General features: G+C 44.3%; 1 protein-coding gene and 1 pseudogene across 2 annotated transcripts; both read right to left on the bottom strand.

Moving 5' to 3' along the window:
- Nucleotides 1-35,112: 35,112 nt before the first annotated feature.
- Nucleotides 35,113-61,081, bottom strand: Ifnar1 (interferon alpha and beta receptor subunit 1). 2 transcript variants are annotated; one of them, XM_045149692.1, is made up of 11 exons: nucleotides 60,910-61,081; nucleotides 51,280-51,403; nucleotides 49,154-49,332; nucleotides 47,878-48,032; nucleotides 47,626-47,767; nucleotides 46,432-46,546; nucleotides 42,404-42,603; nucleotides 41,934-42,073; nucleotides 40,479-40,629; nucleotides 39,145-39,290; nucleotides 35,113-37,884 (listed from the first exon to the last, which is right to left on the bottom strand). In XM_045149692.1, exons 1-11 carry the CDS (start codon nucleotides 60,980-60,982, stop codon nucleotides 37,639-37,641), a joined length of 1,671 nt encoding a protein of 556 aa, XP_045005627.1. In that variant the 5' UTR covers nucleotides 60,983-61,081; the 3' UTR covers nucleotides 35,113-37,638. The 2 variants fall into 2 exon arrangements, with proteins under 2 accessions (XP_045005627.1, XP_045005628.1); XM_045149693.1 differs by lacking the exon at nucleotides 60,910-61,081 and adding an exon at nucleotides 56,947-57,037.
- Nucleotides 56,929-57,709, bottom strand: LOC101600808 (annotated as a pseudogene).
- Nucleotides 61,082-69,343: the final 8,262 nt, after the last annotated feature.

Below are 69,343 nucleotides of genomic sequence, written 5' to 3'. Positions count from 1 at the left end.
TAAAGAATCTTGACTGATATTCTTCATTTTCTTCTCCCCTCTTTTTTCTTTCCTTCCCTTCCTCCTTTCTTTCTTTCTTTTTTTTTTTTTTTTTTTTTTGGTTTTTCGAGGTAGGGTCTCACTCTGGTCCAGGCTGACCTGGAATTAACTCTGTCATCTCAGGGTGGCCTTGAACTCATGGCAATCCTCCTACCTTTGCCTCCCGAGTGCTGGAATTAAAGGCATGTGCCACCATGCCCGGCCTTCCTTTCTTTTTTCCTTCCTTCCCTTCTTTCTTTCGTGGTGCTGAGGATTAAACCTAAGGCACTGTATGTGCTTGGCAAATGTTCCTGAGCTATATTTCCAGGCCCTAAACTGGGTAGTTTTTTTTTTTTTTTCCTGGATGACAGGATATATATATTTGTTTGATTTACCTTTTTTTTTTTTAAGTTTGAGGTTAGTTATATTTTGTTTCTTTCAGACCACTTTAAATAAATAAATTAAAATAAATTGGTCACATGTTTTACCCTTTAGAGGTGGTTTAGTATTCTGCTTAAAAACTGATTTGTGGGCTGGAGAGATGGTTTAGTGGTTAAGGCACTTGCCTGAAAAAAGTCTAACAACGCAGGTTCAACTCCCCAGTACCCAGATAAAGCCAGTCACAGTTGCAGCAGCTAGAGACCCTGGCATGCCCATTCTCTCTCTCTCCCTCTACCTCTCTTCTCTCTCTCTCCTTGCAAATAAAAAAAAAAAATATTTTAAAAACCTGACTTGTGAGGGAGGACTGGGAAGATGACTCAGCAGTTAAAGATGATTGTAAAGTTTGCAGCCTGTCTTCAATTCCCAAGCTATCTATATAAGCCACATGCTCAAAGTGGCACAAGTGTCTGGTGTTTCTTTGTTCACAGCAGCCAAAGGCCATGGCATGCACACACACATAGACACACCTGTCCCCGCCTACCAGGGACGAGGCTCTGCCACGGTTGGCACTTCCGTTCTTGCCTGACCCTTTCTGAGGAAGCAGGCTGGTTTGGAGCCATGAGCAGAAGTTCTTCCTTCAGGCTCTGGTCAGAATGTCAGAGTGGGTGACCTCCCCACAAGTTAAGGACACAGTTTGGTTGCCTCAGTGCTGGCAGCACAATCCCCAGAGCTGTGTGGCGTGTGACTTCTAGGACTCTGCAGAGCCCAGTCTCTTGGAAGGGGAGAAAGCCACTGAAGGACTGAAGCATGATGCTGGAACGGGAGACCCTCCCGGACCGCATCTCACTGTGTAACCACGGGGTCAGTTTCGCTGTCCATGATGGTAGAGAATGGCCTGGAAATCCCATTCAGGATTCTAACAGCCAGGGACAGCTTCTGGGTTAGGGCAAGATTCTGCGTCACAGTCTGTGGCCGAGGACATGGTGCTGTGCTGCGGGCAGTCACCACAGCTGGGGCCAGGAAAAAGAGGAGAGCAAGTGTCCAGTCCCTGAGAACATTCCCCAGATCCAGCTGTGGCTTTGAAGGGTTAGGGAATTTGCCTGGGCTAACGAGTCATTTGTAGGTGACAGACCAGAACCATGGCCTTGAAGGACCATCCTTCCTGGACACTTGGTGCAGGTGACCAGCCCATACCTCAGGCAGTCCAGTGGGCAGAACCTGCCCTCCTGAAGCAGGTCCACTAAGCTGGGGAAAGGCCAGGTATAAAGAACGGCAGGGCCACCACGTGGGATGGCCCAGGGCACACTTCAGAAACCAGCAGGGACGGCCTGATGGGCCATCTTCGATGCTTGGGAAGCCCTGGTGAGGCTGGTTCACAGAAGTAATGCAAAACAAGAGGAGAGAGGAGCCTGCCCTCCTGAGAGTAGCGCCAACCCGCACGCCAACTCGTCCAGAGAATAGGCATATCAGGGCTTCTAGCCACTGCAAAGGAACTCCAGACTCATGCACAACCATGTGCATTTGGCTTACATGAGTACTTGAGGAATCAAACCTGGATCCTTAGGTTCATGGGCAACTGCCCCCCATTTCTCTTATTTTTTAAAAAAATTATTTTTTATAAGCAGTGGGAGAAGAGAAGCAGAGAGAATGGGTGCACCAGGGCCTCCAGTCACTGCAACCAAACTCCAGATGCATGTGCCATTTGTGTATCTGGTTTTATTTGGGCTCTGGGGAATCAAATTCATGCTGTCAGGCTTTGCTGAGCCATTTCTTCAGCCTCCATTCCTCTTCTTTTTTAATTTTAATTAATTTATGAGAGAGAGAAAGAGAGAGAGAGAGAGAGAGAGAGAGAATGGGCATGCCAGGGCCTCCAGCCACTGCAAACAAACTCCAGACACATGCACCACGCTGTGCATCTGGCTTATGTGGGTCCTGGGGAATCGAACCTGAGTCCTTTGGCTTTTCAGGCAAGTGCCTTAACCGCTAAGCCATTTCTCCAGCCCTCCATTTCTCTTCTTAGGCTTGAGATGTGACCGGTGGCCCATACATGTGCTCCTGTCATCCTCACCAGAGCCCAGCGAATATCTGAACTTGAACTTGGTATTCCAAGAGTGTGAGCTTAACCACTCTTTTCTCGTTGTCAAGTTAGTTGCCTCAGGCATTTCATTACAGAAAGTCAGAGATGATTACACAGACCATAAAGAGACCTGGCCCATGGTTCAGGACATTCAGAGTGGGGGTGTTCCATTGCTTTATGATTTTCATTTGTTTGACCATGAAGATATATTAATATCTTTTTTTTGTTTGTTTTGTTTTTCAAGGTAGGGTCTCACTCTGGTCCAGGCTGACCTGGAATTAACTCTGTAGTCTCAGGGTGGCCTCGAACTCACAGTGATCCTCCTACCTCTGCCTCCCAAGTGCTGGGATTAAAAGCGTGCACCACCACGCCCGGCTATATTAATATCTTATAGAGAAAGAGTTGGGAATGTAGTTCCAGGGTTGGACCACTTCCCTCGCTTATTAATACACAAGGTCCTGCATTATATTCCCAACAATACAAGGAAAAAAGTAATGATAGATAAACAAGACGTGGTCTATCCATTAAATAGATTAATTATTTTTGTTTTTGTTTTTATTTATTTATTTGAGAGCAACAGACAGAGAAAGAGGCAGATAGAGAGAGAGAGAGAGAGAGAATGGGCGCGCCGGGGCCTCCAGCCACTGCAAACGAACTCCAGATGTGTGCACCATTGTGCATCTGGGTAACGTGGGTCCTGGGGAACCGAGCCTCGAACCGGGGTCCTTAGGCTTCACAGGCAAGCGCCTAACTGCTAAACCATCTCTCCAGCCCTGAATAAATTTTTATTCAGCCACGAAAGGAACAAAATGCTGACACACACTCCAACACGGATGAAGCTGGGACACTATGCTGTTAAAGAAACTAGTCACACACTGGGTGTGGTGGTGCCCATGGAGGAGCCACATAAGCCTGAGGCTAGCCTTGGGGCTTTGCTAATCTGTAGGTGTTTCTCAGTCCAATCAAGTGAAACAATTACAAACTTAAATAATTAAAACAAGACTGAGATACGGTGCCTGGCCCTGCCGCTTGCTGGACTGCACATCTCTCCCTCCCAGAATTTGTCACCTATTGGCCTCTTGAAATCATGGACAAGTCACCACTGGTCTCAGAATGGAGATTTGGATAGCTGTTAAATGGATTAACCACCCCGAGGGTTGCTTTCCTGCAGACCTTCTCACATCCGGGATCACATAACCTCATTAGGTCTGTCTACTGGAATGTTCTGTGTAGTCTAGGCTGGCCTTGCATTCATGATCCTTCTGCCCTAGCCTCTGGATTGCTGGGATTCTAGGTGTGTTCCACCACACCTCCTCACCTTCTGGCTCAGTCTTTAACCAACGCTAGGACTAAAGCGAACCATGTTTTTCATGGTAACCAGCTGTCCTGGCCTGCCAAAGACCAAGGGGTTTCCCCAGATGAGGGACTTTCAGTGCTGAAACTGGGAAAGTCCTGGGCCAGCCAGGATGAGCTGGTTGCCTCATCTCATGCTCGGGTAACAGACGGTGAAAGGCTGTGGCCTTTCCAGGCCTTGTAGCCAATCCTATGCTCTCTCATCCTGAGGTGGTCTTCCCTCCCCATCAGTGTAGCCAGAGATGTGTAAGATGTATGCTAAGGAAGGAGACTGGATTTGTTTGTTTGCTTGTTTGTTTTTTGCCCACTCTAGATCAGGCTAGCCTGGAATCCACTCTGCATTCTCAGGATGGCCTCAAACTCACGGGTGAGTCTCCTATCTCAGTCTCCCGAGGGCTGGGAGTAAAGGTGTGTATCACCATGCCGTGTAGGAGACTGGATTTGAAGCTCAGGGAATCTGGGATAATTTAGGGTAGTGGCAATCAGCTTCTACTTTTAGAATAGAAACTGGAATTTCCTTTAAGTTTCATTTTGAGGCCAGGGGCTAACACCAGGTGGCCCATTCAGCTGTACTGATAAGGCAACTATTGATAAGAATCATGCTGATGGGGGGGGTGGTGGGAGCTGGGCAGGATGCTCGGGCTGGATGCCGCTGGTGAGTGTCATGACGCGACATCTGGGTGATACAAATAGAATGACTAATTTTCAGACGTATCGAAGAGATTCTGAGAAAGGGGTTCTATTTTTGCTTTGGAGCTCAAGTTTCTGGTGCACAGCAGATGGACTGGGGGTGGGGAGAGCTTGACCGAGGCTAATGGAAGACAGAACAGCTGAGACTCCAGTCGCTCCCAGGGCCAAATGTCTGGGCGGTATTAGTCACCTTCCTCACTGCCCTGACAAAACCCTTGACAAATACAACTTTAAAAGGGTCAGTTTAGCTCACAGTTTGAAGGAACAGAGTCTGTCATGGCGGGGCAGGCATGAGGTGGCTGGTCACACTGTGTCTGCAGCCAGGAAGCAGAGAGAGAGGAGCGCTGGCATTTAGCTCACCTCCTCCTCTTTTCTTTTCTTTATTTGTTTTATTTTTATTTATTTATTTGACAGAGAGAAAAAAGTCAGAGAGAAAAAGAGGGAGAGAGAATGGGTGCACCAGGGCTTCCAGCCATTGCAGATGAACTCCAGACGTGTGCACCCCCTTGTGCATCTGGCTAACGTGGGTCCTGGGGAATCGGGCCTCGAACCGGGGTCCTTAGGCTTCACAGGCAAGCACTTAACCACTAAGCCATCTCTCCAGCCCTTTCTCCTCTTTTCTTTTCTTTTTTTTTTTCTAGTTCATGGGACAGTGCTACCCCCACTCAGGGTGTTTCCTCTTCAGTTATACTGTTTGAAGAATTAATGAGTCAATGAGAATAAACAGACAAAATCCACTTCAGAGAGAGGGAGAGAGCCTTTATTCACGCGTGGACTGCTGCTGGCCAGCGCCAAACACCGACAGAGGCCCTGAACTCAGACTGCTGGGCTCATACACCTTCTACAGACCTTGTCTGCACTCCCCCACACTTGGAGAGGGGGCAGATTTACATCCATGAGTGTCGGGTTCTGTCAGATAAGATTAAGTACAGGCAGCTGTCTCCTGAGATAAGGTAGTTATATATTGTCCAAAGGGGTTGGGCTCGGAGTCACAGAGTTCTTGTTAGCTACCATCACAGTAATCTCCCTGCTGCAGTTTCAGAGGAGGGGAGTGCAACATTACTTCACTGGAAGTCCTAGGAGCATTTACATTTCTGTTTTGTTTGTTTGTTTGTTTGTTTGAGAGTGACAGACAAAGAAAGAAAGAGGGAGAGAGAGAGAATGGGCGCATCAGGGCCTCCAGCCACTGCAAATGAACTCCAGACGCATGCGCCCCCTTCTGCACCTGGCTTACATGGGTCCTGGGGAATCGAGCCTCGAACCGGGATGCTTAGGCTTCACAGGCAAGTGCTTAACCACTAAGCCATCTCTCCAGCCCTACATTAACATTTCTTACAGGTACATTGATTATATTCCATCTAAACTAACATAAACTAGAAACATTAAATATATGATATTCCTTCAATAGTTTCTCCCCTTTTGAAGTCTTGTCAATTTTATATAAAAGACTTCAAATTTTATAATACTTCCCTGGAAACAGCCTCCCAGTCTCACCTAGGGGATTCTAAATTCAGTCAAGTTGACCATAAAGGCTAATTCTACAGGAGCTAAAGGCGGTGATCCTGGAGTGAGAGTCACTTGGGAGGCGTGTTGGACTGGGTTAATCTGTGATGGACACGGTTGCTGCTGTAGTTAGTTACCTTTGCACTGCTAGAGAAAGCAGCGGACCAGAAGCAGCTGATGGGAGGAACGTTTTTATTTTGGTTTACAGTCTCGAAGGGAGACTTCATGATGGCAGGGGAAGGCCTGGCATGAGCAGAGACTGGACACCACCTCCTGCCACAGCAGGTAGAAAACCAAAGAAAGTGAGTGAACCAAGCTCTGGAAAGCCCACCCCCCTCCAAAACACAACTCCTCCAGTAGTAAGGCTCCACATACCAAATTGTCATCAGTCGGGGATGGAGTATTCAAAACCACATGAGCTTATGGGGGACACCTGATTCAAATCACCACAGTTACCAACACTTTAGGGGGTGACTTTGGGGAAGTGGTATGTAGATAGTAAAGCATTACTTGTAACTGCCCCAAAGCGGGACAACCCAAGTGTCCATCAACTTATGAATGGATAAACCCAGCATGGTGTGTCTGTAGGAAAAAACCCCCGCAGGGGGCCCCCACGCTCTGCCCGGATAAGGCGACACCCCAAATCACTCACGAGAAGCGGTCTTGATGCAAACTGCAAGAGGATTTTATTCCAAGCGCGCTGGAGCCCACAGTCGTACACCGCACAGGGGTAGAGGACTGCAGAGCCCCGAATGTAGGAATGGGGTAGTTTTTATAGGGTTTCTAACAAAGCCTGTGCATTAGACCAATCATTTTCTAATATTAGGAGCCCCGCAGGGTGTTAGCCAGTCAGTTTGTGCCACCCCGTAGTTTCTAAGCCAATTAGTTTATGACCTTGGTGGTCAGCATTTGCGCAGGTCCTTGGGTGGGAGTAGCAGAGTGTGGTATCAGTCTCCTGTGACCTTGGAGGTCAGCACTTGTGCAATTCCTTAGGTGGTATCAGCCTCCTATGACCTTGGTGGTCTGAGGCAGGCTGTTACAGCTTATGGTGCGAGCTACTAAGGCTTACAGTGTGGGCTATTAAGGCTTATAGTGTAAGGCTTATAGTGCAGGCTATTTACAGAAACCAAATAAGTGGTTCACTTTATTACTCATTTCCCATCCTTGAGGGCTATCTCATGCCCTTTTACCTAGTTTTATATTAGGAGCGGGCTCTGATATAATGAGAAGAGGGATTCTTTACTTGCTTCCAACAGAGAGTAAAGCCTGGAGTTTGAGGTATGCAGGGAGCCCGCTTAAGCTCCCCTTGGAGCGTGATAGTATTTCTGAGCTTCTGAATTCTTGGGCCTTTCATGTCCATATCACGGTAATCATTTGACAATAAAAACCGAAGTCTTAAGCAGCCAGCCATTAAAGAGTAGCGGCCGTGTGTCTGTGCTGCCCCATGGCTTTTTTGGGTCTCCACAAGGGCCCCAAAATGAACAAGAATATGAGCAAGCTGAGGCTTAGCCATCATGGCTGGCACCTCACGGAGCATGCGTGTGTTCTGGACACAGCCTGACACGTGTGCGGCTTTACCTCTGTGTGTCTTAGTTTTCTCTTCAATGTGAGTGAATTTTTGAAAATATTTTTATTTTTATTTGTTTATTTGAGAGAGAGAGACAGACAGACAGAAATAGGCAGTGGGAGAGAGACAGAGAGAAAGAGAGAGGGAGAGAATGGGCACACCAGGGCCTCCAGCCACTGCAAACAAACTCCAGATGCATGTGTTACCTTGTGCATCTGGCTTACGTGGGTCCTGGGCAATTGAACCTGGGTCCTCTGGCTTTGCAGGCCAGTGCCTTAACCCGCTAAGCCATCTCTCCAGCCCCAATGTGAGTGAATTTCTGACATACAGGCGCCAGGTGGGTGGTGCATGTTTGTCCCCTTAGCCCTTGGGAGGTGGAGGCAAGAGGACCAGGCGGTCATCCTTGGCTATGTAGTGAGTTCAAGACCAGTCTGGGCTACATGAGATCCTATCTCTCCAAACACAAAGCAATCAGAAGTCTTAAATGAGGAAAAATGTAGTTTGGCTCATGGTTCCAGTGTGATCAGGCCTTCATGGTGGAGAGGGCCAGACACAGTTAGCAGGAAGCAGAGGAAGCGACAGGAAGGGACCCCAGACAGGATGCCTCCAGGACTGTAGCCTTAATGGCCTACTTGTATAGGCAGGTCCTGTCTCCTACGTTTCCAGAGTTCCCCAAAACAGCACCACCAGCTAGGGGACCAAGTTCCCACCACCCCAACTTGTGCACCTTTGGGGGGATCCTTCCCTATCCACACCATAACAGCCTTGTATGAGCAGCATGCTGGGGCTGCTCAAGGACTCTGAGAACAGATACGTCCCCAAATTCACCTAGAAAAGAGGAAACAGGCCGCTAAGCAACATCCTGGCCACGGTGAGGCAAGCAGCTGCCAGGAAGGCCCGCCCCTCCCCCGCCCCCCTCTGTGCATAATCAAACAGAAAAGGACAGATACATGCTGCACCATGGTTGGACCTTACAAACTTGAGGTCAAGCTTAAGAATCCAGTCACAGAAGATCACATACTGTGTGAGATTCTCTCTGCGTGAAACATCTACAATAGGCCCATTCAGAACAACAGAGGACAACACTGGGTGCCGGGGGAAGGGAGTGACTGCTAAGGGCACTGAGCATTCTGCTCACTGATGCTGCTCACTTGGGGTCACATGAGCCATCAGTGTGCCCCCTGGGCCGTGCTACTTAACCCCTGGACCTTCCTTCATGACCTTGTTTGTGTCTGAGGGCCAGCTCTGAGTGGAAGAGCAATGAGGCATGGGGAGGGGACGTGAGGATACTGGAAGACCCAGCCAGAAGGAAGATCAAGTTCCCAAGGACCTCCTACCATCAAATAGGAGTCTCTTGGTCACAGAGTTGGCTGTTGTCCTGGGTTTTGGCTACCTGTCCCGCCCAGCAATGGGTAACATCCTGTTATGAGTCAGAGTCAGTCACTGATGGGGCTTGGCAGACCTGGAGCTGGGCCAACAGTGTCCTACACTGCCACTGGACTTAAGAAACTTCTAGAAAAGCACAGACTAGTAATGTTCAGGTCCATTTATTAGAACCTATCCATTTTGGTGTGTGACAGGGACTCACATCTTGAAAATTTCTATAGAAATGATAGCTTTTATAGGTCAAGTCGATCAAAGAGCATGCAGCCAGAAGTTGAAAGGAAAGTTTATTGTGCCAGGCAGTTAATTAATGCAGCTTTTGGTATTTTTCTGGCACTGTGAGGTTCATAACATTTGACCCCTGTTTTATTTTTCATTTTTATTTATTTGAGAGAGAGGGAAAGAGAGAAAAAGGCTGGGAAAGGGAGGGCAGAGATAGGGAGAGAGAAAGAATGGGCATGCCAAGGCATCCAGTCACTGCAAACGAACTCCAGATGCATGCACCATCTTGTGCATCTGGCTTGCATGGGTCCTGGGAAACTGAACCTAGGTCCTTTGGCTTTGCAGGCAAATGCTTTAATTGCTAAGCCATCTCTCCAGCCCCATATGACCCCTTTAAAAGATATTTGTTATTTACATGAGAAAGAGGAAATAGAGAAAGACAGAAAGAAAGAGAGAGACACACAGAGAGAAAGGGCTCACCAGGGCCTTCTATCACTGCAAACAAGCTCTAGATGCATATGCCATTTGTGTATCTGGTTTTATGTGATTTTATGGGGAATCAAATCCAGGCCATTAGGCTTTATAAGCAAGCACCTTTAACCACTGAGCCATCTCTTCAGCCCTTAATCCCTTTTTGAAAAAATAAACATATGTTTTAATGTATCCAGACTTCTCAAATTTGCTGTGTACCCAAGAATGACCTTGAACTCCTGATCCTCCAGTCTCCACCTATTGAGAGCTGGGATTATAGGCGTGTGCCACCACACTCAGTTTAAACAGTCAGTGCTTCCTGCATGCTAGACAAGTACTTTACCAACTGAGCTACAACCTTACCTGGTCTTGAACTCATGGTGATTCCTCCTGCCTTTTAGCCTCTCAAGTGCTGGGATTAAAAAGGTGTGGGCCACTATGACTGGCCTGGAATTTGTAATTCTTACTTTTACTTTCTTGCTGTACTTAGTATCTAATTTTGTATTTTTCTAATTAAAAAAGTAGTATAGAGAACATGTCCAACATTGTATATATTAAGCTTACCTTCAGAGAAATCACATATGCTGTTTTAGGTCCCTCACAACTTCAGCTGTTCCTTGAATAAATGTTTACTTCAATTAAACATCTGCAAAGAATACTTCATGATAATTTCTCAGTTTCCCCCTTAGGTCTAGGTATCTCATGTTTAGTGACCTCTGGGTTAAGGTGGTGACATCCAGATCTGACCATCAAAAAGGTTCATTTCCCTCATTGTCATTAGTAAGCAATCAGTACGATTGTCACTATGAAAGTCTGTTCTTCAACAACTTTTCATAAAGGTTTATTTTTTATTTTCTTATTTTTCCTGAGGTAGGGTCTCTCTAGGCTAGGCTGACCTGGAATTCACTATATAGTCTCAGGTTGGCCTCGAATTCACAGCAATCCCTCTACCTCTGCTTCCTGCGTGCTGGGATTAAAGGCGTGCGCCACCATGGCATTCCACTGGGAGGTGTGAAATGTGAATTGTCTGATTCACTAATTTCGGTCCATTGGCTGGAATCACCTAAGAAGAAAGCTTTAATTTGATCACCTTCAGAAGTGATCTTAGTATCAATTTCTGGAACATGGTTTAAAAGCACTGATTTAGCCCAGCGAGTTAGCCTCATTTGTCAATGAGAAATACTAAAGTTAGGTAAGTGAAAAGATTTACTCCAAATGGTAAAATAACTAGATTTTTTTTTAAAGCTTTTCAAGGTAGGGTCTCACTCTAGCTTAGGCTGACCTGGCATCCACTATGTAGTCTCAGGGTGGCCTCAAACTCACGGCGATCCTCCTACCTCTGCCTCCTGAGTGCTGGGATTAAAGGCGTGCGCCACCACGCCTGGCTTACTTTTAAACTTAATTTGTTTCATGTTTCACTTCTCTCTCTCTCTTTCTCTGTGTGTGTGTGTGTTGGCATGTATGCATGTGGAGGTAAGAGGATAACTGTGGTGTTTCAGTCTTTTCCTTTCCACCTTCTTATCTGAGATAGAGTATCTTTTGTTTTGCTGCTCAATAGGCCAAATAGGCCCCATGAGCTTCTCAGTCCTCCTGGCTCTGCCTCCTATTGCCTTTAGGCACCTCATACCAGGCTGTAAGTAGATTCTGCGGAATTGAACTCTGGCCAGTAGGCTTGCAAGCAATCTCCTTTAACTCCAGGATGCACCTCCCTTTTTCTCATGTAGCTCAGGGTGGCCTGATTTCACTACATAGTCAAGGATGACTTGGAATTCCTACAAGGATAACCTTGAACTCCTAATCTTACCACCTCTACCTCCTAAGTGCTGGGATCCTAAGTACTGTGTCACCATGTCTGCTTTTATGTTGTGCTGGGGATCAAACCCAGGCCTTTGTGCATGTTAGGCAAGCACTCTGCCAACCGAGCTATGTTCCAGCCCCACCTCCATTTTTTTTATTTTTTTTTATTTTTGAAACAGAGTCTTATGTAGTCCAGGCTGGCCTCAAACTCCCTGGACTGCTGATTCTCATTGTCTCTACCAACTGAGTGCTGAGATTAAAGGCTCGCCCATGGCCAGCCTTCAAAGGAAGACTATCTTAAAACGACTCTGAAATGCTGGAGCAGGGCACCCCATTTGTTCTTTTAGAATGGCTGTCAATGTTTCCTAGAATGGCATTAGCTCAGGAAATACAGCCAGGCTTTGGGAAATACTAAGAGACCTTCTATTTCAGCCAGAAATGATTGCTAGAGACCAGAGGTGGCCAGGTGGGGCATGTTCTCACACAGTCTCTGACATCTGCCCCTCTCCCGGCCATCCTGGCCTGGTAAGCAGACCTTGCATGTGTGGAACACTTCTCAAAGGAGCCGTGCTTTCTTCTCCAGCATGCATCCCTTGTGGAAATTGTGGTCTGAAGGTGGGGCTTGTGCTGGAAGGTCCTCGGGCCTCATGTACATCCGCAGGTGGACTGAGCATATATGTCTGCACCTAGGGTTTTCAGAACAGCACCACACTGAAGCAGGTGAGCATGCAGTGGCCTTGGCCTTGTCAAAATGTTGCCCTGGGGCTGGAGAGATGGCTTAGCGGTTAAGGCACTTGCCTGCAAAGCCTAAGGACCCAGGTTCCACTCTCCAGATCCCACCTTAGCCAGATGCACAAAGGTGAGGCAAGTGCAAGGTCGCACATGCCCACTAGGTGGTGCAAGCATCTGGAGTTCTACTGTAGTGGCTGAGGCTCAGGTGCACCAGTTCTCTCTTTGTCTAAAATAAAATTAAAATTAAAAAGTATTGTTTAAAAAATATGCCCTGAGGCTGGAGAGATGGCTTAGCAGTTAAAGCGTTTGCCTGCAAAACCAAAGGACCTCGGTTCTATTCCCTAGGATCCATGTAACCCACAAGGGGGCACACGCATTTGGAGTTCGTTCTCAGTGGCTGGAGGCCCTGGCGCGCCCTTTCTATCTCTCTCTGCTTCTTTCTCTCTCTCTCTTAAATAAATAAATAAAAATAAAGTTAAAAAATATTGCCATGAGATTGCCATGGCAGTGGGAAACTTAATTGGATACTGTAAGTGGAGAAGGCTATTTCCTGTAAAAACAGTAACAACTCATGGTGCTAGATGGAGCAGAGGAAGCAGCCCTGTCCTGGTGGAAGGGACGTGGGGGAAAGGGCTGGGTGAGAAGTGATGGGGTTGTTGAGAGAAGAGGAGGGAAACAGAAGTGAGCAGATGGTGCCTGGTTCTTCTGCAAGGTTTTGTCTTCTGATTGTGATGAGTTGAGGTGAAATAAAGTTCTTCTTTCTAGATGTCTCTCCAAGCCCAATGCTGATGCCCTTTTGAGTACCAGACTGCCACCATCAGGACACAGGTGACTTCATGAATAAATCTGGAGACAGTTTGCTCCTGAAGTAGCTGACATTTTCAGTGGCATCCATGTTTAATAGAAATTGTTTTCAGTTTACCTTTGTGAGATAAGACATATTATGTTTCTGTGACAGTATATATATATATTTTGGTTTTTTGAGGTAGGATCTCACTCTAGCCCAGTCTGACCTGGAATTCACTATGGAGTCTCAGGGTGGCCTCGAACTCATGGAAATCCTCCTACCTCTGCCTCCCGAGAGCTGGGATTCAAGGCATGCTCCACCACACCCGGCGTGACAGTATTTTTGTGTGGGTGTGTGTGTACAGCAGGTGTGGTTCTGTGTGTCCAGAGTCAAAGGGAGAACTTCAGGTGTCCTCTCTATTGCTCATTTGTGTATCTCCCTGAGACAGGATCTCTCCCTCAACCTGGAGCTACCATTTTTAGTCAATGAACCCCAGCAAGTCTCTAGTCTCCTTCACACCCGTGGCTGGACATCCAGGTTAATGACATGCGTGGTCATGCCCAGCTGTCTGCGCAGGCTCGGGTGTTCTCAGAACTTCCCAGGTCCTCATGCTAAGTAGCAAATGCTCTTAATTGCTGAGTCATCTCCCCAGCCTGTGATAGTATTTTTTTATTATTTTATTTTGAGAGAGAGAGAGAATTGTCATGCCAGGGCCTCAGCCCCTGCAATTGAACTCCAGATACTTGCGCCACCTAGTGGGCATGTGTGGTCTTGTGCTTGCCTCACCTTTGGGCATCTGGATAACGTGGGATCTGGAGAGTCCAACATGGGTCCTTAGGCTTTGCAGGCAAGTGCCTTAACTGCTAAGCCATCTCTCCAGTATTTTTAAAATGACAGTATTTTTTTTCTCAATTTTTATTAACATTTTCCATGATTATAAAAAGTATCCCATGGCAATACCCTCCCCCCCCCACTTTCTCCTTTGAAATTCCATTCTCCATCATATCCCCTACCCATCTCAATCAGTCTCTCTTTTATTTTGATGTCATGGTCTTTTCCTCTCTTATGATAGTCTTGTGTAGGTAGCGTCAGGCACTATGAGGTCATGGATATCGAGGCCATTTTATGTCTGGAGGGAGCATATTGTAAGGAGTCCTACCCTTCCTTTGGCTCTTACGTTCTTCCCGCCACCTCTTCCGCATTAGACTCTGAGCCTTGGAAGGTATGATAGAGATATTATAGTACTGAGCATTCCAGTCACTTCTTTCCAGCCCTATGATACCTTCTGAGTCATCTCAAGGTCACTGTCATCTGAAAAGAGAAGATTCTCTACCCAAAGTGAGAGTAGCATTAATATAAGGGTATGCACATTAAGAGAAGTGCTTACTGGGCAGTTTGATAAGCATTATATGTACATTTTTCCAGACATCAGCAGATGTTACACCCCGAGGGCTCATGACTACTCCTGTTTTGAGTTTTCAGTATCAGGGATGTGTTTCCCCCCCCCCCCCCATGGAGCGGGCCTCCAGTCCAATTGGAGGGCAGTTGGTTTCCACCATGACAGACATGCCACTGTTGCACCCGTTGGCTCATTTGGCCTGGCTGGCTAATTATAAGACTTGCAGTGTCCACTGTTGAGTATCTTCACTGGTGGTATCTCTTTCGCCCATTGAACTACATGTAGAATGGCTTCTTCCAGCTTTCTGTATGACAGTATTTTTAAAATGTGTCCCTAACTGTCTGGGTAGTGGCTTGACTTAGTCATGGAGGTGGTCGAAGAGGTCAGATATGAAACATTTTGGAGGCTGTACTGGCAGGATATCTTGCCAGAATGTAGGGCACGAGAGAGAAAGAGAGAGAGAGAGAGAGAGAGAGAGAGAGAGAGAGAGAGAGAGAGAGGAGGCATTATGCCTGGTATAAGATTTTTGGTCTTAGCAAGTAGAACAAAGGAATTTATTTAATGTGATGGAAAAATATTGAAGAATGAGACAGTTTGGCCTGGTTTCAAATTAACATCATATCCATTTTTTTTTTCCTCCTTTGAGAAAGAGTCTTACTATGTAGTTTAGGGTGGCCTTGAACTTGTGGCCTTCCTGACTTAGCCTCCTGGGTGCTGAGATTATAGGTGACAGTACCAAGTTCAGCTAGCATTCCTGGTTTTACACTGGAAGACTTGAGGAAGGAAAATATGTCTGCATCCTCTGGTTCTAGAACCTGTTTTTCACCTGTATTCGTGTGTTGTGCAAGTGTGTGCTGGTGCGCGTGCAGGTGGAGGCCAGGGGTCGGTATTGGATGTCTTCCTCGGTGGCTCTCCCCCTCATTCTTTGAGACAGGATCTCTCAAGCTCTCTGTTTAGTTTAGAGCTCACTGTTTTGGTTATACTATCCAGCCCGCCGGCCCCGGGAATTCCCTGTCTCGGCCTCCTCAGCATTGGGATTATAGGTGCACACCACCACACTCAGCCTTTCATGACGATTATGGGGGTCCAAACTCAGATCTTCGTGCTTGCACGGTGAACATTGTACCCGCTTAGCCTTCATCTCACCCCAATTCTAGGACCTTTTAGAAAGTACTGAGACATTTTGCCGGGCATGGTGGAGCACACCTTTAATCCAAGCACTTGGGAGGCAGAGGTAGGAGGATCACTGTGAGTTCAAGGCTAGCCTGAGACTATGTAGTGAATTCCAGGTCATCCTTGGCCAGAGTGGGACCATACCTAGAAAAAAAAAAAAGGACTGACTTTAATTGTGTCACATGCTATATTCCATCACCCCCTATCTTCACAGCATGTCTGTGATACTTGCATGAACACATCTATTTTATACTTATACTGAATGTTTATTATTGCATTGTGATTCCTGAGCATTTCTTGGCTTTTGGCACAGGGAGGTGAGGCTCTTCGAGCTTACATAGCCATTTGCTTACACACAGCTAGTAGGTGGCAGGGCTTGGACTTGAATTGCGCAGATCCCAGAGTCCCCGTTCCTTCTAGACATGGCCATGTGCCTACCTGCAGAACTGGGCATCGGGCTTCTTCAAAAAGAAGTACTTGGAATTGTTTTTCCTTCTTGTAGTTGAATGTTTGTTCTTTATATTCCTTACATGAAGAAAACAGGCTTTCTGGCATTGAAGAGGAAGTGTAACGCGATACTGCTTGCTTAGTCAATGGGAAAATTTCAACATAAAGAAAAAACAGACATTTGAGGAAGTGGATCACTAGGCCAACAGACTAAGATAGAATCAGAGACCTGTGTATTTAAGTACAATAAAATCATTATCTTTTCTTTCTTTTTCTTTTTCTTTTTTCTTTTGTAGGTAGAGTCTCACTCTAGCTCAGGCTGACCTGGAATTCACTATATAGTGTCAGGGTGGCCTTGAACTCACGGTGATCCTCCTACCTCTGCCTCCAGAGTGCTGGGATTAAAGGTGGTGCCACCACACCTGGCTAATAAAATTATTTTTGAAAACATTTATTTATTTACTAGGAGAGAGAGAGAGAGAGAATATGAATATGGACATAGTGGAGCCTCCAGCTGCTGCAAACAAATTCCAGACACATGTGCCACCTTATGCATCTGGCTTTATATGGGTACTGGGGAATTGAACCCAAGTCCTTAGGCTTTGCAGACAAGCACCTTAACCACTGAGCTATTTCTCCAGCCCTGAATAAAATTATTTAATAGAAGGACTAATACAATAGCATTTACATTTGGTATTGTAATTAGCCCAAGTCAATTTTCCGTGAATGGGCTAATAAAAAAATCACCTATAATGTAGGGTATGCAGTGCACACATAAATTTGCGGGGATGAATGGAGGTACTTGGTCTGTTTTTTCAACTAGCTTTCCCTGAAATGACAAATGACAACGGATCTTTTGATGATTATCAGCAAAAAAAAAAAAAAAAAAAAAAAAGTGAGTTACCACTCCAGAGCACTTGCCTATGTGAACAGACCTCGGGGTTCAACCCTTGCCACCACAAAAAAAGGATGTGAGTTACAGGAAGCAGACGCCAATCAAAGCTGATACAGGGCCAGTCGCAGAGAAAGCCCTGGGGTACAACCCCAGTTTAACTTCAGAGGAAGGCAAATATGCAAGAGAAATGCTTTATTTAACCAATTTCTGTTTGTTTGGTTTTTAGTCACTGTTTTCTCTTGCTTCTTTTTTGTTTTCATTTATTTATGAAAGAAACAGAGAGAAAGTACGAGAAAGAGAGAAGACAGAAGTAAGTATATGGGAGCACCGGGGTCTCCTGTCACTGCAAACTCCAGACACAAGTGCTATCTGGCTTTACATGAATACTGGGGAATTGAACCCAGACCATCAGGCTTTGCAAGCAACTGCCTTTAAAGGCTGAGCCACCTCTCCAGCCCGATTTTGCTGCTGCTGCTGCTTTTTCTCCTCTTCCTCCTCTTCCTCCTCCTTCTCCTTTTTTTTTTTTGAGGTAGGTCTCACTCCAGCCCAGGCTGACCTGGAATTCACTCTGTAGTCTCAGGGTGGTCTTGAACTCATGGTGATCCTCCTACCTCAGCATCCCAAGTGCTGGGATTAAATGCATGTGCCTCCATGCCTGGCTTACTTTTGCTTCTTTTTTATTGACAACTTTTACACAAGTATATTCGATCATAATCCTCTCTTATTGCCTTTTTTGTTTCCCTTCTCTTTCCAATATCTATATGTCTATATATCTATATCATCTATATCTATCTATCATCAATGAATCTGTCTATCTATCTATCTATCTATCTATCTATCTATCTATTGATATTTGGTTTTTCAAGGTAGGGTCTGGCTCTAGTCTAGGCTGACCTGGAATTCACTCTGTAGTCTGTAGTCTCTGGGTGGCCTCTAACTCAAGGCAATCCTCCTATCTCTGTCTCCCTAGTGCTGGGATTAAAGTAGTGTGCCACCATGCCTAGCTTGATATCTTTTTGTATACCCTCTTTCATCATCTATGATAACATGTTGATGGGGCCCAATATTGTGCAGTTCTTGTACAAGTAATGACAGTCCCTGGGAGATCATGAATGCAATGGCCACTTTTTATTTAGGAGAGGGAGAGAGGAAAAAAAATGGGTTCATGAGGGCCTCTAGCCACTGCAAACTCCAGACACATGCGCCACCATGTACATCTGGCTTATGCAGGTTCTGGGGAATCAAACCTGTATCCTAAGGCTTCACAGGTAAGTGCCTTAACTGCTGAGCCATCTCTCCAGCCCTGCAATGTCCAATTTGTGTCTAGAAGACAGTGTTCCAAAGCACATCTTCATACCCTTTGGCTCCTACATTCTTCTACAATATTCTCATCTATTGATTTAAAAAAAAATTTTTTTTCTTTACAAGGAGAGGGACAGAGGGAATGGTCATGCCAGGGCCTCCAGCTGCTGCAAATGAACTCCAGATGCATACGCCACTTTGTGCATCTGATTTTATATGGGTACTGGGGAATCAAACCTGAGTCCTTAGGCTTTTTGGTTGTTGTTGTTGTTTTGTTTTTGGAGGTAGGGTCTCACTGTAGCCCAGGCTCACCTGGAACTCACTATGTACTCTCAGGGTGGCCTTGAACTCATGGCAATCCTTTTACCTCTGCCTCTTCAGTGCTGGGATTAAAGGCATGCGCCACCACACTCGGCTCCATTTTTTTTTTTAATTTTTTTTTTTGTTGTTGTTGTTGTTAAAGAGGATCCTGGGAGGGGTGGGTAGGCAGTACAGCTCTTCACAGGTGCCAAGGGCAGGGTGGAACTTCTGCCTTGGTGACTCTAGGCATGAATGCATGGGGGCTTCCCATGCTAGCTGCCCTCAACCCCATTCATAAGGAGCCACCATCCCATGGCGTCCTGGCCACGTCTCTAAATCGCTGTTCCAAACGTGCTGGTCCTGGGTTAGGGGTGACCTAGGGGCTTAGCCCCACCAAACTCAACTTGCGGCCAGCTGTGCCTTGGGATAGAAGAAACCCAGCCAGCCCAGAGAGGGAAGAGCCTGCGCCCACCCTTGTCCTCCATGGCAGGGCTGAAGCACCCAGCCACGACCTCCAGCACCCAGCGCCAGGAGGGCTCAGTGGAACGCCGGGATGCTGCTGCTGTGACCTACTTGGTGCCCAACCGAAGGGCAGCAGCAGTCGCGGGGCCTTTCCCACTGGGGAGTGGGGATAGTCCAGGTATGACCTGGGCTTCCAGCGCAGAGTGCGCCTCTGCCCGTCAGCCTTCAGGAACAGAGCCCAGAGTCAAAGCTAAAACTGTTGAGAACGCTAAGCAGCCGCGAGAGAACTTGGAGCGAAGGTGGGACCCTAACGCGTGCAAGGCCCCGGGGACTGGGATGTCCCAGAGGAGCCACACTGAGTTCTTCAGGAAGATGAGCTGTTTGGCATCAGGAGGAGTTTGTAGGGGTCCATTAGCAATTCAGGCAGGACTCCAAGACTGAAAGATTTTACAGACAAGAATCTAGTCGTTCATAAGGGGCTGGGGAGATGGCTTGGAGGTTAAAATGCACTTGTTTGCTTGCAAAGCCTGCCAGCTATGGCTTGATTCGCCAGCACCCATATAAAGCTGGACGCAAAGTGGTTCATGTGCTGTTCGCAGGGACAAGAGACCCTGGTGTGTCCACACACCCCACACACATGTAAATAAAGACATAAATTTTAATTGAATAAAAAGAGGACTGGCTCAGTGATTAGAAGTGCTTGCTTGCAAAGCCTGCAAGCCCAGGTTTGACTCCTAGTATGAAAAGCCAAATGCACAAAGTACTATGTGCATCTGGGGTCCATTTACAGAGGCAAGGGGCCCTGGCATGCCTATTCTTTCTCTCTTTCTCAAATAAATAAACAAAACTATGTCTTAAAAAGAACCCAGGGGGCTGGAGAGATGGCTTAGCGGTTAAGCCCTTGCCTGTGAAGCCTAAGGACCCTGGTTTGAGGCTTGATTGCCCAGTACCCACGTAAGCCAGATGCACAAGGTGGCATATCCATCTGGAATTGGTTTGTAGAGGCTGTGGTATGCCCATTCTCTCTCATTCTCTCTCTCTCTCTATGTCTGTTGCTCTCAAATAAATAAAGAAAAACAAAACAAAACAAAAAAAACAGAACCTAGGGCTGGAGAGATTGCTTAGCAGTTAAGGTGCTTGCCATCAAAGCCTAAGGACCCGGGCTCAATTCCCAAGTACCCACCTAAGCCAGATGCATAAGGTGGCTCATGCGTGTGGAGTTCATTTGAAGTGCTGGAGGCTCCGGCGTGCCCATTCTCTCTCTATCTGCCTCTTTTTCTTTCTCTCAAATTATTTAATTAATCAATTAAATTTTAAACATATTTTTTAAGCCGGGTGTCGTGGCGCACACTTTTAATCCCAACACTCAGGAGGCAGAAGTAGGAGGCTCGCCATGAGTTCAAAGTATCTAGTGATAAGATATGTGACTCAGGGTAGAGTAAGGTTCACCAGGAACAACACAAGTAGAGGTGGTCTTCCCTAACCCCGAGTGGGAAGAGGTGCGTGTGCGCGCATGTTTAGGTCGACAATGAGAACAAAGATGCATCACCATCAGGAAAAAAAAATCAAAGCATCAGAGGGACCAAGGGTTCTGGTCAGTCATTGAGGTATGAGGGAGTCACCTCCTGTGCGGTGTTCTACCATGTGGGGGTGTCCCGCACCTAGAGGCCTGTTCTAGCCCTGCGGCGCCTCCGTAGTGGAGTCTCACTGGGAGGCGACAGCGCGGATCACAAGCTGCCCTGCCAGTTGCTCCCACGGGGTTCAGGATTGTAAGATACGTTGTGTGTTTGGGGGGATCTAGATAATTCTGCAGCACAGATGTGAATTTTGACTTGGAATCAGACCCAAGGCAGTCAAAAGGACTTTCAAATTGCAGTCAGCTGTAACTTAAGCTCAGCCTGCCGTCTCATGGTCCTTTTTTGTTTCGACCTGGGGCTTAAAACTGCTCTAGTGTCTGGAGGGACAGAAACTATCCAGAACCTATAAGGACCTGGCAGCAGACAGCTTCAGGTTCGCTGAGATGAACTTCCAGACGAGGCACAGTTATGGAGGAAAGGATATTTAGTGAAGCTTACAGATCCAGGGGAAGTTCCATAATGGCAGAAGCTGGCCCTGCTTTCATAGGTCCAAGCAGAGAGAGAGAGAGGGAGAGAGAGAGAGAGAGAGAGAGAGAGAGAGAGAGGAGGCACAGCCAAAAGCCACACGACACAGCATACTTCAGGATCTCCAGGCAGAACTAGGCACTTTGCATATTTTTAGACTGAATTTCAAACCCACCTCCACACCTGAAGATCCGCCCAGTGACACCTCCTCCAGCCAGCTGGCTGCACATCCAAACTATGAACTCATAAAACACTGAATATATTGGGGACCATCTATTCAAACTATCACAGACCTCATTGCTTGTATAAAGAAAGAAGTTTGAGAGAGAAAAAATAAAATCCAGTGGTGCTGCTGAAAATTCTTAAATTTTAAAATGTTGGAATCTTGGAGAAAGTGTGAGCCAGATGAGCACACAGCGTTAGGGAGCACGCGTGCGGAGCGGGCGGGGAACCGTTCCCAGCGCAGGCTTGAGGAGGAAAAGGCAAAGACAGCGGTGAAGTCTGAAAGGGGAAAATGTCGTGTGAGGAGCTGTGACACAAAGCTCAAAGACACTTGCAGGCCTCGGGGAGGGAAGAATAAATATCTGCCCGCCTGCGCGTCCTTCTCTTCTCTTACTCGGGGCTCCCTTCAGCTCAACCCAACCAGAGGCCAAAAGGAATTAATTCCAGCAGTGGGGAGGCTGAGATAGGAGGATCGGTGTGGGTTCTAGGCTAGCCTGGGCTAGAGTAAGACCCTGCCTCAAAAAAACAAAACAAAAAATAATGACCTTAAAAAATTCTGGGTTCCTAGCTACAGATAATTGGGCTTCTGTGTGAGAAAGAAAATACTTGGTAGCAGAGGCCAGTAAGTTAAAAAGGAGACATAAAGGGAAGAGAAAGGAAGGGAGGAGGGTACTTAATAGGTTGATATTGTATATATGTAAGTACAATGATTGTAATGGGGAGGTAATATGATGGAGAATGGAATTTCAAAGGGGAAAGTGGGGGGGGTGGAAGGGAGGGAATTACCATGGGATTTTTTTTTTTTATAATCATGGAAAATGTTAATAAAAATTTAAAAATTAGGGCTGGAGAGATGGCTTAGCGGTTAAGTGCTTGCCTGTGAAGCCTAACGACCCCGGTTCGAGGCTCGGTTCCCCAGGCTCCACGTTAGCCAGATGCACAAGGGGGCGCACGCGTCTGGAGTTCGTTTGCAGAGGCTGGAAGCCCTGGCGCGCCCGTTCTCTCTCTCTCCCTCTATCTGTCTTTCTGTGTCGGTCGCTCTCAAATAAATAAATTAAAAAATGAACAAAAAAAATTAAAAAAAAAAAGAAAAACAAAAAATAAATTTAAAAATTAAAAAAATAAATAAATTCTGGGGCTAGGGAGATGAAGTGGTTAAAGGTGTTTGCTTACACGGCCTGGCAATTCCCTAGTACCCACACAAACTAGATGCATAAAGTAGGGCATGTGCCTGGAGATTGTTTGCAGCAGCAAGAGGCTTTGGCATTCTCTCTCCCTCTCTCTCTCTCTCACTTGCTTGCTCAATCTCCTTTTTTTCTCTCTGTATTTCTCAATCTCTCTCAAACTAATTAATTAATTTTTTAAAAAATTTATTTATTTGAGAGCGACCGACACAGAGAGAAAGACAGATAGAGGGAGAGAGAGAGAATGGGCGCGCCAGGGCTTCCAGCCTCTGCAAACGAACTCCAGACGCGTGCACCCCCTTGTGCATCTGGCTAACGTGGGACCTGGGGAACTGAGCCTCGAGCCGGGGTCCTTAGGCTTCACAGGCAAGCGCTTAACCGCTAAGCCATCTCTCCAGCCCAATTAATTATTTTTTTTAAGTTATATTATTTATTTGAGAAAGAGGCAGAGAGAGAGAGAATGAGAATGGGCATGCCAGGGCCAATAACTGCTACAAACAAACTCCTGATGCATGTGCTGCCTCATGTATCTGGCTTACCTAGATCCTGGGGAATTGAACCTGGGTCTTTTTGTTTTGTGGGCAAGTGCCTTAACTGCTAAGCCATCCCTCCAGCCCCTAGTTAATTAATTAAAAAAAAATCTTGTCTTAGCCAGGCATGGTGGCACATGCCTTTAATACCAGCACTCGGGAGGCAGAGGTAGGAGGATCGCTATGAGTTCGAGGCCACCCTGAGACTATGTAGTGAATTCCAAGTCAGCTGTACCAGAACCAGGTAGGAACCTCAAAAAACAAACCAACCTGGGACTGGAAAAATGTAGGGGTTAAGCACTTGTCTGTGCAGCCTAAAGACTCTGGTTTGAGGCTCAATTCCCCAGTTCCCACGTTAGCCAGATGCACAAGGGGTGCGCAAGCATCTGGAGTTTGTTTGCAGTGCCTGGAGGCCCTGGCATACCCATTATTTCTCTCTCTCTTTCTATCTGCCTCTTTCTCTCTCTGCTGTCGTTCTCAAATAAATAAATAAAAATGAACAGAAAATTAAAAACAAAAACAAAAAACCAACCAACTAACCAACAAATATCTTACTTCATCTTGGAATGGAGACCTAAAACCCAGAAGCTGCGAAAGTAAAGATAATCATCCTTTGACATCCTTGGGAATTGGCTAGACGACGTCTACAAGTCTTGTTTAGGAAATAATGAAAGGAAAAACTATGTGTACATGTAATGCCTTTTATAGTACTTTTTGATGTTGTCGTTTTGTTTTTCAAGGTAGGGGCTTGCTCTAGCCTAGGCTGACCTAGAATTCACTATGTGAATTCACTACGTAATCTCAGGGTGGCCTCGAACTCACCGCAATCCTCTTACCTCTGCCTCCCAAGTGCGGGGATTAAAGGCATGTGCCACCACGCTGGGTTTATAGTGCTTTTTTTGACTTCAGCTAGTTGAGTTGACTATGTGGAACTCACAGACCTGGAGGATAATGGTAGCTTTTGATCTGAAAGCCTAGAACTCAGAAACTTGTGAAGCCGTTTGAAAACAAAATAGCAGAAGCAAATCAAAAGACAGGTGACAAATTGGGGAAGGCCAGTTTTCCTCTTACTTAAAAAAATAAAAAGTACCTGCAAAAGAAAAAAAAAAAACTCAGTACAAAAATGGACAAAGATAGAAACAGACAGTTAGCAGGAAGGAAATACGAACAGGTCCCAAATGTATGAAAAGATAGTTTTAAAACATGAGAGAAAAAAGGCCGGGCGTGGTGACTCATGCCTTTAATCCCAGCACTCGGGAGGCAGAGGCAGGAGGATCACTGGGAGTTTGAGGCCACCCTGAGATCCCACAGCGAATTCCAGGTCAGCCTGGGCTAGAGTGAGACCCTAGTTCGAAAAACCAAAAAAAAAAAAAAAAAAAGAGAGAGAGAGAGAGAGGAAACAAAGGTCATTGAATATCACTCAGAATTAGAGAAATACAAATGACTATAATTAAGAAAACATTTTTTATTTATAAATTTGATAAAACAAAATACAAGAGCTTGTGAATACAAAGAGCCTGGGGAGAAGCAAACCTCTCACATGTTCGGATAGAGCCCTGAAGGCAGGGAGTGGGACAGCTTCTAAAATTAGAACACTGAGGGCTGGAGAGATGGCTTAGCAGTTAAGCGCTTGCCTGTGAAGCCTAAGGACCCCGGTTGGAGGCTCGGTTCCCCAGGTCCCACGTTAGCCAGATGCACAAGGGGCACAAGCGATGGAGTTCATTTGCAGTTGCTGGAGGCCCTGGTGTGCCTGTTCTCTCTCTCTCTCTGCTTCTTTCTCTGTTGCTCTCAAATAAATAAACAAACAAAAAAAAAATTTAAATTAGAACACTGAGTCCTCTTGCTGGGTCTCTACTGTCCCCCCAGCATCACCCTTCACACCTTCGGTGGTGGCGTGACTCGGGTGTCCCCATAAACTTAGGTGTTCTGACTGCTAGGTTCCCAGCTGATGGAGATTGGGGAATTAATGCCTCCTGAAGGCAGTGTATTGTTGGGGCCGGCTTATGGGTGTTATAGCCAGTTTCCCCTTGCCAGTGTTTGGCACACTCTCCCGTTGCTATGGTCCACCTCTGTTGGCCAGGGGGTGATGTCCACCCTCTGTTCATGTCGTTTTCTCTGCCATTGTGGAGCTTCCTCTTGAGTCTGTACACCAGAATAAACCCTTTTAACCCCCCAAAGCTGCTCTTGGTTGGGTGATTTCTGCCAGCAGTGTGAACCTGGCTGCAACCCCCCCCCACCAAAAAATAAAAATTGCCTGTTGACTGATCAATCATTATTTTAATATTTTGCATGTGTACCTGGTGTGTGCGTGTGCATGTGTATACATGTGTGTATGTGCATGTGCGTGTGCAAGTACACATGTGTATGGAGTCAGAGGACAACTTCGGGTGTCTTCCTCAGGAATATCATCCACTTCCTTTGAGACAGGGTGTCGCATTGTCCTGGAGCTCACCGATTAGGCTAGACTAGCTGGGCAGTGAGTCCCAGGGATCTCCACCTTACCAACACTTATCATTATTATGTTTTGTTTTCATTTTTTTGAGGTAGGGTCTCACTCTAGCCCAGGCTGACCTGGAATTCACTATGGAGTCTCAGGGTGGCCTCGAACTCATGGCAACCCTCCTACCTCTGCCTCCCGAGTGCTGGGATTAAAGGCGTGCGCCACCACGCCCTGCTTTATTTTATTGTTTTGTAATAAGATCTCACCCTCGCTCAGACTGATCTGGATTCACTATGGAGTCTCAGGGCGGCTTCAAACTCTTGATGATCCTCCTACCTCTGCCTTCTAAGTGCTGGAATTAAATGCGTGCAGCACCACGCCCAGCCAACAATAATTGTTTTTACGATTTTTATTTTTAATTTTTATTATGAGAAGTTTTTTTTTCTTTTTAATGTAGAGTCTCACTCTAGACCAGGCTAACCTAAAATTCACTACGTGGTCTCAGGCTGGCCTTGAACTCATTGTGATCCTCCTTCCTCTGCCTCTCAAGGGCTGGGATTATAGGCTTGCACCATCACGTCTGGCATGAGAAGTTTTATATATTCCTAAAATTAGAAAGAATAGCCACAATATGCCACCAGAACCCACTTCTCAGCTCTGATGAACAACAGCAAAGCCAATCTTTAAACCTTTTTTTTTTTTTTAATTTTTATTTATTTATTTGAGAGTGACAGACACAGAGAGAAAGACAGGTAGAGGGAGAGAGAGAGAATGGGCGCGCCAGGGCTTCCAGCCTCTGCAAACGAACTCCAGACGCATGCGCCCCCTTGTGCATCTGGCTAACGTGGGACCTGGGGAACCGAGCCTCGAACCGGGGTCCTTAGGCTTCACAGGCAAGCGCTTAACCGCTAAGCCATCTCTCCAGCCCTAAACCTTTTTTTTTAATGAAAAAAAAAAGTCATAAGGAAGGAACAGCATCTTCCCGCCTGATCCTTCAGTTCACAGACAAGCATTGTCTCCTCTGCACATCTTCCAGCCAGTGTTTCAGCTCAGGCTCCCGTGTATCAGTCATTGTTTCTGTATCATGGCGTTTGAAACTGAATGATTACATCACATACCTTCTCCTGAATCGTCATCTGTGGAGACTGAAGTCTCTTGTGCCCTTGGGGGTTTGAGCACAAACTTCTGGACTTACCTGTGTCTTCCCTTTCCAGAGTTCTGTCACCTCCTCTGCTTGATGCTGGTAAAATAAGTATGTGTCCAAACTGGCCTTGAACTCACTCTATAGCCCAGGATGTCCCTGGATTCCCCATCTTCTTGCCTCAGGCCTTGGAGGTGCAGGGATTACAGATATGCCCCACCTCATCCAGCACATGCAAACAATTTTTTTGTGAAGGTTCATGAAGTAGCTTTTGACCCACAACTCAGAAAGGTTCAGACTCAATTGGAAGAGATACATCAAAACTCCTTCCAGGGCTGGAGAGATGGCTTAGCGGTTAAAGTGCTTGCCTGCCAAGCCTAAGGATCCAGGTTCTATTCTCCAGGACCCACGCAAGCCAGATGCACAAGGTGGTGCATGTGTCTGGAGTCCGTTTGCAGTGGCTGGAGGCCCTGGCATACCCATTCTCTTTATAACTCTCTATATCTAAAATAAATAAACAAATAGATTAATAATAATAATTATAAACTCCTTCCAGGCCCATTACAAATCTTTACCTCAAAACACAGATAGCCAGAAAAGGGAGGTATTGGCTCCTGTCTCCATCTGTCAAGGACCATTCACCAACAGGTATGCTCACTGAAGGAAGGAAAAAGGAGGGAGTTCAAAGCTCCATTCAGTTCATTAAGAGATGTATTTCTAGGCTGGAGAGATGGCTTAGCAGTTAAGTGCTTGCTCATGAAGCCTAAGAACTCCAGTTCCAGGCTCGATTCTCCAGGACCCACCTTAGCCAGATGCACAAGGGGGCGCACGCATGTGGAGTTCATTTGCAGTGGCTGGACGCCCTGGCGTGCCCATTCTCTCTCTCTCTCTCTCTATCTGCCTCTTTTTCTCTGTGTCTCTCTCAAATAAATAAATGAACTAAAAAATTAAAAATATAAAAATAAAGAGATGTATTTCTGGGCTGGAGAGATGACTTAGCGGTAAAGGTGTTTGCCTACAAGCCAAAGAATCCCGGTTCAATTCTCCAGGACCCATGTAAGCCAGATGCACAACAGGGGGAATGCATCTGGAGTTCATTTACAGTGGCTAGATGGCCTGGTGTGCCTATTCTCTCCCTCTCTCTCTCTCTATCTCTTTCTCTCTCTCCCTCTTTCTCTCTCTCAAATTAAAAAAAAAGTACATTTTTTAAGAAGATGTATTTCCAGTGACATTTTATTTTGTATTTAACAATTAGCAAAAGTGGACTAGGAAGATGGCTCAGCAGTTAAAGGCACTTGCTTATGGAGCCCACGGGCTTGAGTTCGGGTCCCAAACTACCCACGTAAACCAGACACAAAACATGGCATTAAGTATCTGGCATTTCATTGCAGTGGCTGGAGACCCTGGTACCTATCTCACCCACAAAAGAAATAGGTAATTCAAAAATTACCCAAAGCTATGAGATATTTGTTCTGGTTAACTGAATACTTACTAATAAACAGCAATGATGATTCAATCAAAGAAAATTGTTTTATATGTTAACGTTTATGGACTATGATCATAGAAAATTTAAAAGAGAGCCAGGCGTGGTGGAGCATGACTTTTAATCCCAGCACTTGGGAGGAAGAGGTAGGAGGATCATGGTGAGTTCGAGGCCACCACGAGGCTACAGAGTGCGTTCCAGGTCAGCATTAGAGTCTATTGGAAGCAGTTGTAAGAGTATAAAACAACCTTATTTAAAAATGTTGTTTATGAGCTGGAGAGGTGGTTTAGCAGTTAAGGCGTTTGCCTGCAAAGCCAAAGGATCCCCGTTAGACTTTCCAGGACCCATGTAAACCAGATGCACAAGAGGGTGCATGCATCTGGAGTTTGTTTGCAGTGGCTGGAGGCCCTGGTACGCCCATTCTCTCTCTCTCTCTCTCTCTCTCTCTCTCTCTCTCTCTGCCTCTTTCTCTCTCCCAAATAAATAAATACATAAAATTTTAAAGAATGTTCTTTATAACCCATTGGAAAGTCCAGACTTGCAACTCTTTAAACCTTTCAAGAACCATTTAGATGTTAATTAAGATGTAAAGGAACACATTAATTTATCATATTATTTTAGGGAGTAATGGAATAGAATGTTTAAAGCATGTTTAAATTTATATTATCTCCAGTTCAGCTGCTCTATTTCTCTGTAAATATTTACATTCTTGCTCCATCACTGGTTAAGAGCAATGGGGAAATACTCATTTTATATTGACATTTTAATAAAGGCCTACAGGAATATTGCACACTCACTTTAAATAGGGGTCTATACAGCTTATAATAAAATCATGTTCATATTTGTACTCTGGATAAAGTTTGACAAATAAGAGAGCAGACTCCTTGTAGAGGAAAGCAGGAATTAATGCATGAAGTACCAAAGAGGAAGTGGTCAGTACAAATCTGTCCTAAATATTTTATTTTATTTTATTATTATTTTCTTAATTTTTATTAGCATTTTCCATGATTATAAAAAAAAATCCCATGGCAATTCCCCCCCTCCCCACAGTTTCCGCTTTGAAATTCCATTCTCCATTTTTTTAAAAAAAATTTTGTTTGTTTTATTTGTTTATTTGAGAACAACAGACAAAGAAAGAAGCAGAGAGAGAGAGAGAGTGAATGGGTGCTCCAGAGCCTCCAGCCACTGCAAACGAATTCCAGACGCATGCACCACCCTGTGCATCTGGTTTACGTGGGACCTGGGGAATCGAGCCTCGAAGCAGGGTCCTTAGGCTTCACAGGCAAGCTCTTAACCACTAAGCCATCTCTCCAGCCCATAAATACTTCTTTTTTTTTTTTTTGTTAAGACCATCATGATAGGAGAAAAAGATCATGACATCAAAATAAAAGAGAGACTGATTGAGAGGAGGAGGGTATATGATGGAAAGTGGAGTTTCAAAGGGGAAAGAGAGGGGAGGGGGGCATTACCATGGGATATTGTTTACAATCATGGAAATTGTTACTGAACATAATAAATTTAAAAATATAAATAAATAAATAAAAATTCTTAGTGGATCCATAAAAAATATTTTTTTGTTAAAACTGTACAATTGGGGGCTACAGAGATGGCTCAGCAGTTAAGGCATTTGTCTGCAAAGCCTAGAGACCTATGTTTGATTCCCCAGTGCCCATGTAAAGCCAGATGCACAAGGTGGCACATGCTTCTGGAGTTTGTTTGCAGTGGCTAGGGGCCTTGGCATGTCCATTCTCTCTCTCTTTTTCTCTTGCACAAAATAAAAAAATAGCCAGGGGCTGGAGAGATGGCTTAGCGGTAAAGCCCTTGCCTGTGAAGCTCAAGGACCCTGGTTTGAGGCTTGATTCCCCAGGACCCACGTAAGCCAGATGCACAAGGTGGTGCATGCATCTGGAGTTCGTTTACAGTGGCTGGAGGCCCTGGTATGCCCATTCTCTCTCCTCCTCTCTCTCTAAGCCTCTTTCTCTCTCTGTCTGTTGCTCTCAAATAAAAATAAATATTAAAAAGACATTGCCAGAGCCAGGTGTGGTTGTGCACACCTTTAATCCCAGCACTCGGGAGGCAGAGGTAGGAGGATTGCCATGAGTTCAAGGCTACCCTGAGACTATATAGTGAATTCCAGGTCAGCCTGGACTAGAATGAGACCCTACCTTGAAAAACCAAAACTAAATAAATACAAAAAATCAAAACCTGTACTGTTGGGCTGGAGAGATAGCTTAGTGGTTAAGGCACTTTCTTGCAAAGCCTAACGACCTGAGTTCCATTCCCCAGTACCCACATAAAGCCAGATGCACAACGTGGCCCATGCATCCAGAGTTTGTTTGCAATAGCTGGAGGTCTTGGCGTGCCCATTCTCTCGGCCTCTTTTCTTTCTGTCTTTCTCTGCTTGCAAATAAATATTTTGTTTTTTTGTTTTTTTTTTTTGAGGTAGGGTCTCACTCTGGCCCAGGCTGACCTGGAATTAACTATGTAGTCTCAGGGTGGCCTTGAACTCACTGTGATCCTCCTACCTCTGCCTCCTGAGTGCTGGGCTTAAGGGTGTGTGGCACCATGCCTGGCTTAAATAGAAAAAAAAAAAAATTAAAACTGTACTTTTCTTGTTTCATTTGTTAGCCTTCAATCTTGGGATATCTAGATCTATTTCTTATGTGTGTTTATGTGTATGGTCACGTTTGTGTTGGTGCACATGCATGATTGTGTGCATGCAGGCCAGAGGGCAATCTCATGTGTCAGAAACACTATCCACCTTTTGTGAGACAGGTTTCCTCATTGGCCTGGAGATTGCCAGTAGGGTAGACTGACTTACTGGCTAGCAGGACCCAAGGGAGCACCTGTCACCACCTTCCCAACACTGGGTGTGGTGGTTTGAATTCGGTGTCCCACGTAAGCTCATGTGTTCTGTTTGCTAGATCTCTAGCTGGTGGCAGTTTGGGAACTGAAGTCCCAGTGTCCATTGCTGGATGGGCAGTTAAGGAAAAAGTGGTGGATACCTGCAATGAAATATTGTTTGGGAAAGGAAGGGAGGAGGGTACTTAATAGGTTGATATTGTATATATGTAAGTACAATGATTGTGATGGGGAGGTAAGATGACGGAGAATGGAATTTCAAAGGAGAAAGTGTGGGGGGGAGGGAGGGAATTAACATGGAATATTTTTTTATAATCATGGAAAATGCTAATAAAAATTTTAAAAAAATAAAAAAAAGAAATATTGTTTGGCCCTAAAAACAAGGAGAACCTTGTCTACGAAGCCTGAGGGAATTATAAACAAAATGAGCCAGTAACAAAAACAAAAATAATAATCTATTTATACAAGATTCCTAAAACAGTCAATTCATAGAGACAGGACAGTAGTTTCTAGAATGTGGGAGAAGGAAAACTGGAGAGTTAGTTGATGGGTACATAATCTCAGTTTTTTTTTTTTTTTTTTTTAAATTTTTATTAACATTTTCCATGATTATAAAATATATCCCATGGTAATTCCCTCCCTCCCCACCCCCACACTTTCCCGTTTGAAATTCCATTCTCAATCATATTACCTCCCCATTACAATCATTGTAATTACATATATACAATATCAACCTATTAAGTATCCTCTTCCCTTCCTTTCTCCACCCTTTATGTCTCCTTTTCAACTTACTGGCCTCTGCTACTAAGTATTTTCATTCTCACACAGAAGCCCAGTCATCTGTAGCTAGGATCCCTATATGAGGGAGAACATGTGGCGCTTGGCTTTCTGGGCCAATCTCAGTTTTTTTAAAAAATATTTAATTATTTGAGAGCAAAAGAAAGAGGCGGTGGTGGGGGGGGGGGTCGCAGAATGTGCATGCCAGGGCCTCTAATCACTGCAAAGGAACTCCAAATGCATGTGCCACCTGTGTGTGTGGCTTTACGTGGGTACTGGGGAATCAAACCTGAGTCCTTTGGCTTTACAGGCAAGCACTTTAAGCGCTAAGCCATCTCTCCAGTCTCACCATCTCAGTTTTAAAAGATAGAAATGTTCTGAGGACTAGTTGCACAATAGCATGAATATAGTTGAGGCTAGCAAACTACATATAAAAATGGTTAGAATTAGCTGGGCGTGGTGGCGCACGCCTTTAACTCCAGCACTCGGGAGGCAGAGGTAGGAGGTTTGCTGTGAGTCCGAGGCCAGCCTGGGACAACAGAGTGAGTATCAGGTCAGCCTTGTCTACAGTGAGACCCTACCTTGAAAAAAACTAAAAACCACCACAAAAAAATGTTAAAATGATAAACTTTATGTGTTTTCTCCCCGCAATTTTTTTTTTTTTCGAGGTAGGGTCTCACTCTGGTCTAGGCTGACCTGGAATTAACTCTGTAGTCTCAGGGTGGCCTCGAACTCATGGCGATCCTCCTACCTCTGCCTCCCAAGTGCTGGGATTAAAGGTGTGCGCCATCACGCCCGGCTCTCCCTGCAATTATTAAACAAAGGAATCAACTATGTATGGTTTTAAAAAATTGTAATTTATTGTTTTGGGAAAAAATAAGAATTTAGGGATTTCCTTATGTATCTTTTTAAAAGTTATGGCTTTATATGGGTGTTGGGGAGGATGGAATTCACATCAGCAGGCTTTGCAAGCAAGCACCTTTAACCTCTGAGCTGTCTCTCCAGTCCCTGTTTGTGTCTATTTTACATGGCAGAAGTAGTTCATATTTCAAAGAAGAAATTCTCATAATCATCTCTTTATAACTAAAATGCTAGTGCATTCAAAACATGATACAATAAAACAAATGTAGATCTCATGTGATATTTGAGAAATACCTGAAAAAACATCTGAAAAATCAAACATAGTTCAAATGATATATCCAAAGGTGTTCTTTGTTCTTTTATTTTTTTTATTATTTTAAATATTTTTATCTATTTATTTGAGAGAGAGAGACAATGAGTACACCAGGGCCTCCAGCCATTGCAAATGAACTCCAGATGCGTGTGCCCCCGTGTGCATCTGGCTAATGTGGTTCCTGGGGAATTGAACCTGGGTCCTTTGGCTTTGCAGGCAAATGCCTTAACTGCTAAGCCATCCCTCCAGCCCAAGAAGTTCTCGATTTTTGATGATGTATCTTCCTTGCCAGGTGAGTGTTAATTTAAAAAAAAAAAAATTATTATTTTTTTTTAAGGTAAGATCTCACTCTAGCCCAGGCTAATCTGGAACTCACTCTGTATTGCCAGGCTGGCCTCGAACTCAGAGATCCTTCTATCTCTACCTCCTGAGGGCTGGTACTGGAGGCATGTGCCACCACACTGGGTCTACTTTTTAAATGTTAACCAGCTATGGAGTAATATTTTATTATTTGAGAGAGAGAAAGAGGGAGAGGGAAAGAGAGGGAGAGGGAGAGGGAGGAGAGAGAATGAGCACGCCAGGGCCTCCAGCCACTGCAAACGAACTCCAAACACATACACCATGGCCCCTTGTGCATCTGGCTTATGTGGGTCATGGAGAATCTAATCAGGACCTTTTGGCTTTGCAGGCAAACACTCTCCAGCCCAAAGCAATTTATTTATTTCTTTTATTTTTATTTATTTATTTATTTTGGTTTTTCAAGGTAGGGTTTTGCTCTAGCCCAGGCTGATCTGGAATTTACTATGTAGTTTCAGGGTGGGCTTGAACTCACAGCGATGTTCCTACCTCTCTCTGCCTCCCAAGAGCTGAGATTAAAGGAAGGAGAGGAGGGAGGAGAGAAGGGGGCGGCGGGTGAAGGTTACACCTTGGACTAAGGAAGTTCATGTAACATACAAGGCTTAGAAAGCTACAAGTTTTCGAGGTCCCTCCCTGAGGTTGTAAAAGGGCACAGAAAGCTTCAGTGGGGCTGTGTGCAAGGTGGATAGAGAGTTCTAGATGTCCAGTTTTGGTGAGTCGCCGCCCACACCGTGGTGTGCCCTCTGGTGCCCCAGCTGCCTGAGTCACCTATGCTCCTGGAATGACCTGAGAAAAGCTCTCTGGTTCTCTAAGTTTAGACATGGGTGGACTCATTTCTTTCATCTGTCACTGATGCCCTGTCTGGGGCGAATGGAATTTGTTTGCATTGTTAGGAAAAGTCATGCAACAGACTGTAATCCCAGCACTTGAGGGCTTGAGGCAGGAACAAAAATGCCTCAAAAAAGAAAAAAAAAAGGTGGATGTTACTGATATTTGTCACTAAAGGACGCTTCTTTCTTTTTTTTTAATTTTTATTTTTATTTTACTTACTTAGTTTTTGGTTTTCCGAGGTAGGGTCTCACTTTAGCCTAGGTTGACCTATGGAGTCTCAGGGTGGCTTTGAACTCACAGCGATCCTCTTGCCTCTGCCTCCCAAGTGCTGAAAGGTGTTCACCACCACAGCTGACTAAATTTTTATTTTTTAAATCTTTATTTTTAGAGAGAGAGAATTGGTGCACCGAGGCCTGTCAGCCACTGCACTCAAACTCTGTACGTGTGCACCACCTAGTGGGCACGTGTGATCTTGCACTTGCCTTACCTTAGTATGTCTGGTTTAAGTGGGATCTGGAGAGTCAAACATGGGTCCTTCGGCTTCTCAGGCAAGCGCCTTATCTGCTAAGCCATCTCTTCAGTCCCAGGACACTACTTAGCATAAAAGATCAAGTATTATTTCTGGGGTTGGAGAGATGGCTTAGCGATTAAAGCGCTTGCCTGTGAAGACTTAAGGACCAAGGATCGACTTCCCAGAATCCACGTAAACCAGATGCACAAGGTGGTGCATGTGTTTGGAGGCTAGAGGCCCTGGTATGCCCATTCTCTCTTTCAATCCAATAAATAAATAAAAATAAGATAAACTATTTAAAAAATATTATTTCCTTTCCTGCTCACTGGAAGGGGAGCTTACCAAAAACACAAATATAACAAACAAAAATGAATGGGTGGAAGAGTGGAATGGAGCATGAATGTTCTGCTTGGTAGCCCCCAGAGGTGAGTGCAGTCCGCCAAGGCGAGTCCATGGCACGGACACATGCATAAACCACACACACGGCCCATCTCTCTCACATTTTACATGCCTATATACACACAAGCAGAAAGACAGACTCTTGGCTCTAGTGTTTATTATGTAAAATCATACAACAGTAAAGTTTAAAACAAAAATACAAATGTAACAAGATAGAAACTCGTTTCATAGAAACACTGCAAAGATTTCTTTCTACAAATAGACATAAAGTCACGATCAGAAATATCCACCTGGTTCAAGTGCCGCATGTAATTCATTTGTTATTCTCTGAGCAGCATCTATGTGCAAAGTACTGCGCTGTCCCAGATACCGGGGACAGTTACGAATTAAAAAATCCCTGTTTTCAAAGCTGCTGCTCTAGTGTGGAAGACAGAAATCAAAGAAAATAAACATGACAGCCAGTCACAGGATTTCAGAGTGGGGATGGAGGCAGCTTCTGTGACAAGCCCCCAACTCTTCAAGAGAAATGAAAGGTTGTTTTAAATATTATAGCCTCTCCTGTATACACTTGTATCATACACAGCCACACTTAAGTATCTTTTCATAATGGGGTCTTGCTATGCTGCTTAGGCTGGTCTTGAACTTCTGGGTAGCTGGGACCACAAGTGTATGACACTGTGCCCAGTCCAAATATTTTTCAGGCTGGAGAGATGGCTTAGCAGCTAAAGGTTTTACTTACAAATACTTTTTTTAACTATTTTTGTTATAGATTATAAATTTATGGTCAGACTTTTAAAGTTTATACTTCAGAATGGCATTTTTTTTTAAAAAAGCCTTTTATTTCTGACTCTCATACATGTGCACAATGTGTTCTGATCCCACTCCTCCCAATAATTCTCTCTTCCCCATCCAGAATGGCATTTATAATTTCAGAATCTATTTTGTTTCTTTAAAATTAATTCTTTATTTTACTTTTTTAGAATCTATTTTAGTAAGTGCTTTATGTCCACGCTGAAAGGATATGATTCACATCACATGTGTGAGCACGTGCGGACCTATATACAGACGTAGTGTGGTCTGTCACTATTACATATACATATTATGTAGGAGGTCTTTTATGTGGATTCTTAGATCATACTTAGCTTCCAAGAACTACCAACACTGTGACTCTCAGCAGTTTACTGGTGTCCTCAGTACAAATGGCTACTCAGAAAAATAGTTTTTCCCTTAAAAGTCAGCAGTGCATCATGAGTAAGCACCACGCCGTGCTAGGAAGGGTGAACAGTGCGGCCTTTGTCTGTCCAGAGGCTGGTCCACAGTGACCCTCTTCCTTTTGCCGCCGCGGCTCAGGTGCCCCGTCAGTGACTTCATGTCTTGACCTGAAGGCATGCTCTCACACATGTTCTCGGGGACCTAACAATTCCTCTGCTGTCTTGATGTTAATGTCTGTGTCTTACAAAGGCATTTCTTTTAGGCTGTCCTGTTCAAAGGGGCTTTTCCCCTGTAACACGTGGACAGAAGTGCTGGGCAGGATCACAATGTGGCTCAGCATGAAAAGCAATGGTGGTGGGGGACTAGGGCATATCTTGGCCCGTCATAAAAAAAGTGACAATGCTTGGCAAATTCAGAAGCTGTGCTGCAGAGCTGACTCTGATGCTGACAGACCAAGAGGTGTGTCTACAGTCAGGAGGTGGGTCACATCAAGGACCTCTGCTCTGCACCGGGGTCAGGCGTGTGTGGTGTCGTAGAGAGGCGCCCCTCCACCAGGAAGGTTAACACCGATGTGACCTCATGAGAAAGGCTGGCCTTGGTGACTGTTAAGGGCCCCATCAGGCCCACTGTCCAAGTACAACAACTGATATAAGACCCTTTTACCTTGAGAATCCTAAACAGGCCAGGTGTAGGGCGCACGCCTTTAATCCCAGCACTCAGGAGGCTGAGGCAGGAGGATTGATGTGAGTTCGAGGCCAGCCTGACACTACATGGTGAGTTTCAGAATTCTAGGGTGAGAGTGAGACCCTACCTCCAAAAAAAAAAAGCAAATGCTAAATGGTAATTTTAAATAAGCAATTGGTGCTTTTAGAAAGCTTTCATAACTAAAACAGGTTTTTTTCCTTGTTCTGTTTTTCCCTTTCCTTCTGGAAAACAGAAAGACATAGCGCTGGGGATGGAGAACAAGCAGGTGACATGTGCAATAACCAGCTGCAGATGTGGCTTGGAGCAGTGGGCACAGTCCCAGGCACTTAAGCCATCATCACTTGATGCATCTCACAGAGATGAGCTGACAACAGGAATGTAGAAGGACTTTTCTGCAGGCTTCTGGAATCTCATGTTTAAACAGGTAGGTGTTTGCCTATATTTTAGGGCTTGTGATCTGGAGATACTGTTTTCTTTCCCCAAAGCAAATTTCCTCTTCACATTTACCGACAGGAGTAAGGAGTCTCTGTTCCAGCAGATTTCCCCCACAGCAGCTATGGTTTCAAAGAGTTCACTGGTGGCGCATGCCGTTAGTCCCAGCACTTGGGAGGTAGAGGTAGGAGGACTGAGATGAGTTCAAGGCCAGCCTGGGACTAAAGAGTAAGTTCCAGGTCAGGTTGGGCTATAGTGAGTCCCTACCTTGGAAAAACCAAAAAAATAAAAAAATAAAATAAAATAAACCAAAGGGTTCATGTGTGGTGACCCCGTTGCTGCTGCACAAATTCTTCGCTCGTTTCACTGCCAGCGTTCTCATCTTCGTTGGAATAGTGCCCCGAGTCTTGACTCGTCTGGGAAGCGTATGTCTTGTGCTCGTCCTCAGCCTGTGTACTTTCTTTCACAGAAACACTGTCTGTGTTTTCAATGATAAAACACTTTTCAGTTTGTTCCTCGGTAGTTAAAAGTAGAAGATTCTTCAAAGATGGCTCAGAGAAATACTAATTTAAAAAGAAAAGAAATACAGATAATTTCAAATGATAAAAAGAGTTTTCTAGTTCTAATAGTTCTTCACCTTCTTATGTCTGACATTTAGAAAACCTACCTTTTGGCACATGTTACAAAGATCAGCTCACAAACATACCAACTGTGCCGTAAGATTCAGAATATAGTTAAGACTGGGTTTTCCCATGTTAAGGGCAATTTTGGAAGGTCCATGAAGAACACTTACAGTCAACTGTGCTGTCAGGGGAGGGCTTGGGGGCCTGGATCACAGGGAGAGGCTGGAAGGGGAGGCACTGTGTAGTGGGCATTTTGAAATAATACAGAATGTTATATCCAGTCCATAGATACCCAGAAGACAAATGAGAAATTAATGTTTTCCTGTTTAACTAGCTCTTGCAACCAGTTTTGTTTAGTTTAGGTGACAGCTGGAATATTACAGAAGAACGGTATGTGAGAACTCTGGAATATAAAGCAGTTAATATTCACTGAGCATTCTGACAGCGCTCAGCTTTCAGCGTGTCGCCTACAACTTTGCTGGAACACTGCTGTATCGCGGGCTCTAGGTCACGGCCCAAAGGCACTTCCGTGACTTGCTCAATTTCACACAGTCATCAAGTACAAATCCATCTCAGGTCAGCAACCGCTCATGTGTAGGTCTCCACCTTTAAAGCCTGACCTCTTGTTGACTACTTCGCAAGGCCACCTTGAACCCTGCCCTGGGTGAACAGAAGCCCATCAGCACACCTTACTCATTTAGTGCCTTTATGTAAGATGCCAGCCTCATAGCAGTCCTGAGAAAAGACCTTGTCATGAAAGGAAGCTCATGATTTAGTAGTGTGACTCCATCCGGGGAAGAGGCTGACGGACAGATGCATCGCAGAATGATTTAGTTTTCCAGTATGTACTACAAAATCACATATCTTTAAATGGTAAAACAAATGGTAGTTGCCAGAAAAATGGGTTAGGGGCAAACTTTACTGTACTGTGCTCTATCAAATGATTGTTTCTAGTTTTCCTTTAGATGGATCTTACTACGCTGCTTAAGGACGGCCCTGCCTCCACTTCCCAACTGCTATAATTACATAATAATTATGAGCCACCATACCTGGTTTCCAACATTAACTCACTGAAAATTCAAAGAAAACAGCTCTATGAGTCTGTTTTCATTTCTGGATATCACAAAGTGTATATATTCTGTTGAAATCAGATAGATTTCCTCCCCATTTCCCAGCTGTTGATAAAAAAAGGACACATACCTCAGCAATATTAGAAGGAGGTTTGAGTGACGGAAAGAACACGTAATTGAGACAACTCAGGAGGCTTCTCAAGGCACACACAACAAGTGGAATGACAAGAGACGCAATGACAAGTCCACCTGCAATCCAGACTGCGGGAGAGCCTCCTAAAAATACACCGGAGGTGACACGTCAACATGTGGTTAGACAACAGATGTATTAGCATGAGAGTAGCCACGTGAAAGGAAATATAAAATACCAAACATATATAGTGGTTAAGGTGCTTGCCTGCAAAGCCAAAGGACCCTGGTTCAATTCCCCAGGATCCATGTAAGCCAGATACACAAGGTGGTGCATGCATTTGGCATTTCTTTTGCAGTGGCTGAAGGCTCTGGAACACCATTCTCTCTATCTCTCTCTCTCAAATAAGTAAAAATAAAAAAATTAACAAATATTTATGTGACACTGGGTACGTAACTATGGGCAGTAACATTTCATTCTTTGAGCAGGGTGCAGTGTCAGTATGGAGGTCCCAATAGCTAAGTTTTCTCCAGCACTTTACAGCACTCAACTGGCAAAATCTGAAAGACATTCTGTGACTAAGGTCTCTACTAAAAACTATAAAATACAAAATACAGAAAACTAACCCATCTGTACATAAAAAAAGTCAGCAGTTATGGTAAAGCCTAAGGACCTGGGATTGACTTCCTAGGACCCATATGAAGCCAGATGCACAAGGTGGCACATGTATCTGGACTTTGTTTGTAGGTAGCCCTGGCATGCCATTCCCCCCCCCATAAATAAATATTAAGAAAATGAACTGACTTCCATATAGTCATTAAAAATGATAAAAGATAAAACATGGACTGGAGAGACAGCTTAGCAGTTAAGGTGCATGCCTGCAAAGCCTAAGGACTCTGGTTCGATCCTCCAGGTCTCATGTAAGCCAGATGCACGTGGTGGCACATGCGTCTGGAGTTCGTTTGCAGTGGCTAGAGGCCCTGGTGTGCCCATTCGCACTCTTTTTTTCTCTCCCCCTCACTCTGTCTCAAATAAATAAATAAATAAAATAAATCTTAAAAAAGATAAAATATTAAATGATTAGAGCTATTGAATGTCAAAGAGCAGCAACTAAGGAACCTAATTATGGGAATACTCAATGAAAGATGGGGCAAGCAAAAAATACTGAATTCAGCTAAGCACCAAAGTCATTTTCTAAAACTGAAGATGGAGCTTGTAGGCTCATATGGTTCATGAAGGAAATATTCTAATGGGGCGAAGGAAACACTTTCCCATTTTCAATGTAACGTTTTTATTCACAGGTTACATTTTAAAACTGGTAATAAAGGCCTCACCTGGCTTTGTTTCCTCACACATGGCATCACTGAACCCGCTGCTTTTATTCCAGCTGTAGGTCTCGATGAGGACTCGGGCTCGGACACAGTACACAGTCAGTGGCTGCAGGTCAGCAATCGTGAACTCGGGGCTTCTTTCCACAATCCTTCTCTATGAAACCCACCATGGATTGAATTTAGTTCTTCATGCAATCACATAGGAAACAGATATTTTCTGAATTATTTCTATTTGTCTGTGTGTTGAGGGGGGCAGGGGTTGAGGCCAGCCAAGGACTACAGAATGAGATCCAGGTCAGCCTGATGTGAGACTTTCCTAGCTTGAAAAACCAAAAATCAAACAAAAAAAGCAGTGAATCATGCTGCCACATACTGCTGCCGTGTATAAGTGTGGATACACGTGGCCTGTATGGTGAGTATCAAAGGGCTGACTATGTGACGGTCACAGGGTAGTCAGGCAGCCAAAATGGAAGCAGTGAAACCTTTGGAATATGCAGACAATGAAGTAAAGATACAGAAGTTAGTCACCCAACTACCTAAGATTTCTTAAGGTTGGTTCCTTGATTGTAACTCCACAAGGAATCATGTGGAATATCTGATGTAGGAGATTACAGTGTCTACACCAGTGTTTTCAACTCCTCTGAAGTGACTTTTAGGTCTTTTTTTTTTTTTCTAATTCCTCTTCCCCCATGGGGAGCTAAACTTTGAAGTCATTCTTTCTTTTTGTGGCCTAAAACTATCATAGTAGCTAAGATTCTTTTGCCCTTTAAAAGCCAATTTTGTTCCCTTAAGAGATGCTACAAGGGGCCAATGACAATGCAGGGAGCTGCTTCTGGTGGTCACAACCAGGAGGGAGCGCTGCTGGCATTTAGCATGGTGCACAGAGGTGCCTACGATCTTAGGGTGCACAGGACAGCTCGACCACAAGAACCACCCAGCTCGTAAACAGGTGCCAAGAAACCCTGGCTTAGTGTACTTGGGAAGCACGTTAAAATGGTTCTACTTCAGCAGCCAAAGGCTCAGGAATCTATTTTAAAAGCAAACTGGGGACAAGATTCGGGTGATCTGTAACTCCACAACACAAAACATGGAAAAATACTGATACTTTTCATATTGCAAATAATCACCACCTTCAAATTTTCAAAGTCCCACCCCAATTTTAAATGCAAGCTTGGGCTGGGCAAACGGCTTAGTGGTTAAGGTGTTTGTTTGTGAAACCTAAGGACCCTGGTTCAATTCCCCAGAACCCAAATAAGCCAGATACACAAGGGGGCACATGTGTCTGGAGTTCATTTTCAGTGGCTAGAGGCTCTGTCGTGCCCATTCTCTCTTTCTCTCTATCTGCTTTTTCCTCTCTCTCTCTCAAATAAATAAAATATTTAAAAAATGAAATTCAAGCTTTATCTACCCAATCACTGTTATAACTAACTCATAAAGTTAAAATACATAGTCTTTTACCTCAGTATTAGAAGTATTTTTCCAAATAATAATTTCATAAGTTAATGAGTGAAAGTTGCTCGTGGAATCATGGAAACTGACAGAGACATGCAGTGACTCACTAGAGGGTTTCATGACAATGGCTGGAGGAAGTACAGGAACTGGAAAAGATTTATAAAGGCATAAAGCTCCGTTTAGACATCTTCAAACAACTTTTAAGAACTTACACCAAATTGGAGAACTGTAATTTCAAGAAAACCTTGGCTTAAGGCAGGCACAGTGGCTCACACAGTAGTCTCAGCACTCAGAAGGCCGAGGCAGGAACAGTTCCAGGACTGTGAGGCAGCCTGGGTTATACAGTGACTTTAAATGAGCTTGCTCTTATAGAGCGAGACCCGGCCTCATTAAAAAACAAACAAACAAGCAGACAAACAAACAAGCAAGCAAAGCAACAAAAAAAGAACAAACAAATGAAAAAAATCTTGGCTTACTGTATTGTTCAGAATTCATTCTTATCTCTTTGGACCAGAAGGACGTGTTGTTTCCATTGGATGCTTGCACACGGATGAAATAATTTCCTTTCGCGAGAGCGTCTTGAGGAAAGGTACAGTGTGTGGTTCTGACATTTTCGCAGGCAGGTATGGGTTTCCATTTATCTGAGTCATCCCTATGAATCCTTTTTGAATAGGCACTTTGGAGACAAAATTTTACAAATTCAAATGCATTAATCCAGTCAGTATGTTCAGTGAGTGTTACAATTCTTGGGAATGTGACAAGCGGGCTTTTAAACACAGCCAGAACTAAAGTTGATAATAAAAACTGAGAAATAACTTAGCAGTTAAGGCACTTGCCTGCGAAACCTAAGGATCCTGGTCCGATTCTCCAGGTCCCACATTAGCCAGATGCACATCGTGGCACATGCATCTGGAGTTCATTTGCAGTGGCTAGAGGCCCTGATGTGCCCATTCTCTCTCCCTCTCTCTCTCACTCTGTATCTAAAATAAATAAATTAATTTAAAAATTTAAAAAAAAAACCACTTCTATTAAAGTCAAAGGTAATCAAAGCTCAGAACTCATTTTGTCCTGGTTATGTTGTAGCATCTATTTTTGGAGTCACTTTTACCTATCACAGGGTGAAAACATTCTCTAGCAATCCAGGGTCTACATTCTGAGACACTGGGCTGGTAGCTTCAGAGTGGCCATGGTGGGAATATTTCTGTCTGAAAACTCGGTAGCCACTAGAGATGGCGCTTTACTCTTCTGAAAGCTGCTTCTGAAATACCAGCACACCACTGCACTAAGTGCGTGGCTGCCACTGCTACCTCACTGTGCAGCAAGGCTAAGCCACACCAGGGTACACAGCCGAAACTGGAAAGGCTAAGCAACTGGCTCAGAGACCGACAGCTTCAAACCTCTCAGTTTAAGAACTTCCTGACTGATTTCCTCACCTCTGGTACTTCTTGAGCCCAGTGCCCCACATACAGGCCAGCCACTACACCTTTTTCTCAAACACAGACCTCAGGCATCCTACGGCTAGATACCTGTAAGACAGCCCAGGGCTAAGCCTGACCTCCTATCCTGTTCACTCAACCTTTTTTCTCATTGCCTCTCCATGCCCAGATGTCCTGTTCCTCTAGAAGCAGGCAGTATTCTAGAGGGCTCTAAGACTCTTGCCCTCTGGTGTACACATCCCACACAACGGCCTCCCTCGAGTGTGGGCAGGACCTGAAAATACAGTGGGAATTCTCTTCCCTGACCAGGTACATGATATAGACGGAGAAGGGTCAGAGATATAACTAGGCTGAATCTAAGCACACTCCTTGGTGGGTCTGCCTCTCAGAGAAGCCTTACACTAGAGTTAGCATCGTGGGCTCCTCACGCCCTCCAAGATACCACCATGCATCCTACAGCTGCAAGGAGTGAGCTCTTCCCACACTGTGGGAACTTGCAGGGGGACTGCAACTTTGGCTGGAACAAGCCTCACTGACACCTGGCTGCTGTTGGCCGAAGGCCTCACTGAGCCATGCCTGGCATGACAAAGAAGCTCTAAGAGGAATACAGAGGTTTATTTATCATCTTTGTGTGTGTGTGTGTGCATGCACACACATGCGTGTGTATACATGTACACACGTGGAAGCCCAAGGTCAACTTTGGGTGCTGGTCTTGAGGTGCTGTCCATCTTGGTGATACTATTATTACTACTATTTGGTTTTTCAAGGTAGGGCCTCACTCTAGCCCAGGCTGACTTGGAATTCACTATGTAGTCTCAGGATGGCCTTGGATTCACAGCAATCCTCCTACCTCTGCCTCCTGAGTGCTGGGATTAAAGGCCTGTGTCACCATGATCAGCTCTATTATTATTATTATTATTATTATTTTATTTACTTATTTTAGAGAGACAGAGAAAGAGGGAGAGAACTGGCATGCCAGGGCTTTAGCCACGAAGTCAAACTCCAGACACTTGCACCACATAGTGGGCATGTGTGACCTTGCACTTGCTTCACCTTTGTGCATCTGGCTTATGTGGGATCTGTATAGTCAAACATGGGTCCTTAGGCTTCCCAGGCAAGTGCTTTAACTGCTAAGCCATCTCTCTGGCCATATTATGATGATGATGATGATGATGATGATGATGATGATGATGATGTGTCTGCATGTGCCATGGTGCACGTGTGGAGGTCACAGGACAACCTTGGGGTGTTGTTCCTCTCCCTCTTCCTTGTTTGAGACAGAGTCTCTCTTGCTGTTTTGCCACTGTGGAGGCCAGACTGGCTGACTTGTGAGCTTTGGGATTCTCCTGACTTCAGATCCACTGCCATAGGCATGTTGGGATATGTGACACTTTTCCTTCAGCTTTTCATGGGTGCTGGGGATGAGAACTCCAATCGTTAGGCTTGTGAAGCAAATGCTCTTAACAGCTGAGCCATCTCCCCAGCCCTCCACTTTGTTTTTTTGAAACAAGGTCTTTTTCACTGTCCTGGAACTCAACAACTAGGCTAGACTGGCTGGCCAGCAAGTTACAGAGATATGCCTGTCTCCACCTCCTTGGTTCTGGCTTTACAAGCATGAGCCACCATACTCTGCTCTTTTACACAGGCCCTGAGGGTTGAACTTGGGTCCTTGCCAGGCAAGCACTTTACTAACAGCTATTCCTCCAGCTCCTACTCCTGAGTTCTGGGATTAAAGGCGTGCACCACCATGCCCCGCTTCCCTTCTCCCTGTCTATTCATCTCCCATGACTTCTCAACCCATAGACAGTACATACAGATCTTTCATTTGTGCAGTACTGAGAGTTCATTTATATGTGACTGGTCTCTACTCAGTCTCTACACAGCTATATAGAACTCTGTTCTCTTCACTTTAATTTCTCATTGAAGTCATCAGTAAAAATGCTTGTCAAGTGAAGAGTGAGTGGACTGGGATAATTTCAAGAATTTATGGGCTGGAGAGATGGCTTAGTGGTTAAGGCATTTGCCTGCAAGGCCAAAGGACCCTAGTTTGATTCCCCAGGACCCATGTAAGCCAGATGCACAAGGGGGTACATGCGCCTGGAGTTCATTTGCAGGGGCTTAAGGCCCTGGCATGCCCATTCTCTCTCTCTACCCACTCTCTCTTAAATAAATAAATAAAAATTAAAAAACTAAAATAAATTTTTAAAAATTATGAAAGAACTCATTTTTAAACAACAGGTCAGGATCAAAGTTGAGCAGTCCAGACTGCGTGACATAGTAACATAAAATTAGTTACAGCTTTCTACATTTAAAGGAGATCCAGTTAAAACCCGACAGATGCGTACACATGTATTTGATTACAAATGAAGAAGCTGAGGCTCACGGAGGTTAGGTGACGAGCGGGAGGACAGCTAGGACCGTGTGGTGCTTTGACCAGGGCGCCCCCCATCAACTCAGGTGCTCTGATGTTCCGACTGCTAGGTTCCCAGCCGATGGAGATTTGGGAATCAACGCCTTTTGGAGACAGTGTATTGTTGGGGGTGTTATAGCCAGTTTCCCCATGCCAGTGTCTGGCACACTCTTCCTGTTACTATTGTCCACCTGATGTTGGCCAGGAGGTGATGTCCACACTCTGCTTGTGCCATCATTTTCCCCTGCCACCATGGAGCTTCCCCTCAAGCCCATAAGCCAAAATAAGCTCTTCTTTTCCCACAAGCTGCTCTTGGTCAGGTGATTTCTGCCGGCAATGTGAACCTGACTGCAACAGACCACAACCAAATTTCTGTAGTTTCCAATGTATCTCATTCACCTCTCAGTCATCCGTTCTGCATGCAAGAAATTGCACAAAGATAGCGTGTGAAAGCACATCCAAGTAAACTGGGGAAAGAACAATCTGAAAAGAACATATGAGGCCTGGCATGGTGGTGCCCACCTTTAATCCCAGCACTTGGGAAGCAGAGGCAGGAAGAGTGCTGTGAGTTCAAGGCCACTCTTGAGAACTCTAGGTCATCCTGGGATAGAGTTGAGACCCGACCTCAGAAAAACAAAACAAAAAGAAAAGAACTTACGGGAGCCACTGAGCCCTAAAGGTCACGTCTGCAGGCGCGTAAGTCCATTTCAGAACAAAGTTGCTGTTTTTCGTATACACTTGTACATTTTCTGGTGCAGGTACCATGTTTTCCACTAGAAGCCAAAGAATATATTAAAATATATACATCTTAACACTAGTGAGCCTTCTCAACATTAAGAAATAAAAATCCTCAAACTACAATTAAAATAATAAACAAGTCCCACCTCCCACCCTTGGCCCAAACGATTGGCAAGTCATTCGTGACTAATTGTGATGGGCTGTTTTCATACTTAACATTCCACTTGCAGAAGATGGCTTATGGAAGGTAACTATTCTGCTGGCCACTACCTACCTTTTTTTTTTTTTAATAGATAATGAAGAAATAAAAAGAGTCTCTGGGCTGTAGAGATGGCTCAGCAGTTAAGGCGCTTGCCTGCAGAGCCAAAGGACCCAGATTCAACACCCCAGGACCCACGTAAGACAGATGCACAAGGTGGTGCATGTATATGGAGTTTGTTTGCAGAGGCTGGATGCCCAGTGTGCCCATTCTTTCAATCTGTCTCTTTCTCTCTCAAATAAATAAAAATTTAAAAATAATAAAAAAAAGGGTTTCTGACATTAAAAAAAATCCGAACTTTTATGTAGGATTAATTTTAATCAATATTGAGACAAAAATCTCAAAAAGTGCTGTTATAATACCCCTTGCCTTTACAGTACTAGAGATTAAACTTAGGGGCTTTGTGCATACTAGGCAAGAGTTCTTCCTTCTAGCTGTATCTACTGCCCAATACTGTTTTTTCAGTATCTATTAAACCGTAACAAAGCTTCATCGTGTGGAAATAGTTCAGCAAGGGCTGGAGAGATGGCTCAATGGTTAAGGTGCTTGCCTGCAAAGCCCAAGGACCCAGCTTCATTTCCCAAGTATCCATGTACAGCCAAATGCACAAGATGGTGCATGCATCTGGAGTTCCTTTGCAGTGGCTAAGAGACTCTTGCATGCCCATTCTTTCTCTGCCTCTTTCTCTCTCAAATAAATAAATAAAATATAAAAAATGGCTCAGCAACTATAGGAAAATGGTAGATTAATGACAATTAATATACTGTTGTTACATTATGTTGCCAATATATTAATAAAATAACAATATATTGCCAACATACAGTTGCTAAATCTAAAATAAAAGGTTCTCCTCACCTGTGGTATTTAGACAGACCACTGGACTATAGGCACCATGTTTCCTCTCCCTAACCAGTACTGCTTTAACTTCCAAACAGTAAGTAGTCTCTGGTAGTAGATCAAAAATCCTCTCTGTCAGATTATCAGTACTGAAAGTTTTCTGTAAAAAGAAAAAAGGAAAGAAAAAAGAAATCCAGAGATGTACAACAACAATTTCAGATTCACTTCATTTTTCTCTCCCTTCAAGCAAAGGTAGAAACAGGTCCTTACTTTCACACCGGAAGGGTTTTCCCAGATCAAGATGTAATATCTGAAGCTGAAGTTGTCAAGGGCCCACATGCTGCCTCCTCTCCCAGGATGGGAGATGTGTATCACGGCCGCCCTGTCTTCAGCTTCCACATGGACTTCTGGAGGCCCCACACGAGCTGCCAAAGGCCAAACAATCACGGGACAAGTTTAGTGACACAACTGCAAAACAGGAACAATAAAGAATGTGTGCTGGGCATGGGAAAACAGCACAGTCCCTCCTGGACTCTGTCAGAAGAGATGGCCGGAGAGGGGGGTCAGAGAAGTGGCTCGAGGAAGGACGGACTCTGCAGTCAGCAGTGCGAGGGCACCTGGAGGGCTGAGGGTGGTGGGTGCCACATCCAAAGACGTCCGAAAGATCGACCTGGCTAAGGGATGGGAGGCATGGAGACCAGCAAGAAACCAACTGAAGGGTATGTGTATGGCTTGGCACGAGGGTAAAAGTGAGAAAGTCTCAGACACAGCTGGACGATGGCTCAGACAGATGCATGAACGTAAATGTGGGATGTAAGAAAAAAATACCAAAGATAAATCCAGACTCTGGGCCTGAGCAATGACCAGCTGATGTCATTTCCAATGATGGTGAGGATGCAGGAAGAGAGGTTTTGAGAGGGAAACTGAGAGCTTTCACTAAACGTGAGAGGACTTTGAACATCTAAGTAGTGATTTAGGGTAGCATGTGAGGAGGAAGAACGCTTGAATAGAGAATGGACAGGGGTGAGCAAGGAATGGGGAAAAAAGACAGAAAGAGGGGTATTTGGGGACAGGGAGGTGTTTCTGGATTGTTTTCATCTCTGGATCCCTTTACACTTTCAAAGAAATTATCAAGACTCAAAGGGCTTTTATTTATATGGGTTATGTCTTTTGCTGCTTAGCACGTTAACCATTAAAACTGATGAGATTATAAAATGTTAATTATTTCAGTAAAAACAATAACGACACTATCCCATAGTTACACTGCAGTTATGACATCACGTGTCCAACTGCCTCCACTGCATATACGTACACAACAAAACCCAAACAAACAGAGCAATTAAGTCTCAGAATGATTACGAAGATAGTTTTGTCTATATGGCGCTCCTCAAAGGGTCTTGGTGACCACACACAGAGAAACACTACTGTGGGAAATCAGAACAATGGGCCGTAGCAGGAGGGAGATAAATGAGTGGGTTTGGAAAGCAAAGTGGTGTGGCCACAGTACTGAAGGTGTCACCAGACTCAGCCAGCCACTGTTTCTTACCCTTGTCAAACAGTATAAATGAGTCAAGCTCATTCCATGAAGAAGTGTGGTTTCCCTTTTCTGCTCTTATACGCAATTTCATTTCTTCATAAACATCTAGTTTGGGTGAGGAAAAGTTGCATTTGGTGTCCACAATATCTTGACATCCAGGCAATTTTACCCAGTAATCCATTTCAGATCTTTTAAGTTAAAAGAAAAGTGGTCAATAAGCAGAAGCAAAAATAGCAGTGTTAAGCACACTTTATTTATTTTTTTTTAATTTTACTTACTTATTTGCAAGCAGTGAGGGATAGAGAGAAGAGGGAAAGAGAATGGGTGCGCCAGGGCCTCCAGTCACTGCAAATGAACTCCAGACACGTGCGCCACCTTGTGCATCTATCTGGCTTTACATGGGAACTGGAGAATCAAACTCTGGTCGTTAGATTTTGCAGGCAAGCACCTTAACCACCGAATCATCTCTTCAGCACTGAATGAAGATGTTTTAAGAGAATATTAGTAAACAGAAAGTGCACTTAAGGGGCTGGAGAGATGGCTCAGTGACTATGCAGCTTGCCTACACAGCCTAACAACCATAGTTCACTTCTGTAGTGCCCACATAAAGCCGGATGCACAAAGTGGCACATGCATCTGGGGTCTGTCTGCAGCAGTGAGAAGCCATGGCATGCCTGTTCTCTCTGTTTATCTCTCTTCTATCTCTTTCTGCTTGCAAATAAGTAAAAATATTTTTAAAAGTCTTCTTTTAAGAAGGGGACAAGGATTGGATGTGGTGATCCATATGTGTGTCTTAGCACCAAAGAGGCTGAAGCAGGAGTATTAAAATGTTTGAGACAAGGGGCTGGAGAAAGATGGCTCAGTGGTTGAGGTATTTGTCTGCAAAACCTGAGGATCCAGGTTTGATTTCTGAGTACCCACATCAAACCAGATGCACAAAGTGGGTCATGTTCCTGGAGTTCTTTTACAGTGCCTGGAAGGCTTGGCATGACTAGTCTCTTTGTCTTTCTTCTCTCTCTCTGCTTGCAAATAAATAAGTGGGATATTAAAAAAATGTTTGAGACAAGTCTGGGCTAACAGTGAGTGTTTGAGATTCTCTTGGGCTACTCAGCAAGATCTTGTCACAAGCAAATACCTTTAGTCCTAACACTTGGGAGGCAGAGGTATAAGGACTGCTGAGAGTTCAAGGCCAGCATGGGACTACACAGTGGGTTCCAGGTAAGCCTGGACTAGAGTGAGACCCAACCAAATAAATTTCTAAAGATTAAAAATGCATATATGGGGATATATGGAGACACATAAAACTGAAGCTGTAAGATTAGTATTTTCAATATTTTAGGTTGAACAGCAAATGGAAAACAGTGGCAGAGTGTGGGACCTTGGCTGTGGAAGTTCTAACACCTTGTTCCTTCACTCCCAGCTCCTTCTGGGACACAGGGCCGAGCTTTGCACATAGGAGGCTGAGGCTGCACTTCTGGGCTGCGAGCCCTCAGGAAGTTTGTCTCCTGCAACCCCTTGCCTACCTACGCTGTTCACAGTGGTAGAGAAGGGAGCTGGCCCTGAGGCAGAGGCACTGAACTACAAAAACACTGTCTGCAAATGGAGGGTTTAAATATTGACATTTATAAAGTGTATCTGAAAGTCAAATACTGTGTATGGTGGTGATAAGAACTGACTATAGAGAGAAGGACTGTTCCAAGGCCTCTGACGGGTCTTTTTGGGTTCTCTCCCTTATGCTTAAGATAGGCTTTGGTTTCTGGGATATCCAAGGGAAGATATGGAAAATAGCTGTCTACTACCCTATCTCCAAATTTCTTTCCTTTGTTTTTTTCAAGGTAGGGTCTCACTGTAGCCCAGGCTAATTCACTATGTAGCCTCAGGGTGGCCTCAAACTCACAGCGATCCTCCTACCTCTGCTTCCTACCTCTCTCTCCCGTGTGCTGGGTTTAAAGGCATGCGCCACCACACCCAGCTTCCAATGAACTTGATTAGGTATTTACTGAAATTACAAATACTATATAGATATACAATTTCCAATAAATGGAAAAAATAAATGCTTCCCATATCTGAAATCATGGCAATAAAATTACAAAAGTTATCCATATCATTCTAACAAACCAATTTGAGTCACCTACGTTTGATACTCTGCTGAAAACGTCACATTGCTGGCAGACTCGTGGTTCCTGCTCCACAGAAGGGCAAAGTCATTGTCCATGATGTAGACCTCCACATCCTGAGGAGGTCTGAGATCTTCTCTATCTACAAAGGCAACAAGAAATAAAATGATTATGCAATGCCATCAAACATTGTTAACACTGATGATGAGAGTGCATGTGTTCAAACACAGCAAAGTACACAGCAGTCTCCTTATCTGTGGGAGTCACCCCCAAGACCCCCAGGGGAGGCCTGAAAATGCAGGCAGATACAAACCCTATACAGACTTTTTCTATAAAAAATATAGAGAGCTATTATAAATTTCAATTTATAAATTAGGCACCACAAATTATTAATAAAAAACAGAACAATTATACCAATATATAATAGTAACAATTTGTGTTTAGAGGCTGTTGCTAAGTAAAAACAGGGCCCCTTGGACACAAACACTGCATTCAACACTCCACCAGTCCAATGTGGACAACATGGGCTAAGGGACGATTTCTGTCCCCGGAAAGATGGAGAGCGAGTTCATCATGATACTCCAAATAGTGTACAATTTTAAACTTACAGATTGTTTATTTCTAGAATTTTCCACTTAATATTTTCAGACCATGGGTGATTACGGGTAAGTGAAACTGGAAAACACAAATGTGGATAGGTGGACTTGCTGTATTTAAGATAGCCAAAATTCTCAGATTGCTTTTGAAGGTGAATCTGATCACTTTTTCCTGACTTGTTCTCTTCTGAGTTATTTCCTTCCTCAGTTTACCTTAAATTCTAGGACTCTTAAGTCAGACATAAGCCCTGGCTGGAATTTCAGGATCACAGTTCAGAAAGATAACATCCTGTGAGAGAAACTGAAATCTCCCCAACAGTGGCTATTTCCTTGGTATTCGTGACTATGACATACCCCAGGGTAATGATCAACCAGAAAAGAACTTGACCAAGATCACTATTGAACCCTGTCAACTGTCACCGCTGTTTATTCCCTATACAGCCCTGCAGGACAGTCCTTAGTTTTGTCTTCCTGGTGTAGCCACACTGAGGAGAAATTCCCCTCCTTGCTGACACTAAGTTATCTCCTGATGACTGAGGTGAGTAGCCAAGCCTGGTTTGCTGGGACTTCCAGCATCAGCCCCCAGCCTAGACTCTTGTATCACACTGAGCACATGGAGTCTGCTTATTATATTTTTGCCTGTTTATTTTTCCCTGGGATGACCTGTCAATTGATGAGAGTGGGGTGTTAAAGTCACCCACCACCACTGTGTTTGGTGTTATCTGTGACCTTAGTTCTAATAGTGTTTGGTTGATGAATTTGGGAGCCCCACGTTAGATGCATATATGTTTAGGATTGTAATGTCCTCCTGTTGGAGTGTGCCCTTAATCAATATAAAGTGACCTTCCTTATCTTTCTTGATTAACGTTGGACTGAAGTCTACCTTGTCAGATATTAGGATAGCAACCCCTGCTTGTTTTCTAGGCCCATTTGCTTGAAACACCATTTTCTAACCTTTCACCCTAAAATTAACGTCTATCCTTTGTAGAAAGGTGAGTTTCGTGGAGACAACAAATTGTAGGATCCTGATCTTTAACCCAGTCTGTAAAACTATGTCTTTTGGCTGGGGCATTGAGGCCATTGATATTATTGAAAGGTGTGCATTTATGTTTGCCTTTTTTTTTTTTTTTTTTTTTTTTTGGTGGTTCCAGTTCTACCTTTGCTCTCTTGTGTTAACTAGTATTTGAGTATTGCTTGTTTTTACCCAGATTCCTTATATGTGTGCTTTTCCTTTTCTTCAGCATGGAGGATTCTATCAAGTGTTTTCTGTTTTACTTTTTTTTTTAATCTTTTTTTTTGAGGTAGGGTCTCACTCTAGTTCAGGCTGACCTGGAATTCACTATGTAGTCGCAAGGTGGCCCCGAACTCATGGTGATCCTTCTACCTCTGCCTCTCATGTGCTGGGATTAAAGATGTGCGCCACCACACACAGCCTTTGGGTAGTTTTGAATGGGTTGTTTTGTTATACTGAGTCTTGAGAATTCTCTATGTATTCTAGACTAAATATTAGATATTGACTACTAGCTTTTTGAATTATTTTTGTGTGTGTCTGCACATGTGCACGTGAGTCAGGGTCTCGTTTCTGCAAACAAACATCGGACACTACCAGCTTCTGTGAGTGGCTTAGGAACTGAACCTGGGCTAGCCAGCTTTGCAAGCGTCTTTAACCACTGAGCCATCTTCCCAGCCCCTGACTATTAGGTCTTATCAGATATATGATCTAAAAATATTTCTCTCCCTTTCTACGTGTTGCTTTTCCTTTGTTAGTAGCATCTTTATTTCCATCTTGGTTTCTAGCCATTTCAGGGCTGGCAGGGAGGGGCCTTATTAAAGCCTCCCAACCATTCTTGAACTCATTTATTTTTTTAAAAATATTTTATTTATTTATATATTTGGGGGGGGGCAGACAGAAAAAGAATGGGCACACCAGGGCCTCTAGCTGCTGCAAACAAACTCCAGATGCATGCATGCACCACTTTGTGTATCTGGCTTACATGGATACTGGGAAATCAAACCTGGGTCCTTAGGCTTCACAGGCAAGCGCCTTAACTGCTAAGCAAACTCCTCAGTCCCTCAACTGTTATTATTTCTCCCTTTCATTTTCTATTTTGGTTTAGACATTCTAATGGTCTGTCCTGAGGTATGTGAATCTCTGTAACTGTTCTCTCTTCTTGCTGTATTGAGCCTTTTAAATTTTTATTTATTTATTTATTTATTTGAGAGCGACAGACATAGAAAGACAGATAGAGGGAGAGAGAGAGAGAATGGACGTGCCAGGGCTTCCAGCCTCTGCAAACGAACTCCAGATGCGTGCGCCCCCTTGTGCATCTGGCTAACATGGAACCTGGGGAACCGAGCCTCGAACCGGGGTCCTTAGGCTTCACAGGCAAGCGCTTAACCGCTAAGCCATCTCTCCAGCCCTGTATTGAGCCTTTAAAAAAAATATTTTTTATTTATTTGACAGAGAGAGAGGCAGATAGACAGAGAGGGAGAATGGGAGTGCAAGGGAATTGAACCTGGGTCCTTAGGCTTTGCAGGCAAGCATTTTAACCTCTAAACCATCTTCCCAGCCCTCTTGTAACCTTTTTTTGCTGTGTGTGAAACTAGCTAAATTTTCAAAGAAATAATACTATACTAGAACTCTGCAAGTAAGATGCAAACGTAGATAGACGGCCTCTTCTTCTAAGAGAAGTCAAAAAACAGGCCTGTCTGCCTACATCAGACAATAGGAAGCTTGGGATAAAGGGTACTCCAGGACCTTTAGAGAGAAGCCATTACTTCTGTTTTCTGAATGTGACCTAGCATTTTTGTGACAGCTAAGCAGAAGAAATTACTAAGCCAAATTTCTCACTACAATGCAGTCAGACATCTCGGTCTGCTGGTCAGATCCAACCCGCCCCCCAACATATCATTACCTTACTTATCTGTGTAAATGATATTGTCTTAGGACTTATTTTTGTTCTGTGGTTATAAAAATTTATGTAACCCCTTCCATAGTATATGTCATTTAAGGAAATGGGATATGTGTACCCGAGTCTTTGGCATTCATATCTGGTTCAGAATGAAGTATTTTATTTCTTTTTTTTTTAAATATGAAAGATTGTGCTAACTTTCAAGACAAAAAATAGACACAATACTAAGTCATTTCCACCTGTAAAAAAAAAAAACAAGAACAAAAAACTTCCTTTTTATTTTTAGCTCTCAAAAACGTGAGTAATTATCTTCTGTAAATCTATGTAACAATCTTCACCTTTGATTTTGTTACTGAGCCTTACATTTCAAAGAGAGGGGATAGAAACTCTTCACTTAATTTTACTTTCTTGGGGTGCACCTAGAATTTATGTGTTTGTATAATGTTTACCCATGTTCATTTATATTTTTTGTGTGTTTTGTCCAAAAAGTGACAACATAAAGTACTAGATGTATATATATATATAAAATAAGCTGGGTGTGGTGGCGCACGCCTTTAATCCCAGCACTTGGGAGGCAGAGGTAGGAGGATCACCATGAGTTCGAGACCACCCTGAGACTGCATAGTGAATTCCAGCTCAGCCTGGGCCAGAGTGAGGCCCTACCTCACAAAACCAAAAAAAAAGAAAAAAAGAGAAAGAGAGCGAGATGGGGGGGGGGATTAATGGGTGTGCTAGGGCCTCTAGCTGCTGCAAACTAACTCCAGATGCATGTGCCACCTTGTGCCTCCAGCTTACATGGGTACTGGGGAATTGAACCTGGGTCCTTAGGATCCACATGCAAGCACCTTAACCGCTAAGCCATCTCTCCAGTATTCCATTTCTTCTAAAGCACAGACATTCTTTGGGGTCAGCATCAGCTTAAGTCTATATTTTGTTAGATATTAATATCTCGTATATTACTATCTTTGCTCATCTGAGTCTTCCCCTGGAAGGTGTACGCCTACAAAAGACTCCAAAGAGTTCCAAAGTCATTACATCAGATAGTCATGCCAGTGCAACTAGAGTCTAGGTGGGGAGAGAGTCCAGATCTTTCTTCTCCAGTCATATTTCTAGAATTGTCAAAAAGATGCTTTAAAAAAATCTTTTCTAGCCAGGTGTGGTGGTGCATGCCTTTAATCCCAGCACACGGGAGGCAGAGGTAGGAGGATCGCTGTGAGTTCAAGGCCACCCTGTGACTGCATAGTGAGTTCCAGGTCAGCCTGAGCTAGAGTGAGACCCTACCTCCAAAAACAACAACAACAACAACAACAACAAACCCTTTGCTATGTTTTTTATTTTTTATTTTCATTTTATTGTGTGTTGTGGGGAAGTGTGCACGTTATGTGGAGATTTCAAGCCTGACCGCAAGATCCTTAGGGGTGTAGTCTTGTAGTCTTGTGTTTTTCAGCAGAATGGTGGGTTCATCAGAACTTCTCACGCATCACAAGTAGCTGGTTAGTATTTTGGTAGGCTGCACTTTTTTTGTTAGGCTAAGGACAGAACTCAGGGCCTTACACATTGTAGAGAAGAGCTCGGCCACTGAGCTATAGCCCCAGCTATACTTTTTAAGAATCATTAGAAAAATTGTCCCCTACCTGCTCCCTGAGGACCAGCTTTTAAGTTTATTTCTGGTTCTATAGCATTGCTAGCTTTTACTTCTGATTCCGGTAATCAAGTTATTCCTTATAGACTTTAAAGGTTATAGAACTTTGTTTTGTTATGTTATTGAAAACATTTTTCTGAGAAAACTTTTTTTTTTTTTTCCAATGTAGTGTCTTTCTCTAGCCCAGGCTGACCTGGAATTCACTATGTAATCTCAGGGTGGCCTCGAACTCACAGCAATCCTCCTACCTCTGCCTCCCGAGTGCTGGGATTAAAGGCATGTGCCACCATGCCCGGCTTGAAAACTTCTCTTTTAACTATAGGGAGGTATCTATTAGGCCTCCCACTTATTTTCTCTCAGAGCTGAGGACTGAACCTGTGGCCTTGCATATGCTAAGCACCCCACCACCACTCAGCACATCTCCCCTTGACTCTCTGAACAGAGTGCATTTCTTTTCTTTTTTTCTTTTTTTTTCAATTTGACAGCAGTCAATGTTTATTAACTGGCCAGAGTACAAAAATACCGTGGTAGATACCTTAGTTCATTCTTCTAATAAGTCTATTGATCTGGTCTTCTCTGTTGCCAGCATCTCCACCTTCCACAAAGTGGGTTGTCTTTTTCTTCACTCCACCTCGTGGACAGGACAGCTTGAAGGGCCACAGGAAGTTATTTGCTTCCTTGAAGTGTTTCCCCACAGTACAGATCTCATGAATCAGATCTTCCATGCAGATGATGCCATATTTACCAAGAGATCGAGCAATCAGAGCGTTATCTGTCAAAGCAATTCACTGCTTACGGATTTTGCCATAGCCACGCTTGTAGATTAGCTCATTTACTGACTTCACATTTGGGTAGCCCCATGCAATATATGGCTCCACATTCCTCAGCATGTTAATGGAAGCCTTGTTGAGCTTTACAAAGGTGCCATTGAAGATGTGGTGAAGGCGAAGAAGCTGCAACACTTTGCGGACCTTTGGGCTCACACCATTGATACCTCTGATTCTGATGACAAAGGCTAGTTTAGGTCCTGCAGGTACATAGAAGTTTCCAGCTTTCCTGGCTGTCCTGGCCATGCGGATCTCAGTTCTGTACATCTGCCTGTAGTCCTTGTGGTAGTGCTCAGTCTTTTCATAGATAAGCTACCTCCTTGCCCTCCGAAGCGTCTTCTGGGAAAACTTCTTCCTCAGGCGCTTCACCTTCAACTCTGCGAAATTCCTCCGCTTTTTCTTAAGAGTTTCTGGCACAGCAGGAACCTTCTTTTTCTTCTCTTCGGCACCCTCCATGGTTCCAACCGGAAAAGAGCCAGAATGTATTTCTTACCTCTGATCTTAACTAGATTCCCATCCCATATGTTGGAATTTCCAGATCTGTGCAGAGAGGGTTAACAAGAGATCCAATAGCATTTGCAGCACCTACAGTGCTCTGCTCATAACATTCTAACTGAAGAAACTGCAGAAACCGAGAAAGGAAGGAACACTCTGAGGGAGCACAGCCAGGGACCTCCTCAGGGATGCAATCTTTCTATTGCTAAAGGAAGGGTCTCCTGATGTTGAGGCATCACTAATGAGTAAGTGAACGGGATGGGGAAATGAGAGTTAACAAGCAGGATTTTAGGTTTCACAGATTTTGCTGTGTCAATATTAGCCATCTCTCTCTCTCTTTTGAGGTAGGGTCTTGCTCTAGCCCAGGCTGACCTGGAATTCACTCTGTAGTCTCAGGGTGGCCTTGAACTCAGTGATCCTCCTACCTCTGTCTCCTGAGTGCTGAGATTAATGGCGTGAGCCACCATGCCCGGTTTCCATCTCCATTTATTTAATTTTTTAAAAAATATTTCATTTATTTGTTAACTTGAGAGACAGAGAATGAATGAGCATGCCAGGGCCTCTAGCCACTGCAAACAAACTTACAAACTCCAGATGCAGACACCAACTTGTGCATCTGGCTTTACGTGGACACTGAGGAATTGAACCTGGGTCCTTTGCCTTTGCTGGCAAGTGCCTTATCCACTAAGCCATCTCTTCAGCTATCTCCTGAACACTTTATTTCTCTCTCTTAGCATGCAACATTTATAAAGGGGCATTTATTTATACACCTTTTGGTTGATTCTAACCTTTCATGTGTATGTTAATGGCAGCAGAGTTTACTGTCCTTTGAAGTCTGGTATAAATGCACAAACATCATACAAATGTGAACTAAAATCTCTCTTAGGCTGGAAGATTTTCTTAGTATAGGACCTCAGACTGACTCATACTAGGTTAAAAGGTATGAATATTTTTTACTTGTTTTGAAATATGGACCAATATTAAAATCTCAAGTTTGGTTAACATATTCTTTAGTTTTGAATATTATTCTCTTGGGGGAAAAAGAACCATAAACTGAAAGATAACTGATAAATAGGTCTTTACTATGTAAGTGGCTGATCAAGAATTTTCAGTATAAGAAAAAAAAAGAATTTTGAGTGTATTTCCATTAAGAAAACAGCGTCATGCCCTTAATCCCAGTCTCAAACAACAACAAAAACAGTCCAGTTTAGTACAAGGCTCTGAGGACAGACTCGGAAGGTATGCATCTCACTCAGCCAGGAGCTGCACAAATTATTTATCTCTCAGTGTCTCATTTTCCTCATCTGCAAAATGAGAATAACAGCGCCTATGGGAGTTCTGAAAGTTAAGGGAGCTTATATCTTTAAAACACTTAGTGAGGGCTAGGGAAATGGCTTGGCTGTTAAAGGTAGTTACTTGCAAAGCCTGAAGCCTCAGGTTCAATTCTCCAGTACACACATAAAGCCAGAGCCAAAGTGTATATACAATGTGATGTATGTATCTGGAATTTGTTTACAGTGGCAAAAGACCCAAGTGGGCCCATTTTCATTCCTCTCTCTCTGCTAGTAATTAATTAATAAACAAACAGTAAATGACATATAGTTAAGAACTAAATACTTAATGTTTTGAAAATTCTAATCTATCTTAAAATTCTGTGGTTTTTTTTGCTTTTTGGGCAGGACCTCACTATGCAGCATAGGGTGGCTTAGCATTCCCAATTCTCCTGCCCCAGCCTCTTAAAGGCTGGGATTACAGGTGGGTCCCCACACTCGGCCAAAATTAATTTTTTTTGTTGTTGTTGTTTTTCGAGGTAGGGTTTCACTTTAGCTCAGGCTGACCTGGAATTCACTATGTAGTCTCAGGGTGGCCTTGAACTCATGGCCATCTTCCTACCTCTGCCTCCCGAGTGCTGGGATTAAAGGCATGCATCACCACGCCCAGCCCAAACTAATTTTTTAATGTACATCCCCCTGGAATGTCAATTGTACATAAAAATTCTTTTTGCTTTTTACATTGAAGAAAGCACAAGGTTAACATAATTTTTCCATGAGCACAGGGCTTCAGAGAACTTAACACTAAGTGTTGTACCACCATTCTAGCCCCCAGTTGCTATAGTTACACTACTTGCAGAATGAGAAATAGGGTATCATGTGCCACACAGGTGTAAGACAAGCTGTTTTGAGCCCAACTAGCAGTCTTACAGAGCACCTGGGTTTCTGCACTGGGATGCGAGACTGTCTGTCTTTGGGTACTCCCTGATCACTACCATATGACCTACCAACCTTACAATAAGTAGCCATTCTGATAACCCGGCCACGTATGAACTGCAACGAACAAGCCTAGTGGCTTTCTGGCTTGCTTTATAGCTATTTAATTTATTTATTTTAAAATACTTTTTATTTTTATTTATTTATTTGAGAGTGACAGAGAGAGAAAGAGGGCGAGACAGAGAAAGAATGGACGCGCCAGGGCCTCCAGCCACTGCAATCGAACTCCAGATGCGGACGCTCCCTTAAGCATCTGGCTAACGTGGGTCCTGGGGAATTGAGCCTCAAACCGGGGTCTTTAAGCTTCACAGGCAAATGCTTAATCACTAAGCCATCTCTACAGCCCTTTAATTTATTTATGAGAAAGGGATAGAGAGAGAATATGGGTGCACCAGGGTCTCCAGCCGCTGCAAACGAACTCCAGACGCATCTGGCTTACATGGGTCCTGGGGAATTGAACCTGGGTCCTTTCGCTTCACAGGCAAGCACCTTAACTGCTATTAAGCCATCTTACAGCTATTTTTAAAATTTTTTTTTAAATTAATGGCTGTTTGATTGGACTGAGGGCGTACGCTGATTTCCCCGCAAACAACATGTTTACTAAGTCGAGGAAATGTGTTTTCAGGCACAGCGTTGCTGGCTAGCCGGCGGGCCAGCCTCGCCACGGGGAGTTTCCAGATCGCTGCCAACTTCAGCCCGAGGCTCGCGGCCGGCTCACCAGCCACCGCTGCCAAGGAGCGGCGCGGGAAGGCGTCACGACCCCCCACCGCCGCTTTCGCAGGTTCGCGTCCCAAACCACGGCTGCGCAGGCGTGGCAGGCAGGCTGGCGACCGAGGGGCAGCGTGTCCCCCTCCCCAGGCTTCCCACAGCAGCCCAGCCTCAGCCGGACCTCGGGACCCGGAGTCTCACCTGTCGTTCCGGGCGGCACCCACGGCGCCCCGGCCACGAGCACCAGGGCCATCGCTCCCAGGACCGCGAGCATCGTCCGCACGTCCCCGGCTGGGTGGCCGCGGGACCGGTCACTCACATCCTCGAATACTTCTATAGCGGCTCAGCGCCGCCCCGCCTGGAACTCACCGGCCCCCAGCCTCCTCGTGCACGCGCCGCCCCAGCGCGCACGCGCCGCGGCTTCACAGGCACGCGCAGACGCCCTACGCACGCGCCGCCGCCCCGCGGACGCCCCGCCCCTTCGCGGACGCCCCGCCCCTTCCGGGGACGCCCCGCCCTCAGCGCGCTAGCGCCTCCTAATTCCAGCCCGCGACATCTCGATCACCGCGCGCCCAGCACTTCCGGGAAGGCTCCGCCTGAAGGTCTGGGAGTGACGCGAGCGCTGCCCGTGCGCCTGCGCAGAGTTCTCCTTTACCCCCGCCCCCTCCGGATTCCCTCTGCTTCCTGTTATTGAGCCCTGGAGCGCGTGGGTTTGCTATGCCCGAGGTGTCCATGACTCAGGGACCAGAGAACGTGGCCTTGGGACTTTCCCGGGGCGCAGTGTGAAAGGACGCTGGAATGAGGAAGCCGCCCAGGCTGCGAGCGCCGGGGCTGCGGCGAGGTCGAGCGAGCTGACGCCTTGGCATGGCGCTGGGGGCACCCATGTCGCTGAACGTATGGATTCCCCCGAACAGCTTGACTTAAGATTTTGTTGTTGTTGTTGTTTTTTCGAGGTAGGGTCTCACCCTAGTTCAGGCTGACCTGGAATTCACTATGGAGTCTCAGGGTGGCCTCGAACTCACAGTGATCCTCCTACCTGTGCCTCCCGAGTGCTGGGATTAAAGGCGTGCGCCACCACGTCTGGCCTAATGTAGTACATTTCTTACAATTGGTGAACCTATACTGATAAACTATTAACTAAAGGTTATAATTTAAATTAAGGTTCTGTGATGGCTTATACTCATTGACAGAATCTTGAAAGAACCCAGAATCACATTTGAGGGATTATCTTGAATAGTTTAATTGAAGTGGGCACCTCAACTATGGGTGGGGTCCTGGGCTGTGTAAAAGAAGAGAGCTAGCTGGGCACCGGCTTCCTCGTTGTGAACTGAGTGTGACCAGCTCCTGCCGCTGCGCCACCCTCCCCCACCAAGACGGACTGTAACCTGGAACTGGAAGCTGAAACAAACCCTTCCCTCCTTAAACTGATTTTTGCCAAGTATTTTGTACCAGCCATGAGAAGTTGACTAATGCAGGCTCTTTTCTCTCTCTCTTTTTTTTTTTTTTTGGTTATAAGATTTATTTTATTTTTTTAAAAAATTTTTATTTATTTATTTGAGAGCGACAGAGAGAGGAAGAGGCAGAGAGAGAGAAAGAGAGAGAATGGGTGCGCCAGGGCCTCCAGCCACTGCAAACGAACTCCAGACGTGTGCGCCCCCTTGTGTATCTGGCTAACGTGGGTCCTGGGGAATGGAGCCTTGAACCGGGGGTCCTAAGGCTTCACAGGCAAGTGCTTAACCGCTAAGCCATCTCTCCAGCCCTGGTTATAAGATTTTTATGAGGTTTGCCAAGTGCATAAGGTTGGGTATTCCCCATTTTAGTACCATATAGAACCCTTCACTGCCATACATAGTTCCTGGGCTCCATCAATTCATTCTCCATGATATTTCAATGTTCAGTTGTCCCAGAGTTTGTTAAGAGTAGTTATTTCAAGTTGGCTCTTGCAAATTTCGGTGAGCTCTTCACCCCTCCTTCCCTCTCTCCCTTCTTGTCTCCTTCCCTTTCTCTTCTTCCTTCTTCCCTCCTCTTCCCCCTCCTCCCCTCCTCTCACTGTGCTGGGGATCAAACCTAGGACCTTGCACAAGCTAGTCAAGTACTCTGCCACTGTTCTACATTCCCAGTCCCTCACTACTTCCTTATTTTCTGGCACAAGCTATTTCAGGTTCATCTTATGCCTTTACTGTCCAGCTCAGAAATCAGTCATTTCTCCAAGGGGAACTGGTTTCTTCCTATAGGGTTTATATGTGGAAACCAAGGCATGGTCACTACAACTTTTAGTTTTAATTTTTAAAAATTATTTATTTATTTATTTGAGAGTGACAGAGAGAGAGGGATGGAGGAGGGAGGGGAGGGCAGACAGGCAGGCAGAGAGCAAAAGAGGAATGGGCTTGCCAGGGCTTCCAGCCACTGCAAACGAACTCCAGACGCATGCGCCCGCTTGTGCATCTGGCTAACGTGGGTCCTGGGGAATTGAGCCTCGAACCGGAGTCCTTAGGCTTCACAGGCAAGTGCTTAACCGCTAAGCCATCTCTCCAGCCCACAACTTTTAATTTTAAAGCAACGAGTTCTTATTGAGTGTGTCACCTTTTTGATTTATGTGTTTTGCTTTTGAACAGAGAGCATGTTGGAAGCAGCTACCCTGTATGGTATGGCTAGCTATCAAAGTCATCACTATGAAATTTGACACTATTTTTCTTCAGATCTTAATCCATATTTCTTAGATATCTGAAAAATGCTCCTGACTAAGAATATGTTTTAGCTTATCACCATATTGTGACTATTTTTTGTCTTTGATATGAAGAACCTGAAAAGCAACCTATAAATATTATCACCAGTTAGGAAATTTTGTATAAAACCAAGTGAGTATTATGTGACTAAAAATTCTTTTATTTATTTATTTATTTTTTCGAGGTTGGGTCTCACTCTAGCACAGGCTGACCTGGAATTCACTATGTAATCTCAGGGTGGCCTTGAACTCATGACAATCCTCCTACCTCTGCCTCCTGAATGTTGAGATTAAAGGTGTATGCCACCATGCCCGGCTAAAAATTCTTAATAAAAATGTAGAAGTTTCCTCTTTTTGGAAGATGCCTTCCTAACATAATGGCTTTATACTGTAATTAGCTACTGTGTGAAGACGCATTGTAATGTAGGTGAGTTGGATGGTTAATGACAAGTGTGAATGCATTTCTTAGTCTGTGGTGATTTTTTTTCCCTGACTACTTGAAGGGTCTGATAAACTTGGCATTTTTAAAAATATTTCAACATATAAAATATGTAAGCAGTAAGAAAAGGGTCAGTTCTAACATTATCTTTTTTAAAACTTTTTATTGACATCTTCCATAAGTATAGACAATAAACCCCAACATTTCCCATCCACCACCCCCGTTTTCTCTCTCCTAAATCCACACTCCATTGAACCTCTTCTTTCCAATTTGTCTCCTATTTTGCTGTCATAATCTTTTCCTCCTATTATGAAGGCCTTGTGTAGCTAATGTCAGACACTGCAAGATCATGAACATCAAGGCCATTTTGTGTCTGGAAGATTGTGTTGTAAGAAGTCCTACCCTTCCTTTGGCTCTTCATTCTTTCTGCCACCTGTTCTGCAATGGACCTTGAGCCTTGGAGGGTGTGATAGAGATGTCTCAGTGCTGAACACTTCACTGTCCCTTCTTAGCACTATGGTGACTTTTGAATCATCCCAGAGGTCACCGCCATTTGAAACGAGAAGCTTCTGTAACCAAACGTGAGGGCAGCATAAATATATATGGGTATAAACATAAAGTACTTATTTGGTGGGCACAATATATGCATTTATCCAGACAACAGCAGTTGTTGGCTAGCTGCCATTATCTTAATTTATGAGTTAACCATGTTACATTTAATTTTCAATATATTTCCAGAAATTTTGTCATAGCTATCATGTTAGCATTAGGTTACTTAAAAAATAACTATCATGTAAAAACACTTACCCAGGCTAAGTAAACAAATAGACATTGTGATGTACTCCAAAGGGGACTAAGCAGAAACCTGGCTGCACATTTCTACCCAGAGGGCTTACCTTGCTCTGGGGTGCATCTCACATCTCTCACTGTGTCATGGTGACATGTGATCTGCTGACATTTGGACTGAATGAAAATGTAGGTGCTGGGTTATATGTCAAATATTAGTCACAAATACAATTTCATTGCACCTCAATGGACCCTTTATTTCAACATAAAACCCATTATTGGTATTTCCACAGGTTAGAAACCATTTCTGTAGAACTTTCCAGAAGAATGGGTTCACTTTTTCCTGGGCAGAGAGATTGGTGGGGATTGTGCAGTTGCTAGTGGACATAGCCCAGCAGTGCACTGCAGGAGGCTCAGACCACAGCTCCAGGATGCTGGGACAGACATCTGGACACAGCCTGGTTACCTTCTCCTTGGTGCTTTGTGCATTCCAGCAGGAAGACAAGCAGATGAAAATAACAATTAGGGGGGCATCAAGACTACTCAGTTACTTTGATGGGTGGAATGTGGACCTGGAGTAGCAAGTATTAATGTGGGCTGTGAGAGCAGAGATTGGAAGAGAAAAGAACATGGTGTTCTGAGCACTTGGAACTGCGTATTTGAAGGCCTGTGTTCAGTATAGCTTGGCGGGGGGGGGGGGGGACGACTGTGGATGGTTCCATACTCCATGCAAACTGAAGAAAAGGGTGATTTTCAAGTGATATCATGTACAGCCAAGCCCCTTCCCAAGTGGGAACCACATAGCCCCAAAGCAAACACTGGTTCTACTGGTTAAGGGTATGAGTACTAAAGTCAAGTGTAATTGGTTTCCCAGCTCTTTAAGTCTAGAACCCTAGAGAAAATTATTGAACTTTATTTCCCGATGGGGAACATGACAGTGTCTCTGCCATAGTGGCATGATGAGGTCTAAATTAACGAATGCCTGCGGAGAGTTTAGTGCACTGCATAGCCCTCCATAAACTCTGGCTACACCCCTGGCCACCACAGTTCTGAACGTGAAGGACCACAGTCCAAGCAAGCAAGAACTTCAGTCTCCAACCTCAACTGGACTGAAACTTAATCCTGCACTCATCTCAAACCCAAGCTCACCACTTCCTCTCTCATTTTCAACAGATGTTCACCCATCCAGCTTTTACTTTATTAAAAAAAAAAAATACAACAATCCATGAGTTGGGTAGATGGTTAAGTGGTCAAAGTGGTGTTGCAGTCAGGTTCGCATTGCTGGTAGAAATAACCAAGAGCAGCTTGTGTGTGAGAAAATGAGGTTTAGTTTGGCTTACAGGCTCAAGGGGGAGCTCCACGGTGGCGGGGGAAATGATGGCATGAGCAGAGGGTGGACATCACCCCCTGGCCCACATAAGGTGGACCATATCAACAGGAGAGTGTGCCAAACACTGGCAAGGGAAAACTGGCTATAACACCCATAAGCCCGCCCCCAATAATACACTGCCATCAGAAGGTGTTAATTCCCAAATCTTCATCAGCTGGGAACCTAGCATTCAGAACACCTAAGTTTATGGAGGACACCTGAATCAAACCACCACAAGTGGCTTGCCCGCAGTCTGCCAGCCAGGTCCAGTTTTGCAGCCATCCAAGTAAAGCCAGATGGTCATTCGTTTGCAGGGGCACTAGACTCTGGTGCATGCATGTGTGTGTGTGCACAGGCGCGCGCGCGCACACACACACACACACACACACACACACACACACAATTTAAAAACATTAAAAAAAATACAGAAAACCCCAAATGAGGTCTTAGCTCTCCATCACCAAGACTTAGAACTCACCTGCATCCATCCATCCATCCTGAGGTTGTCATCGTGTCATATCTAAAATCAATCAACCACTCAGTTCGTCTACCTACACCCCAACCATCTTGTTAATCTAAAACTTATTAGGAGTTTAAGGCCAGAGAGTAAATCTGAAGTGGTCGTGAGCAGAAGTGCTTTCCTTGTATTGTTCTAAGTAATCTCTCCTCTCTATTTTATTGACTACTCTTATTGGTGTTTTATTTTATTTTATTTTATGTTATGTTATTTTATGTTATGTTATTTTATGTTATTTTATTTTATTTTATGTTATTTTATTTTATTTTATGTTATTTTATTTTATGTTATTTTATTTTATTTTATGTTATTTTATTTTATGTTATGTTATTTTATTTTATTTTATTTTATGTTATTTTATGTTATGTTATGTTATGTTATTTTATGTTATGTTATTTTATGTTATGTTATGTTATGTTATGTTATGTTATTTTTCAAGGTAGGGACTCACTCTAGCCCAGGCTGACCTGGAATTCACTATGTAGTCTCAGGGTGGTGATCCTCTTACCTCTGCCTCCCCAGTGCTGGGATTAAAGGCGTGCGCCCCCACACCTGGCTTGACTACTCTTATTAGTAGAAAACTATCCTTCCTGGAATGACCCTACTGTCCCACATTCTGTTTTCTCTAGTTTCTTCTTCTTTGTATTGTTTTTTTTTTTTTTTTTGTCCTTGGTCCTCAGAGGTTTACTCGATTTCTAGTGAATTTTTGTTTTATTTCTAAAATTATGTGTTTAATTTTCAAAAGTCCTTTTGAATTTTGCTGTTTTACACACACACACACACACGCACACACACACACACACACACACACACGGAGACACTTTCCTCTGCTTGATTTATAGCTGCACCAACACGTGACATCTTTTAGGATTGGGATTTTACGGCATTCTCTCTAGTTTCAATATTTTATTTCTTCCAAGTCAGTTGCTTCTGATTGTTTTTGTCTTCCTCTGTTTTGTGAGCAGCTTTACTCATTTCTGGTCATCTTGGGGTATTTGTTCATATTTAAGAGGTGAACACTGGGCACTTTCCCTAGGCAGCTGGTGTAAACAGAGTTTCCTCAGAAAATGATAGCATCTGTGTTTGAGGTTGGCCTTGTCTTGGACCATTGCTGTAGGATTGGTAAGCAGACGGCTTAGTCACCACAGGGCAGGAGCAGCGGCTGCCAAGATGGCAAAATGCTTTGTCTCAGTAAGCGTGGGAAGGTTCCCAGACTGGTGTAATTCCTCTCCCTTTCTCATTTCCTTTCTTTGAATCTTTTCTTTTTTTCTTTCTTGTTTTCTCTCCTTGTTCTCCCCCCCCACCTTTTTTTCTGTGTGTGCTTCGGTCAATAACAGTCAATAACATATCCACTGTGAAGCACTGATATTAACAAGCAATATGCAATGAGAACAGGTAGAGGTGGCAACTTGGAGGAACTGCAATTAAGCTGCCATTCTATATTTTACAAGGCGCAGAAAGCATGAATGAACAATGCACAGGAGCAATATCTAGGAAATGGTAACACTGAAGGGATATGATAGGCCTATAGCTTTTAAAAATGTTTTATTTTTAAATTTATTTTATATTAGAGAGAGAGAGAAAATGGGTCCACCAGGGTGTCATGCCACTGCAAATGAACTCCAGATGCATGTACCATTTTGTGCATCTGGCTTTATGTGGGTACTGAGGAGTCAAACTTGGGCTTTTAGGCATTGCAAGAAAGCACCTTTAACTCCTGAGACAGCTCTTTAGCCCCCAAATATTATTTATTTATTTTTAAGAAAGAGATTAGAAAGACAGATAGAGAAAGAGAAAGAGAGAGATTATGACCATTCCAGGGCCTCTTGCCACTGCAAATAAACTATAGATACATGGGCTACTTTGAGCATCTGGCTTTACATGGGATCTGGGGAATTGAACCTGGGCCAGTAGGCTTAGCAAGCAAGTGACTAACTGCTGAGTCATCTCTCCAGCCCTGCCTATGGCTTTTGATTTGAAGGAGATAACCTGTTTATATTATACACAGGTCAAAATCTTTTTCATTAGTTTGTTTTTAGTTCAAAACACCCTTAAGATGATTCTTTCTTTTTGAAAATTTTATTTCTTTTATATATTTTCAAGGAGAGAGAGAGAGAGAGAATGGATATGCCAGGGTCTCTAGCTACTGCAAATGAACTCCAGATTTGTATGCTACTTTGTGCATCTGGTTTTACATGGATACTGGGGAATCAAACCCAGGTTGTTAAGTGCCTTAACCACTGAGCAATCTCTCCAGCCCAAGATGATTTTTGAGTAGTAGAAGTTGTTCTGTGTTGAGGATAATACATGGTTATAGATCCACAGTGGTAGGCTCTTCTGACTTCTTTGTGCAACCTCTGAGGCCACAGAATGGAGACTATGACTCCTAGAGAGATGGTGGAGTCATCTCTTCTCACCTGCTTCTTATCCTGTGTTGATCATGTTCACAAAACTGCTTTGCTGCTTCAGGCTTAAGTAAAAATAAATATCCTGTTCTGCTAAGTAGGTCAAGAGTCCTCATTTGTCATTTATCTCACTTTCTAGCCCAGGCTGACCTGGAGTTCACTATGTAGTCTCAGGATGGCCTTGAACTCCCAGCAATCCAGCTACCTTTGCCTCCCAAGTGCTGGGACTAAAGGTGTGCACCACCACGCCCCGTTTGCTCTCGTTTGCCATTCTTAAGACTTGGAGCAGGGCTGGAGAGATGGCTTAGCAGTTAAGGTACTTACCTGCGAAGCCTAAGGACCCAGGTTCGGTTCTCCAGATGCACAAAAGTGAGGCAAATGCAAGGCCGCACCT

This window comes from Jaculus jaculus, chromosome 5 (assembly GCF_020740685.1).
Source record: "Jaculus jaculus isolate mJacJac1 chromosome 5, mJacJac1.mat.Y.cur, whole genome shotgun sequence".
NCBI classification, from domain to species: domain Eukaryota; kingdom Metazoa; phylum Chordata; class Mammalia; order Rodentia; family Dipodidae; genus Jaculus; species Jaculus jaculus.
The sequence above is the reverse complement of the archived record's forward strand: the minus strand, read 5'-3'. Positions and strand labels throughout refer to the sequence as shown.

Excerpts from the sequence above, each read along its gene's own strand:
- Ifnar1 (XM_045149692.1), bottom strand. The coding sequence starts at position 60,982 with ATGCTCGCGGTCCTGGGAGCGATGGCCCTGGTGCTCGTGGCCGGGGCG. Across the intron at positions 48,033-49,153 it reads ATTTATACTGTTTGACAAGG|CTCGTGTGGGGCCTCCAGAA; the intron begins GTAAGAAACAGT and ends GGCCTTTGGCAG. Across the intron at positions 47,768-47,877 it reads AAAACCCTTCCGGTGTGAAA|AAAACTTTCAGTACTGATAA; the intron begins GTAAGGACCTGT and ends TTCTTTTTACAG.